A 54,307-nucleotide genomic window follows, 5' to 3' on the forward strand; every position below is an offset into this window, starting at 1 on the left:
ATGCCAAGGCCTGATTAAGAAAATGGCATGCTTAAGCTTTGTCGAATCAACAAAATGTGGACACCGTCTTTCAACCCCCCATAATGCTTTGACCCATCGCCAGGCTAACGCTTGATGATAACTTGTCGGATGTGTAGTTCAAAATCCAAGCTAATCTTTGACAGTGCACTTCTAAAGATGTCCACATGACAGTGGAGGAAACAACTCTTGTCCACCAGATAAACACTAGTAGTATACTTTGGGGTGCAAACACTACAGAAACATGAAAAAGCGTATAGCTTACAGAATCATGCATTCAGCCACAGACAAAATCTCAGATCTAACCATCTTGTATGCACATTATAAACAAATACTCCAGTATTTTACGTTTCCACATTTCCAAGAGATACTAACCAACTGTATTTTATTTGATTCTAATTATTTCGAAGCATTGATAGCTCCTCGGCACCAGTCATAGTTCTCAATATGGTCATATAGCAAGAAGGAAAAACACATGGAAAATATAGCCATGCCACTCACATTTGAAGCTTCCCAACTTCAGAACCTGCTGCTGATTGATCTTCTAGTTTTCCACTTTTCACCTCTTGTTTGGATGATTCTCCAACTTGGCTAGAATTTGTCATATTTCTCACTGGAGGAGCAGAACAGACTGGTGTAACTGACCTGATTTGAACAGAAGGCGCCATGAAGTGAGAAGGCACTCTTCCAAATTCCACATTAATAGAATTTGGAGCAGCTCCAGTTCTCATATGCAATGGAGCAGGCATCCGATTCCCCGTACGCTGAAATCTGGGTCCCACTGAAGAAGCCTGGCCCACAGTTTTTGACATCACTGGCGCCGCCAACACTGCAGCTGGTCTAGAGATCCTGTGAGAACTTGCTTGTGTTACGTGTTGTAGTCTAAGATTGGATTTGTGAGAGTCCAAACTTTGCTGAGTTTGTTCATGAAACTGAACAGGCCGAAATTGAGAATTCATGTTCCGAGCCTGAGGCACACCACTCTTCTGTTTCTCTAAGTCATGAACTGGTTCGTGGGCTGTCATATCAGTCTTACTGTGGTCATGAAGAGGAAGGGGATTAAGAACTTCGGCTTTGCATAAATTGGAAGATTCTTCAGTTTTGTCCTCCTTTATCTCTCGAATAGTCACCGTGGACTTCTCCCTAACTGGACTAGTGGTCAACTTGTTTGGCATGTAAAACGAAGTGGGTACTGCCAGAATAGGTTCTTGCCCCCTCAATGATGGGCCCACAGGAAGGGGATCTTGCGTCCTTGTTGAGAAATATGGATGGTGATCAGACTGCATCGGTTGAAGAACCTGACTGGGTGGAGCTGGTGAAACTGACTGTACCAACAGTCGATTTTGCAGCTGTAATAACTGTACTTGCTGCCACATTTGATACATAGCCATTTCAGTGGGGAAACTAGAGTAAGCCCAACTTTGATACTGCATAGGGTATAAGCTTGGTGGGGGTTGATTTGGATCCCTGTAGGCGGCAGTGGATCTCTGGTTTTCATCTTGCCGGGATTTTTGTGATTCTGCTGGCTGTAAAGTAGAAAGAACACGAGCAATTACCACTTGTTCCTGCTCTTCACTGTCCTCAGTCTCTAATGAGAGAGAGGAGGAAGGAGTAGAAGAAGATAACCTCCGTTGAGCCACTACATGAGCAAACACAAGGGAAATTTAAAATTTACAGAAACAATTTATATCATCCTTTTGAGAAAGAGTCAAATAACCCACAATCCAAAAAAAAATATTAGCCACGGAAGAACTCTGAAAAGTTGTGGGGGAATTTATTCACCCCAAAACATGTAGCAAATAATCCCTGATATGAACTGGTAGTGAAAAAATATGTTGGCATATTGCAACTTTTCAAAATGGCTCAGAGGATTAAGATAAGTACGAGAGTGATTATTTGTATGAGGGACTACTCACTACAATGGGTGCAGAAATCGAGATAATCCAAGGGAAGAGAGAGAGGTAGTGATTAATAACAGATACGTCAATCATGAAGATGCATATACACAAACAAAAATCCACCCCGAGAAGTCTATCTACTAGACACGTGTGCAAGTCATGTCCCTTGTGTGTCCAACCAATAACATTATAATGAAAGACGAAGTAAGCAACATAGCGTGCTTGACATGTAGTCCATGTGTTTGAGGCCTGTCTGTAATCTGCTACCTGGAACGCAGATCATTCCGATACAAGGAATGGGAATGGGGACAAGAATGTGTATGCTGCATGCCTGAATTGTGGAAAGATGGGTCTCTAGGCCTACCCTCTCTGATGCCATTCGGCTTTGATTTGGAGGCATGGTTCTGCAGCAAAACAAGTATAGGAGGGCCACTATTTTGAGAGCAGCCACTTTGTGCCTATTGCCAAAGGTTAGGTCTGTCTCCAATCCTCCCCCGCCCATACCCCCAATGATTGGGGATTACATGAGTTCTGTTGTTGTTGTTGTTAAGTTGTAATTTTGAATTTTTGATCATAGATTGCAACATTGCTATATCTGGGACATAAGCTATGTACAAATTTTTTATAATGCTTAACGTATCCCTGAGTCCTGAAAAGTTAATATATTAACCTCTCGAAAATAGCCGTGCCCTATTTCTTAGGTTTTCGCTAGTTTTGGTAAGTTGCGGATATAATATTCATACACTTGACCAATAAAAAATTCTTGTCGTATAACCATCATGTATGTCCTGCTCTCTCAAAATCTAGTGATACCGTGTCCATATCTATGCTGCTTAGGTTTAAACATCAAATTAATAATTATGAATAAAACAGACAATTGGAGGCTACAATGCTTCTGGTTCACAGATTTCAATTACGAAGTTTGAAAGATATTCTAGAGAGGGATAACGAACTATTTCGCCATGAAGTAGTCTCCTTGTAAACAACTTTCCGGTGAAGTAAACAAAACTAACGAGGGAAGATTTTAAAGGAGCCCCAAAGGAAAGGCATGATGCAGGGAAGGTGTGCAAAGTCCATGAAAGTACAGTAATAGCGTGTAGGATACTCTGCCAGTTGTACCACCTAAGCCAGCGCACTGATAACCATCCAGTGCTACATATTTTTCAGTTTGCTGCTCCAGCAGAGGATGGCAGCAAAACTCAAAGTGTGATTTTAGTTTGTTGTTAACATAGACACCACATCACAAATCGGTTCCCACAATCATTGCCCACTAGTAGTTCAAACACGTGCCATACTGAGTCACTAGCTGGTAACTAAGTTGTCACTAGTCACAACAAATATCATGTTACCTATAAAGTGAACACTCCCATGCAAAAAGTATAATGAAAAAACTAAGGGAAAAAGGATAAGAGCGCCTTGTTTCAGAGCAGGCCAAGAAAGGATATTGACTAGTAACTCTACGGATACTATTAACACATTGGAGAAATTTATGCTAAAAGGTGATTGATGCGTACACTGTTTCAGGGCACTCCAAGCAGCTATAGCAGCGTTCTTCTGAGCCTGTTTCTTGGTCTTAGCAGGTTCCCCTGAGAAGGTCATTCCTGCAAGCACAACGGTGCATGAAAAAACAGGTACATGGCCAGGTCCAGATCTAACTGTTGTATAAACTGGGAGGTTTATCCCAGCTCTGTGAGCCGTCTCTTGAAGCAAATTCTTGTAAACTCCAGTTTCATCCTGTACAAAAAAAAAAAAAAAAGGTTTCAAGAGGCACATTATCTGTAAATTTTAATAAAGAAAGAGAATTTATGCTGGCAATGACAGCTTATGAGATGGATCAAGTTATTTCTTTTCGACTTAGCATCTGGTGGCAGCATCAACACCACAAATCTTGAGAAGAGAGAAGCAATAGATACATTCATTGGCAAAGTAATGCTGAAGAGCGACGACACATCAAATGGTTGCCAGGCAGGACAAAGAAGAGAAAGACTTGATTCCTAATAAATTGTATTCACTTGCATGTTTTTTCCCGCAATCCAAAGGGAAAAGACTCCACATTGTACACCATCATCATATTATACCAGAAGAGTCGTAAGGAGATCACCAAGGTACAAAAACATCTAGATGATTATGGAAAGACGCAACTCTAAAGCTCCTCACAGTAATTTAGTACCCTGATAAATCAACCAAGGAGAAAGTAAGACTCAAAACGTAATTTGGTTCCTCAAGAGTGTCCGTCTTTGTTGAAGCACTACACTATTTCATACGATTAAGTACACCTAAACTATGCACAGTTGTATACTCTGTATGGCAGCTTACATGGTGTTAACTAAAGGACCATCCCAGTAGCATTAAATCTCACTATATCATACTAAATCACGTCCATTAAATAACTTTTTGAGAACCAATCAAACTGATGCATGCTCCACCGCTTGTGCGGGGCCCCATCAATTACTTTGAGTTTCATTCTTGTGAACGTACTCCACGGGCGGGATACTTAACGCGTTAGCTACAGTATTGCATGGGTGGATACGCACAGGCATTGGTGAAGACGTTTGCAGGTAAGGTTACAAAGAGTTCTAGGTCTTCCCACAATATACCAGACCTTGAATCTCTATTACCAATGTTTCCCTCACTTCCGTGCTAGTATGTTTACCAATTACCATCTATATTGCTAGTTCAAGCAGATAACTAATGGAACTCCCCTGAAGAAATGCTAGAAGACAATAAGCACTCAATTTTATCACCAAATGACCAACCAAACTTAGTGGTGAAGGGAAACCACCTCGGTTAATCGCTTACCAAAACTTTTGAAGCCAGCACCTTAGAAGGGCCTCTGTTTGCAAGTGTGTTCAGAGCTATCTCTGCGGCAGCATGTTCTGCCAGCCTCAACGTAGAGCAGAATGTAGGGCTCTCAAAAGTCTCTCCATTGAAGTTGACAGTAGCTTTAAATCGGGGGGCATGATCCGGACCTTCTCGGACACATGAATAAGATGGCAGGTTGAAGCAGCTTCTCTGAGCCAATTCTTGCAGTTGGTTTTTATACATGCCTGTATCTGATGTGCTACTAAAAATTAATCTGTCAACTAGCTTTCTTCTCTTTCTCCTGATAAGCAAAAAAAAAATAAACACCATGGGTGAAACAAACTCTTTTACTCTAAAAAGGGAGACAAAGCAATAAAGGGGAATCTCCTCCTTCATTACGTAACAACAATCATGGCCCCAACTAGACCATCCGAGCAGATTCATTTACACCTTAGCTGGAACTTTAACAAAAGTACCAAAATTCATGAAGTTCAACAGGAAGTTTTTCAGACAAAGATGGTGAACTTTGAACAGAATAACAATGTCATTATCCGTAACAGAAATAACGTATTACTACATATTATCAAATTTATCATTCGAGTGGTTTCTATAAAAGAAAAACACAAAATGCTATAGGATATGACATGATAATGATTACCCTAAAGAATCTTTCAGAATCTCAGCTGCGTTAACAAGCATACTGCTACGGTTGACTCTCAGTTACATTAACAAGCACAAAAAACTTATTCATTGAATAGGGAATGCAGTTCTACAATTTGTTTGGGAGAATTCAAGGTGCCAAAGAAATATATACTCAATCTTTGTTGGCTAGCATATCGTCCAACCGGACCAACCAACTCATGGTTGGTCTCAAATTTAAACAAAGGTTACTACTTCTTTCCAATTTTTTACTGATTCATGCATATGGTCCTAACTACATACTTGAGTCTTGTCCAGCCTTCGCTGATCTATATCAAAATCACTAACTTAGCTGGTATATGAATGCAATGAAAGTCCCCCTGCAGCTCCCACATATACGTTATGCAGAAAAACCATCTTAACTGAACTCACACACAAAACAAAGAAGAAAGACAACACCAAGTACATAGTATAAAGCAAGAATTTTCTGATCAGGTGTCAATAGTGCTAAATGTCGCTCCATTTGGCTTCTGAGCAACAGGAGGAAGACAGATAAAAGAACTCGTTGCTATCAAAAGACCTCATATTCCTCCCGTTGAACAAGCACCGCTCAAAGAGGAACCACCCATGAAGCCTTCATAAACCTTCTCTAGGGCAACTGGTAGCCTGGCATGCCAACGGACCAGGAATCACCCAAGCTACTCAAAAAAGAGAACGACCCTCACCAGAATACATGCAGTAAAAATCCCAATAACAATTAACCCATCCTCCTCAAATAGGTCTATGGTTAGTATAGTGTCCATGGTTGCCGGCCAAGCAAAAAAGGTTGCCTTACAAATGGCCTTAGGTCGCCAACTTGCCATATCACCATTCAAAGAAAATCAACATCCCCACTACGAAATAATCCTACTCCACATTTTAGCATTTCACCGCCCTAATTTCCATTCTTCCTGATATCCACACATAATTGACACGACAGCAAAACTTCATGCAAAAACTAGACTACAAACTTAAATGCCTCACTTATCATCTTACAAGATTATTCACACTATTATGCACGTACCAAATGTACCCCTATTTCGGTCTCTGTAAGTCCTTGGGAAACAACTGAATTTCCCCCTTTGCATGTCCCCCGATTCCCTAAGGAGTTCGACGTCCCTCCGCTGGGCTGGTAAAATGGAGGAAGAGGAAACGTAAAGAAACACCTAAGATTGTTCAGCGTGTCGGTTCTCATGAAATTGGAAAACCCAGTTCAACTAAGTAATGAGGGTTTCTCCAGCCAAATTTCCTTCTCCCAAAATTTCATGTGTCTTCAAATGGTCAATAGAATCAATCAACCTTACGACATCTACCAAAACCCCAAGGGGTTGGCTTAGTGGTGAAGGCCTGGGACCTAGGGGTTTGCTCCCTCCTAAGGTCTTAGGTTCGAAACCACTTAGGTGCTATCAACTCCTTTGGGCCAGACTGGCCAGTCCATACAGAGCTTTGCTCTGACTGGCCAGTCCATACAGAGCTTTGCTCTGACTTTAATTAGGACCCTGCAAGGGACAGTGGGATTGGTCCCAAGGTTAGTCGATGTGAGTGTAAGCTAGTCCGATCACCAGAATTTTAAAAAAAAGAATCTCCCCCAAAAACAAATAGTATTATTCAATACTTCCAATTCCTCAAAAAATCCCCTACTAGGGCACTACCTCCCGTCATTCCCGTTTGTTTGCCGAGAAAACACAAGAAAATAAATGAAACAGTAACTTCCAACCCTACTAAAAGTCTAAAAAAAACTCACCTCGAATAAGGAAAATGGTTCTCTTATCTTCTTATCATCTTTCACTGCTATCAACAGCCTCTTGTTTTCTCAAGCCCCAAACTGGAAAACCCCGGGACCTACATTCAACTGAAACCAAACAGGAGATAGTATTTACTATTTAATCAACAATCTATTTTACGTTAAGAACTTCAAAAGAATAACATCCCCTAAAAAACCCACCTCGATCTGAGTAACCAATGATCGATTCACGCTCCGATTGCGCAAAAGGATATTGAAAAGCCCGAGGAAAACACTTCAACTGACCGGAAAAAATGCCCTAAAAAACACAAAGTAACAGTTCACTAACAAACACTGACTATGGTACACATGACTGAGGAGGGATTTTACTCTTTTCACGCCATTCTATGATTACTTCTCTCCACTTTCTCTTTCTCTTTACGCATCTCTCTCTCTCTCTCTCTCTCTCTCTCTGCTTTTAATAAGCTGGTCGTGAGTGGGTTTGACGACTGCTTACTGTTGTAAACGATAGAAGGAAAGCCCTGTGCTACAAAATTGACGTACTCAACCCGCGATGCTGCAAGTTCATAAGAAGAAAAACAAAGCCCACAGGGCAACCTATGGGTACGGTGCACACGGTGGACCCATCTTGGAGTCTCACGCAAAAAAGTGGAATCGCTCTATTTATTTGAAATGTATTTTTAAGGATTTCGGTAAAAAATCAATTCAGTTAGATATCGGTAAGGTCTTAACTAGTTCTTTGTTTCAATTTTCTAACAGAAAATTGAATACAAAATCGATCAAGTATTTATCAATATTCGACTAAGTTGATTTTTACAAGAATTTCTAAAAAAATATTTTAAATGCATTGAGCGGCTCTGATCATTTATGTGGGATCCCGAGATGGATATCACACAACGAAGTGTGCAAAATGGTGTACCCATAGATGCTCGAAGCTCCCCCTAGACAAAGCTCATGTCTAGTTTTTTGGGTACGTCTAGTATGGTTTGAGAATTTTAAGTGCCTTGTCCGTACTCACAATAATAATTAGAATAGTTTATTTTGTAGGATTCATTAAGTGTGTCAGTCACGTGAAAAATTACTACTACTTTGATTGAACATCCATAAGTATATGAACCAAAACAACTTTATACAAAAAAGAAGAAGAATGAAATGTCGTAAAATTAGGCCACAAACTATGGGAAATTGAAATGTAAATTTCAATTATTGAGTAAAAACCAAGTAAAGAAATGAAGGCCTAAATTTTCCAAACAATCAAAATATATATTGCAAACCTTAAAAGGAAAGAATAAAAAGTCCTTATTTATGTAGCTCCAAATAAAAAGTCCTTTCACTAAAATGTTACTACTTTTGCCGATCAATTTTTTTTTTCAGCCCCAAATTTAATTGATGATTGGTGAGGGATACGGGATACGGTGAGGTAACCGGCGATGACCACTAAGACAAGCCTCCGGCAACAACAAAGTAGACTGAGCGTCGAGTGAGTTCTCATGGTCGAGTTTTCTATGTGGGTTTTTTGTTCTCCCCCTCATTTTGCCTAAGAAATACTCATTTTTGACTAAAAAAACAAATTGTAAATTTAGGCTCCGTTTGTTTGGGCGTGAAATGTTTTACCTATTTTTCGGTGTTTGGTTGTGTTAAAAGTTAGGAAAACATTTTACATGTAAAACATTTTCCATCAATTGGATGAAAATGACTTACCCTTAAATCTTCCGTAAGTTATTTTCCGAAACGAACTTAATGCCTTCTACTGCAATTCGTATTGCTCAGTTTTCTCGATCGTCGGTCATTACCCACGTTCAATTCCAATATTCTTAGATCTCTCAACCGTTTAAGCCCCCCTCTCTCTCTACACTTTTGTGTTGATTTCTGAAAATATTTTCAAGTGCCAACCAAACGCCAAAAAATAAAAGTTTAAAATTTATTTTTTGAAAAAAAATTTACATGAAAAATAAATATTTTACGATGAAACAAACGGAATCTTCAAAAAAAGAAAAGAAATGGGGTGGGGTGGGAGCACGTGACCCCACGTGCCCCAAGGGGAAACTTCCATAGGCAGTGGCGAAGTCATGAATTAATGTCAACGGGGACAATTATTAGGCCCCACTTTTAACCAAAGAAATTTTTTAAAGACTGAGGATAGAGAATAAAAATTTTATACTCCACTGAACAACAAAGGCAACATTAGCAAGTTCAGCAGGTTTTGCTTATTTGATGATTTTTTTTTTTTTGGAATTCTGTAAACTTTTAACACATCTTGGTAAATTTTTTTTTTAAAAACTTTTTTTATCATCTTGATGGAAGAATCGGAAAGTAAAAAGTTAACTCATTCGAAGTAGAGATCAATAAACAAATAGTAGTAATAACGTAGGGCTATAAACGAACCGAGTATCTTGCGAGCTCGGCTCGGCTCGATTCGTTTAGTAAACGAGCTCGAGCTAGAGTTTTTGGCTTGTTTACCAAACGAGCTGAGTAGAGCTTAACTCGTTAAGGGAGGCTCGGCTCAATTAAAGAGGCTCGTTAAGGCTCGAGCCGAGCTCGAGTTTTAGGCTCATTTAGTAAACGAGCCGAGCTCGAGCTCACCGAAGCTCGGCTCGGCTCGGCTCGTTTACACCCCTAGACTAATAAGCAAATGAACCCTTGTCCAAAATATATAGCACTCGAATTTGTTGCCCGTGTTATCAACATGCTATATTACATTTTCTTTCATTTTCGGCTCGATCTTACAACACTACTACATATGACATATCCCAAATGAGACACCAACTTACAACCTGTTGATGAATTGTGAAACTACCCGGACGTGCAAAATAGGTACAACTAATTCATAAATGTATGCTACCAACTTGAAAAACTTATCGCATTTATCAAGGCAAAAAATGTAGTAATTTGTTTACACGCGTCGTTCTTTCAGGGTTCAAACGTCGGAACGTTATGCATGGCCGCGGAAGTTGCTTGATACACAGTTCTGTCAACAATGCTCCGGTAAGGGTCCTCTTCTCGCTTCTTGATCAAGAAGGCGATATTCTGCTCAACCTCGGATTTTATCTGCAAGTACAATTCTCTCGCATTTTCTTTGTCTTTGAGCATCAGTTCCCTCCCCTTTGTCTGTATTGGTTTCCCAAACAGATAGTAAAAACGACCGGGAATCTTGGGCAGAAGACCCGGAGGGTAGAACTCTTGCTTAGCAATCTCCCCATCCATTTCGGTCCTGTAACCGGAGCATGCTCATATAAGTACAAGTACCTCATTTCGTAACACACTCAGGCTACAACACATTATGTCCATAAACGTGAGTCGTAAAAGCCAAATGGTAATTACCTCAACCTAGCTCCGTCTTGATTAGATTTCCTAACATAGTCATTCACCCCAGGGATTCTCATCAAATCATTGTAATCAACAACTAACTGCAGCATGAAAAAATTTACAGCATCAGAAAGAAGGATTAAGACAATCAAGCATAAGTAACATGATACTTGCAGAATCATAGAGAGAGAGAGAGAGAGAGAGAGGGACCGAAGCGAAATGTACAGAAAAGATGCCTGATGATCTGATAATTTGCAATGTATGTACCATATTACTCCCATGTTAAGGCAACATAAATAATCCATATTGCAGGGTTCACTGTCTGGAATATCTTTGGTAGAAACAACCAGGGCCGGCTCCAACTTACAGGGGGGCCGAAGCGAAATGTAAATTTGAGTCCCTTTATATATTTTGTTCGAACACAATATTAAATCAACATAGAAAAGGGCACAAATACAAAACTTCAAAATGTACGTATTCCTTATAACAAGTGAAATAGATTTTGATTCCTTTCTCTCTTGGTTGATAACCTGTTTTTTTTTCTTCCCCTCACGAGCCTCAACCCTTAGTAGATTGTATAGTTTTTTAATCTATTCCTTCTTGTATTATTTGTGGAAATTTAGGGTATTTAAGTGAAAATTTTCAAAGACAAAACCCTCTATATCACCTTTAATTATATTCTATTTGATGAAAGCAATCCCACGTAGCAAAGCAATTAAAGAGGCTTATATTGCTTTAAAAAAAATCTTCAACAAAGAACCAGATGTGCGCCTATCCACACAGAATTTACAGGAAAAAATCATTTTATTCCGCCTCTGTGTTTTTGTTTCTAACCGAATATGAGCTAACAAAAGTTAAGGTCATTTGCTAGTTTCGATCAAATAAAATAATTGCATACTAGTATATGGAATACCAAAACTGGGGGGCCTTTTATGGGCTTGGAATTGGGGGCCCGAAGCGGCCACACCCTTGCCGTCCCCCAAGAGGTGGCTCTCGAAACACGTCATACATTTTTGTAGCACCGCAGTATAAGGTCACGGAAGAGCAAGTTCATGTTGATTTTTATAAAACCTACTTATGACTGTAAAGTTTGTAATAGTTGGTCCTGATTAGTATTTAACATCTTGAATGGTAATTAAATTGTAATATACAGAAAAGATTTAGAGCTATGGTGTCTACATTCAGAGGCTATTCTACATGATCCAAAGGGTGGTCACATGAATACCCTAGATTGGTAGAAATGTTAGCAGTGGTAGACTGGGTATGATTTTCTTTTCACTATTTGCAAATAGGGTACCATAGCAAGTTCAGTCACTAATAACGGCAACTTGTTCCTCAGATAAAGTAAAAACAATGCACATAACCTAGTTGGTTAAAGTCATGTTGCCGTATCCTAACTAGTCCCAAGTGCAGCCACCTTGGGAAAGGAGGGTGTGTTGCATGATTTCTAGCACTACGATCACCATAACGACAAATCCTCAAGACTTGTTGCACTAAAATCAAGCCTTCACCACATCATACAAATTGAAAGATCACACGATGCTGCAACCTACCTCTCATCTGCTCCCCACCATCTTCAGTACTGTCTCTACACAAGGCTGCATGCATCTACGTTCTTTTGTTCTACTTATCATTTTCTCATTCATACATTTCAAATTGTTTTCCAGCAATTTTTTATCAGCATATCAACTATATATGAATAAAGGCTAATCCTGGTTTTGGTGGATGCATAAACCAAACCAAACAAGTATTAGTCAAAACATTGGTAAAAAAAATTAAAGTAAAAAAAGAAGTCTGGTGAGAAGAGAAGCACATGCTTACTTCTGCTAAGTCGTCTTCACCAATAGCACCAAATGGTACAATTGTAGCTCCAAACCTTGCTGCCATCCTCACAAATTCGGGTTGATCAGGCCAAAACAACTTATACGCTTCCCCCTGAGATCCATAAAATCTCCACTATCGTTAAGTACCAGAGTTTATACAAAATTAGCAACATAAGCCAAGCATTTTTCAATAGAACACATTTCCATTTCCAAGATGAAAAGGTCTCGTTCATAAAGGATTGCAACAACAGTGTAACAGTAACTGTGACAGTTTCAGACCATGGACAAATCCATGTTTGTGTTGGCATGATCATTTGACATATTTAAGATAACCATGTAAACTTGGTCCCATAAGGTAGAAGCCTATGTTCATTTAACCTGCAATTTATAATCTTTCATGTACCATCAACAGTTCCATAGGTGATTATCCAATATCCGCAAGAACTCTAGAAATAATTATCCACAAGTAGAACAACACAATATCATTTGGAAAATTATATTGATCAACCATCGTTGACCTGTCAATAAACGGCAATAAAAAGACAACTTAGCGGTTATCTGATCTAAAATGTTTTGTTTCATTTTAGATTCCCCGAAGCGTACAAGTACTTAGAAAACCTTCTCAATCCTAAGTGTCACTGAGTCACTCAGATCCCTACTCCGGCTTGTTATGGGAGAATAGCACAAGAGACGAATCTTTTCGTATGACTCCAAGAGTGTGATCCACCAATTCACTAAGTGGAACAGCAGCACCATCTCGATCTAGCACCTGATCCATGTGAGACGGTCTAGCTTCTAAGTTTGTTTTTGAAACATCGGCTACTATTAAGGGGGCATCTTACAAAGTTTCCCGAGTTGGAACTCTAGTATACTTTCTACAACGCCTTACGTACTCCTAACAACCAAGCTTCCCCCGATAAAAAACAACAATCAAGCTTCCCCAAGCATCAGCCTAAGACCAAATTAGTCAACAACATTAACCCTTGCTACACATAAATGATTACGGGCTGTTTCTGATCGCATCTTCTAAGAGGTTTGGCAACAAACAAGTATATCAGACGAAAAGCAGATGCAAAATCCTACAATGATACAACTTCCCATCTCTCTCTCTCTCTCTCTCTCTCTCTCTCTCTCTCTCTCTCTCTCTCTCTCTCCATATATATACACACACACATGCACGCATATATATATATATATATATACACACACACACACACACACACACACACATATGTACCTATATGTATGTGGGTGGGTGTTGGGTTTTTTTTTTTTGTGTGTGATCTTGATGAAACTATGTGCAACCCATGTTTTGTAAAATGACAGGGAAAAAAAACCACTGCTAGCACTGTATTTGCGAAAAGCAAAGGGGTATTAGTGCTTCTCAAGAATAAAAAATGAATTATGCAGACTGTGAAAGGTGAGGAAAGAAATGTTAACTAATATGATTATTCAGTTATTGAGGAAGAGAACAAGTTAAGTGGAATGGAAGGGGTTTAACGCACCTTATGGTGGAGAGCTTCACGGGCACCGCCAGGATAAAGCAGTATATGTGATTTTACAGAGAGTAATTTGAAAAGGTTGCTTGCTCCAACAGGTATTGCACCATACACTTTTAACATATCAAAGAAGGAAAATTCCTTCGACTGACTTTCAGACTTTGGTGTAAACAAAAGAGGGTGTGCCATTCCACGAACCAAAACATTCTTCTCCCTCAGGAACTCTTCAACAAGTGGAACAAGCTCGAGTCCTAGCAACATGTGATAACCAACTAATAAGACAGGACCTTCACCTGGAACCCCCGCAAGACCTCTCACTATTTTTCCGTCTTCCAAAGTGGAGAACATAACTGGACTGGTAACAAAGCGATACAATCTGCATTTCATCATTTAATAAGATCAGTTTCAGCCAACTAATACCCTCAAATACGCAGGTGTTGGCTGTTACATAGCTTGATATGCGTTTTTGGGCCATTTCCCAATAGCTTAAGTTTTTGGGACATTATGTAACTTGACAGTGGCAATTCAAGCAGACTCAACCAGGATGTAACAAACTCTCTCTGAACGCAGGGAACATAGCCTTAAGATCTCTTCTTTTTTTTTCTAAACTATGTCTGTGTAAAGATAATTATTTAAAGCAGTGATGGATAACTGCAATTATAAGCACGCGTTATTGGTTGGATAACAGTTTGAAGTTCCAGAAAACAAGACAAAGAAATTTTACATCTTTTACTTTTCACCTTCTGGATATAAAACATGACACATCCATCATTTGAATTTCTGCAGCACGGTTAACCTTCCAATGCTCTCCCTCTGGGTTCTGTTTGTGTAATTGGCTATAAAACTTTGACAGACAAAAGTACATCTTAACAATTTCTATTTTGAGAATGATCAAAAAAAATTCTATTATGAGAGAAAATTACTCGAACTAAATTTTCTCATACCGTAGGAAGTATTTGAAAAATGCCCAAGGAAAATTTTATACACCATTTATTGTTGGATAATTTGAAGTAATAGCACTTGAATGCATTAAAATAATTGTCTATAATTGTCGTGATATATGGGTATTTATTAGAGCTAATCTGAAGAGAAATACCACACAATATACAGCTAGCGATGCAAAAAAATTATGAATCATGAAGGAATACTTCTATTAAGTCAAGTGAAAACGTATGCAATTACACTGACTGACATTCAACATTTAAAGAGTGCGAGAGAAAGAGAACAGCCCAAAGTGCAAGTAAAAAAATCACTGTTGATGGACTATGTAAAGATCTTGCGCACAAACCAATATACCAAAATATCAAAAAGCAAGAGAGGTGGTAGTAATTTTGCAAAATGTTCTGAAGAAAGAGGAAGAAGAGCACCAGAAATGGTGGTGTGTATATTTTTGTTTGATGTTTAAGAATGGTGGATACTGGAGAGTGTTAAGATATGGAGGAGTGAACTACAGAAACAAATGGTACAAATACAGACCATCATGTTCATATATATATACATACAAACACAAACACATTCATATATATATGTGTCCCTCCCACTGCCATTGGTGAGGTGGCCCCAAGAGTTCCTGGCAAGGAGAATCAAACCTAAGACCTTAGGAGGGCGCAAACCCCTAAGTCCCAGGCCAAGACCACTTGGCCAACCCCTTGGGGTTTTCTTCATATTTATATTGTTCTAATGTTATTTCTTCTGTACTCATCTTTTGCTGCGCGTACAACTTCCAACAAACTTTACGAGATCAGCACAATTTCATTTGTCTATCCAGCTATTATAATGAAAAATCTAATAGGACGGGAAAAAACTCCTCTAGCTTGACCAGTTTAGAGCAAGTAAGCTTGATTTTTGCATATTTCAGGTTACACAAGGACGTTAGAGAAGCCTCATGGAAAGAGCAAAAAAAAAAAGGTTTTAAAAGCTCAATCACAGATATGATATACTTGATCAAGTTGTATCATAGAGCGTGCCTTTCAAAAACAACACAAAATTGTCTATGAGCATGCTGAATTACCTATTATCTGCAAGTGTCTGTTTGAATTCTGACCTACTTGGAGGCAAAAAATCCTTGACGAAATCATGCCTACGTGAATGCCGGTATTTGCAAGTACCTTTAATGACAGTCAATAGATTAACACCATCTTCCTGCACTGACACACATTGAATCAGTTGAACTGCTTTGCTTCCACACTGAAGTCATCCATACAAATATGAACAAAACAGCATTTAAACATGCTCTCGCAAGTGTTTTTCCTTTTTCTTTTTGAAACTGATGCAGAAAGTTGTTTGCAGGATAAAGAAAAAGATCGTTTGGGTTTCCTTGCCACGGTCCCGTCAAGGTAATTCTTTTCTTCTTCCCTAGTGAATTGTAAAAGTTTGATAGCAGTATGTCATACGATTTCGGTTTTGATGTTCCCTTACTATTTTTGGTGGAAACCTTCTCTCCCATTCTATCCCTTCTAACAATTTTTTTTGTTGCCAATCAAAAAACAGAAAACAAGAAACGAGAAGTTCAAGGAGTCCTTTATATTCGGTTGTATTATTACGAAGAAGCATACAGAAAACATTCTAGGAAATGTACAATTGGTAATAGTGAAAATGCAGGTATTAATAAAGAATCTAAAATTTTGATTCAATTTGTCTCGAATTTAAATCTCCAGAATCACTTAAATTGTTGGTACCACTCAATCATCTTGGGCTAAAACAATTAAGACGAGCTCAATATATGTGGTGCAGTTCAGAATGGATCAAGTATACAATCTATGAAGTGCTATTAGTTTTGATCCAACAGATTTAGTGGATCATTATATACACAAGTTTAAAGGACTTCAGTTTTTTTTGCTCAGTTAATGGATTTTCTGTTTAAATGGGAGGACAACCTCTCAATAACAACGATAACAGTACCCTTGAATGACCAATCGATGTGGGTATGGGTGGGGAGGATTAGAGACACACCTAACTTTTGGCAATATATGTATTAAGGTTGCTGCTCTCATAAAGTTTTAGCACTGAAATAGCAGCCCCCCTATACCTCCAAAAATCGAGGAACTCAAGGACATTATGCAATGGAACCATGCCCCAAATCAAAGCAGGAAGGCGGCAGAGAGGGCATGCCTAGAGACCTCATTCAATTTCTGTGCTTACGTTCTAGAATTTTTTTCCTAACCACAAGCAATCAATATTTTTTTTCTTTTCTCTGATGTATTGCTTTCCTTGCTCTCAGTATGTAGTTTAATAACAGAATCCTGATGAGATGGTTATGAAGCTTTCTTAATTTGAACCACTGTGGAAATCATAAAAGTTTGTTACAAATTAAACACCGGCTATGTTGTTTGGTGTATATACTATATATATTTCAAAACAGACAAACAAGAGTCAGAGTCACAGCACTGAAAAGAAAATTTTGCCACGTACCAACAGAATAGTATGCCCATTGTCTTTAAAAATATGAATCTTGCAATTTCGCAATGACCTCAACAGTCTTTTTGCTTCATCTCCGCTAGGAAGCATGTTATCCTTGCCACTGAAATGTCCATCAATAAAAAGATTATGTTAAACATAGCAGTGTAATTTAAACATGTTTCCCACAACTCTCATGCTAGCACAAGCAAACAGAAAGACATATTTGAAAACCGATATCTATGAGAAAATCTACTTTAGACAAAACCCATTACGATCCCGTAGACTCAGCAGGCCAAAACCCGTAAGCTAGACATACATAAGCATGTAAATGTCACTGATAAAAAATACACAAAAGACAAAAATAATGGGAGGAAAGGACAAAATACACCAAGGAGTAAAGATCCCTTCAAACTACACCAAGCTAATTCAGTACCAAAGACCTAGTTGTAGTCTCCAGGAAAGTACCAAAGGAAACGAAACTGTACATGTTATGTGAGAACATCCTACAGAAATTGTTGCTACAAGTCCACCAGAATCATGTTATACAAGAGGACAACGACTATCATGTATGCCAAGAAGGCAAACAAAGGTTAGCAACACAATCTACTCCCGTCCACTATAATCCTTAAGTTGGTCATTCATGGATTGTTAATTAGTCCTTTTCCAACTTTGGATGTCCCACAATGTTCTCCACCATGACAAGCAATAGCAGAAAATTAGTAATTTTCCAAAAAAATCTCCTAAAATGGTCACAAGTCCTTGTAACTCTCACAAACTTTTCAAGGTAATGATGAAGCAAAAAAAAGATACCAGATGAGCAAGGGGGAACAACAATGAATAAATGGAAGATAGTGAAAGGTGTAACCTAGCAAGCACAAGTACTTCAGCTGTAACGGCATGAAGACGAGAATTAGCATAAGAAGCAGCTGATTTAAGCAACTTCAGCTTCCAAAGAAGAGAGTCCTTTGGGAGAATATCAGCCATGCTCTGACAAGATGAATGGAAAAAAATTAGAATGGAGAACAATCCCCAATTATGGTCCTTGGCTTTGAAACATTTCCTCTAAAAAGTTTGAGAACACAAGGAACTGCATATTACCTGTTTGGCTGACGCTTAAAGCAGGCTAATCTTAGAATGTTATCTGAACGTTTGGTTTTAGTGGACCTTTTTCAGCTCTTGGTCAATTCCATTTTTTTCTATTTATTTCTGTTTCTCTGAACAAATGTATCAGAAAAGTAAACAAAGATACTGAAGTTACATCAGAAGGTCAACTAAAGACAAAACGGAGTTTTGTTCCTTTTTTTAATGATGTCTTTGGTGAACTTTCAGGGAATATGTTCACGTTTTTACTTGTTCAATTGCCTCAAGTCAAGACGAACCAAAAATGTGGGGGGGGGGGGGGGGGGGGGGGGAGGAGGAATTGGCCAAATGATGAATATAAAGCTAAAGGAAAAAAGATTCTAAAAAAAAAACCCAGCTTTAAGCCTTCAGCCCAATAGGCCGCGCAGAAAAATAAAATAAAATAAAATATAAAGTCTAAAATAACCAAACAGAAAAGGGGTGGCAGAATACTCTATCTGTAAGCAGTGGCACAGGATACCTCCCACACTGTAGATTTTGTGAAGCACTAAGACAATTCTAACTTGAGACGGCACTCCAGTTACTCAAATTCCCTGATGCAACAACTTGCTTGTCGGTTTAGAGATGATGAAGTATATGGCAACAAATTTGTCTATAACAAGGTTCAGGCTCTCACACCACCCAATTCATTTCAAGCCATTACTAGCGATGGCTATGGAGATTATCTGTTTATTTCGACTCTTTTCCACATTGATTTGCATCAGTCACATTGAATGATTTCTATTCATGGCTTGACATGACTTGTGCCCCATCTCTTAGAAGAAAGATATATGTGTTAAATTACAAATTTATTTATTATTATCATTATTTTATTTTTATTATTTTTAAGTTTGGGAGGGGTACTAATTTTAGAGGATCTAGAGTCAAGTTCTAAAGTAGTAGTAATGAACATTATTGTTTCCCAAGGAGAATGCGCAATGCAAGGCCTTGAGGCGTTGTGGCATAAGCATTTAGATATTCAATAGTAACGTTAATAAACACAAGCAATAAGATCTATATAAAACAAGATAGTAATAGCATTGTTAAATAAAACTTATAAAAGCTCTCCTAAGCCTAGAATTCTATATGTTAACATAAACTCGCAATTAAAGATCATTCAGTCTAACAAGCTAAAGCTATGTCTATATGTCACCTCTTAAAGAAAGAAACCATACTTTATCTCAGTGCTCTTTCTAGCCATCATACATGGATGACTTCGGTCACTTCTCTCTATCTTCCTCTCTTGTGTGATTAATTTTCATAAGCTGTCAAATAACTGAATAAGTACTGCATCACTTCTAGTAATATCAACATTTAATCGATAGGCTGGGAGAAGGAGAGAGTGGTAATTTATGTCATTTTGTTTCAAAGTAGCGTAAGCCTCACATGAAATGTGTAAAATGCAAATTCGAAACTTAATGCGTTTTATAGAAGCTAGCTGTGATGCGAGCCTCAATTTAGCCGTTGAAAACATTGAGGAACGTACCCTCATTTTGCCTATGAATCATACTGTGAAATCTGAAACTACCAATTACAAGCCCCGAGAATCAAATCTCTCTCCCTCTGTTGGTATAGCTCTACGTCAATGTCATATGGTCATCCAGTAGCTAGCAGCAAGTGGCTCATTAGGCTAAAGTCTAACCGCAAACGCCAATGGTGCTCGCTCAAGGTTAACTAGAACTGTAGCTATCAAGGTGTGCAGTGAGCTGATCAACAAAAATCAAGGTGTATAGTGATGGTCCCTAAGTTACAAATTATTGCAACAAACCAACTCTTTGGAACCATGTATAGAGAGAGCACATCGATTGAGAAGCAATGTGACGCCTGCAAACGGATGACCTGAGAGCACTTATGTACTCTGATTGCACTGAAAATATCGCATTTTTCCATTGATCCCGGGCCCAAATTCTCTTTCCCGCAGAATGAGAGGGAAAAAAAGGGAGCAAAGTCCTCTCCTCTTCTTTTGGCACGGCCTAAAGGTCTATGTCACACTGAATTCTAAGCAAGAAGGTATTCTCTCGCCTGCTCAGTGAATAGGCCTATTGGGACATGCTCACTTTGTGTCAGATAGGCGTAGTTGGACTTGAAGGCGATGAAAGACATCTGGGAGGGAGGGGCAAAAAGGTTTATGGCGGTTCTTGCTTCAAATTGTTGCATTTCAATTGCCTAAACCTGAAGATTTCACAGTTGATGGCAGAAGTGATGCTCGACAAGTCAACCGTAAACCTCAGAGTCCCTTTTTTGTAGAAGTATCCAAGGATTTAACCAGAAGACATACTAGCACCAGAATTACAAGTTCTTTGTTGCCATACTCAAGTTGAACATATTCAAGTATTTCAACAATGCAAATTACAGTCAGCACATATCAAACTGATGAGATAAAAGTAAAAAGAAAACGAAACAAGTTATGTTTGATGAAAACCTTCATGCAGTTAGTACCAGTATTCAAGAAAAAATCTAATCCTGCAGAAATAAGTCTTACAGAAAGACGAGGAAGCAAAGCAGTGAGATTGCCAGACAATTGTTCAAGGGCTACAGCAGGAGGAAGAGTACTGTCAATGTTGACTGTTGCCATCTTCACAGGATCACCTGGTGCAATAAGTTATTCCTCAGTTAAAGCAGTAAGAACAACTAGAAATAGCAAAAGGTAGAACCAAATTTCAATAGAGACTCTAAATATTGCAGCCAATAAACTACTCGTGAGCATAAGGAAACAGAAATCCCAAAAGGTTGCATTTGCAAATAAAGCATATGATTAATCATCAAACAATGAAAAACTAATGGCAGCTGTTTCCAAAAATGTTTACACTGTTCATGAAAAAGCATAGCATGAGATGCATATACAGAAAATGGAACAGGATCCATTTAGGCAACAATGAATGTGGTTTGACCCAGGGCTTCCTTTTTGTGCTTGATTCCCAAATGGTTCTGCTTCTAAGGAGTGAAATAGAAATCTGAATGGCAAAAAAAGTACCACCAAGTTTGTTAACTAGAAAGTCCACACTGATTATGTCTGTTCTTGCGGAAGCAGTGGAACTATCTCCCTTGGGGTCTCATTTTTTATTTTTTTTGATTGGCCCCTCGGGGTCTCATATTAATACTATCCCAAAAACCTGTGTTACTAACACAGTATGTTCTGAATGCAATCGGGGGTAAAAATAGTTAGAGGCTACTATATTCATTAATGAAATCAGCTTCTTTAAATCAACTTGGCATTAAGAATATCAGCAGGGAGTTATAAAGTTGCTAATGCGTGGAGAAGCTGGAATGTCTCTAGGAATCAGTACTCAATCTATTTAAATCTCAATGTCTTCAATAGTTTTATCTCAAAGTCATCAATTTTTGCCTTGGAAGTCGTACATTTATATTGTGTAAAACATAAGTGACTGCACCGTTCTCTATCAAATACATCTTGCAGAAGCAACTACATTGTCCGCTACAAAGTCAGCTTGTAAAATGGTAGTAAGTGTTAAGAATAACCGTTCTCTCTTAGCTTAAGCTTTTGGAGCATTTGGTAGTGAAGAAATGAGTACCCAGCATGCCCAACTCATACCAGCAGGCAGCAGGTAGGTTTCGCCTAGGCCATGGCTTAGGACAACACATCCTAGGTTCAAAACTCCTTGGCGTTACCCAATGCACGTGGATTCTGGATCATTGTATGCATCCACAGGAATAAGTTTAATTAGTATTGGACCATGTACACCGTACTATGACAAGAAAAAATGAAAAAGGGGGCATTTCTAAAACCCATAAGGTGTTCAGTAATCAAATCTCGTCTCAAAAATAGGCAGGGGACATAACTTTTGGAGTAAAATATAGCATGTACTAAAAGAATCATTATTTACCATCTCAAAAATCACATATTAGACAACCAATGCGAATATCTGACTATAATACTCAAATGTTTAAAACAAGAAAGTCCAATCGTTATTAAAATATTTCGTCTTGCACTGTTCAAAAAAAAAAAAAAATCGTCTTGCAATCAACCAAACTAAACTTCTTGAGAAAACACCTGATACAAAATCTTAGATGAATTTGGTACACAACATTACCGCATTCTTCTACATCAACCGGTCGATCTTTATCACAAAATGTTAGGCAATCACTAGGTCCGTCCCCGTGAAACAAATAGCTTACAAGGAACCAAAAGCCCATGGTCCCGGAGTCTTAAAATGGATATCGTGCCCTATTAACTGGCCCTAAACTACAACTTGGGTAACGAGCCTGTGGAGAAAAGTGTGGACAAAGAATGTTTGGTTCTCATTCCTTTTTTCCAACATGCAGCCTATTCAATTGCATGTGGTTGTCGTCTGATTCATACAGTGTACTCTTGGGAGTCTCTGTGGTTTGTAGGTCAATTCATAGTTGCACATTGTGCTACGAAGCTTCTGTGCGTCCAAACAATTCATTGTAGGCAAAGTTCCCTTTTCTCTTCAAAAAAAGAGAGAGGCATAGTTGCCTTTCAAATAAATTTATTGTAGATAGAAGCACTGTTTAGGACACTACCTACACATTTCCTTCTTTCTTTCTTTTTGTCGTTAGGTGGGCACAACAATAGTGTTTACTTTTTAAAAAACAAAATTGTTAGGAACAACAGTCACAAAATTTCAGTATCTCCTAATGCTACTGATTTATAAATCCCCCATTGTTCGAGCTGGTGAATAGTCAAGTAAAATAAAGAAATATCAGTGTTATTATGAAGGTAATATGTAATTTACAAAGTAGCAATAGAAAAGTAGGCTAACTAACAAGATAACTGTAATTTTAAATCGAATGGAATTGGAAAGTCAGATGCAACAATATAGGTTTGTTAGTGTTCGATGCAACCCATGTTTCCAACAGCATGGGTTTGGTTTGGGCATCATTGAACCATGCTCAACCCTCTAAACCTCACTTTTCATACCAATTTCATCTTCTGAAGGCCAACTGCTACTTCTTGCATAACCAGGAAAGTTTTGCAGATTTTCATATTAATAAATGGAAAGTGAACAAAACATATAACTGAATTCATTTGCTAAAAGCCGAGTCAAGATTAAGATTTACAATCTAATGAATTAACCATAAAAGAAGCACGACAAGAAAAAACTCAAGACTATAACCAATTTCTGAAGTTCACATATTTGCACAAAGGCTTGCTACGTAGAAGATTTTTATCATATCCACACAAACTAATCAACTCATGTGCCACGACTTGCAAGCCAGACAAATAAAAAAATTGGTGCATTTTTATAGGCAGTAGCTACAGCGTTAGTTTTCCGAAGATTTCAAAGCAACAGATCATATACCCATAACAAAGCTAAGGAGGTAAGGAACTGTCATATGAAGTCCATCGGGCAAAGCCTCCAACAGGGGAAACAAAGGTTGCAGCTGTGACCTGCCAAAAGAAGTTGCTGAAAATGATGGTTGAAAATATCAGTAAACAGCACAAAAAATGGGCTACCAGCAATTCAACCATATGCTATTGGCAAACGATTAGTTGTCTAAAATCTCTAACCAATAGCTAACCTGGATTGGCTAATACTACTACCAGATCGATGGTAGGATTATGAGCAGCGACAGCAAGTGCTAGGCATCCCCCAAAGGAATCGCCCACCAGATATATTGGCTTATTTGGAGAGGAAACATGCTCAAGCCTCACTGTTTCTCCAACAAATTTCACCAAATCTACATACAAAACCAGGATCAAACAACAACATCCAGATATGGCCCAACGTTGATCGACGACGTTGTGTCTATTCCTTTGAAAGATTGAATGGAATGTTCACAAAAGCAAATAAAATGCACTCCACGTGAGTAAGTAATATTGAATAGGGACAAAGGACGTTCAAAAACCAAGCCTGAAAATATCAAACATGACAATACAAGCCACATTGTTCAATTATCACCGCCAAAACAAATCTATTAGCCTGGGCGGCCTCTCCACACAATTGGTATGGAATTAGATGCTTAAACATGACAGTTATGCTTTCACTTGTGGAAATGACTCTTGATTGTTTGTCCCTTCAATTAGTTTGTTTTTGTTGAATAGCTTGATATACATCGTTGAGCCCATTTCCTAATAGCTTATGCTTTTGGGACTACTAGTAGCTTAACATGGTATCAGAACTCAAGTTGTTAGAGGTCTTGGGTTCACGTCTCTATGTGTGCATTTGTTCCCCATTTGCATTATGCATCTCCCCTTCGTATTCTGTTTCGCTCTATCTATGAAAATTTGCATCTCCGCAAGCAAGATAGGGTTGCACATGAGGGAAGATGTTGAATAGCTTGATATACTTTGTTGAGCCCACTTCCTAACCGCTTAAGCTCTAGGACTATTGGTAGCTTAACAGCTGCGTGATGATCCCTATATGTCATGGATCCTTTGTTTACCCCTCCACATCTTGTTTACCCCTCCACATACGAGTTTGGGGTTGCATGCGCAGGGGATTATTAGAGTTTGTCTCACATTGGTTAATGATCACTTGCAAAACTAGTATCAAACTTCAGATGGCAAAATGGCAAAAGAATAACAAAACAAGGTTCAAAACCTATGAGGAAAATACCAGAACCATCTTTATTTGACACTAGCAAGCTCATAGGAGAAGGAAGATTTTGTTCCAATCATGGATTAATAACCAATCATCTCATATTCTCTCATAGTTTCTCATATTCCATTCCATAGCCCTCAAACCTTTCTATTTCCATGACTCAATATCAGATAATTTTTTGCTTGGAAGTACACAAAAGGCCCTTACATGTATCACTCGTGTTAATTTCTCTAATTTAATCTCTCTCTCAGAATTTTGCGGGAAATCATCAACTAGCTCAAGTAAGATTGCAACTCCATAGAACAAACAATACTGAACAGATCTTGGCGCCTAGCAGTTCTGGGCCTTCTGGCACAATTTGTTCACGCCAGATTTCACAATCGATGGAGAAAACTACTTGTTATTTCTCTTGCTAGAATAGGTTCTTGATATTGCATTACCTCTCACACATATTCTATGGGCTTTAAGAACTCAAATTTAGGACGAATAATTTGTGGAAGTTTACCACGAGGCGTATGGGCTATGATTCCGCTTTTTTTGATGTGGACTATTTGGCGTGAGAGGAATTCGAGATGTTTCGAAGGGGTCAAAAAGCCTTTGTCTAAAAAAAAAGTTTTGTGGTTAGTAGTTTGTATAGCTGGGACAAGGGAGAATGTAATCCCTCCCTTGATCATTTTCTAGAGTGGTTTGAGTTGTTCATTTCACTAGGTGGTGTATAGGGCCTTTTTGTCTTGGTGGCCTTTTTTGTATACGGGTGGCATTCCCTTAATGCCTTCTTTAATATAATTATTTACTTATCAAAAAAAAATCTGTTTTCTATTCCCCAATACAATTGAACCCCATAGGTTAGTTGCTAGTTTCATACTATCAAGTTAATGGGATGAAATTCTATAACTTAACATCTGCACAACTGAAGTAAGTTTCTAAGTGCTTCTATGTGCTTATTCAACAAAAAGTTTATAGGGGCTTCTACATGCTAAATCAACAAACCATCTCTTCTATAACCTATCAAGACCAGCTAGAGGGTTCTCAATTACACAATTTAGCTCTCCCTATTAGCACAATTGATAAAACTGACATAGATGACATAGCAGGAAGTTTCGACAAAGATTTCCAAGAGAAGAGAAAACCAGATTTAAGGACCAATAGACCTTTGCGATCTATATCTTCTGTTCACCAACAAACACATCCTAGATCCTATTAATTTGAACAAGCATTGTGTGCTGCCAGTGGTATGGTGCGGGTTTGAGTCATGGGAGTCAGCAGGTCGCCTACCAACTACCCCTTTCATACACTGACACCCTTCTATAAGCAGGAGACTTGTGCACTTGTACGAACGCCAACACACTAACACAATAAAGCATGACTGGCCTTACATTGTCCAATAAAACTTGCGCTTCAAATAGACACACATTAAACAACCATGTGACGCTCAAAAGAGGACTCCATTTGTTCAACCCAGATGAATTCCCTGCCTATCTGTTTTGTCTACTTTTACCCACAATCAAAGCTGGATGCAGAATATTATCACTTCAGCGAAAATCTTGTTCTCGAATGACTACTATCTCGTCCATTGTTCTTGCCGGAATTCATTAATGTTTCTACTAAGCAACTAAAACTGTAGAAGGAGCTTTATGCAGCTAGAGCAAGTATCCTCGCTTTTATTCAGTGAGTACGTTATTTATAACCCACTGCGTCACATTGGCCAAACCCGTTTAGTATTTTACATGTACAAAACCAGATTTTTAACAGATAAGTTCAGTGAAAGAAAACCCAAAAAACGAGATGAAGTGATGAACGGACTTCATGGAAGGAGAAAATCAATAGAGAGACAAATATATGCTTTTATATGCAGCCATATTTTACAAGCTGAGGGGTGATAATTTCAGAAATCATTTCTCCATTTAGAAAAAGAAACTAATCAAGCCACATATATAGGAAATCAATTTTCTAACAAAATAAATAATTTAACATATGGAAATATGTTGATATACTAGCAACAGAGAAACTTCTATAAAAAGCACAAGTTAATACTGAGCAATAAACTAGAAACTATGGAAGCCTAAGACCTTCAAATGGTGTTCGGTCATAAACAGGAATATGCAGGCATCGAGCTTCAAAAGCTCTGCATTCAAAGCAATCACAAGTTAGGAATTCTAACTACAAATAAGTAAATAACAGAATAATACGTGGCTTATATTGAAACTCTAAGCAGGACAACGAAATCCACAAGACGGGAACTTAGTTTGACCAGCACATGTGCAGGTTCTCACACAATGAACCAAATGGATACAAAAGAAAAATAACAAGAACAGACCTTGCTATATGAGCTTTCATCAAAGCCAATCCTTCCTTACATTCGAGATGCAGGTATGTATATATGCATATATACAAACTTGCATAGCAGCTCCCTAATATGCACACACATGTATACAAATACACAACACTCGCGCAGATTTAGGTTGCATTTATGCAATAAAATATCACAATATTAAATCAATGAAGAGACCTCATTAATAATTTGAAATTGATCTTGCGGGAGAATGAAATGAAAGAAGCTCCATAGCCTAACATTATGTTAAATCTGAACTAAAAATATCAACTCTTATGAATTAGAAGTACTAACGGAATTAATAACTGGGTTACTAGTACTGTGATATTTGGACAATTCACTTTCATGGTACAACTTTAACTGACAATCCATTTAGGCTCCATCTGTTTCATGTGACAGGTTTATATCTAGAGTCATTCTCATTCTAGACAGTGTATCGTTTACAACCATAGTGACGTAGTAGCTACAAGAATGGCAGAAGTAACTGATAAACCCAGCATTTCAGCAAACTAGCACCAGCCACCAACATTTGCACATTAAAGGGACGATGAAAACTTAAATACATGTTTCTTTAACATGAATAACAGAAAATCTTGCAAAGGTGGACAAGCTGGGATACGCATGCAGGATCCACACATAGAGAAGCGAAGGTATATGCCAAAACACGCTCACCTATCAAATCAACAAACTCCCCAACAGCCTGATAGGGTTAATCCAGGAAATGATCTACAAAACCATCTAACAAGTCTGGGAGGGATTCAAATGAGCATTTTGGTATCATCATAAAGAAATTACATTCAAGTTCACTGTGTTTAATATACTTATTCAAATTATCATACCAACAGACCAACAGAATGCAGACAGTGTTCTAAATGGCGGCCGCCGAGGCCGCCGAGGCGCTTGGAGGTGCCCTGCCGCCATGCCAATACCCCTTGGCGTTTGATTTGGCGCCCAGGGAGGTTTGGAGGTGCTAGGCGGCCGCCTCGGTGGTTCTGCCCGCTTGGCGGCGTCATCGGCGTCTTTGGAGGCCTTTGGCGGCCTTAAATGTATAGTATTAAACTAATGGAGATCAAGTTTTGGAAGGGTATGGAGGAGAAGTGTTAAAGGAAGGAGATGAACTTTGAACTTGGCATTAGGGATCTCCGATCTAGTTTATTTCTACTTATTGTCTTATTCAACTTATTTACTAGTTGCTACTACTTAATTTCATTTGGGTTTGTACATTAAACTTTGCATTATGGTTATGTAGAACTTTGAACTTGCATTATGGATACATAGAATATAGTTTGATTGGATAATGGTTTGTTAAGAAAAAAAAAAAAACCGGCCGAATTGCTTGGCGCCGCCAAGGCGGCTTGGCACTTGGAGGTGGGTCTCCGCCCTACTAGCGCCAAGCACCATTTAGAACATTGAATGCAGAATGTCTCTCATAAAAAATTGAAGGACTTCCAGTCCAAATACAGTAGTAAGTTAACAAGTCTTACATACAATGATGCAAAAACACTGACACAAACAAGCACACACAAAACTAAACCACACCCATATAAGAAAGAATTTCTTGCATTGCATTAAGACGACAGTGATACTTACTTCCCCAGAGCTTTGTGGTGCAAAATAAGACCCAATCCAAGACCATCCATTCCTGCATACACCACATAACTCATCGCCAGTTCATTATCAAAATCCCACAAAGCCAAACATCTCCAATTTGCACTGTTTCTCAACAAACAAACAGAAAAGAAAACCAAGAACAGCATGACAACTGTTCTTAAAACCCAAGAAGCTTATATACAAACATATTATTAGCATATGTTAATGAAAAGGAGCCAATTTTACAGCCAGTGTCCAAAGAGGGATTACCAGGCAAAAACAAAAGGACAGGCGAATCTTTTAAGGGACGTCCGCACTCAACCGGGCAGAACCACCGAGGCGGCCCGCCATCTGGCTTAATCATGTCTTTGGCATTATCAAGATAATCCTTCACTGTCTTACTCCCATACCCATCATCCCACAACACTTCCAGTTTTTCCAAAACAACATCCTCCCCCTTCTCATTCACACCAGCAGTTGAACTCAACTTGCCATTCCCCAAATCAACCAAAGACCCAATTCTCTCTTTCCCCCCAACAGAAGAAACTCCATTGACTCTGACAGAATCCGTGGACAACACCACTGAATCCCCACTGCCTAAACTCTCAGCTCGAACTCGAAACCGTGACTTATACTCTGAGTTCAAAACTATGTAAGGTGATACACAGAAAGCTTTTATAACTGATACCATGGCTTCTATAAACCAATTTCCTGAGACTTAGACCCCCTTGCAAGTCTCAGAAGACTCAGTTGTGAATGAACTCTCTGCTACTAAACTATCATACATTAAGAACATGGAGAAGTAGCCATAATGCAGAACACTTCACCTCCAACCAATCAAAATCTTATATGTAGGATGAATTAAATATCTGAAAAAGACAATACTTGGTCTCCAAATGAAAGCTGAAGGGAACTTGTTCAAAAGTATTGGGTGTGAAAATGAAAGCTGGAACGCCAATAGGCCTTCGGCCCAACCTCATCAGGGCTACACTTAGCTGCTAGGAATAAGCAAGAGTCCAACCCTTTCACAGTGCCAATCTAACTATTTTAAAAAAATTAATTTTCACTGAGAAAGGGAAAAAAAGAAGAAGGATAGCTGGAACAAACCCACATGCCAAAAAAGGAGGAGGATAAGGGTCCAATGGAACATGACTAAGCTCAGTTTCGTGTACGATTGGAGGTGAGAAAACCATGGGTTATCTAAGGGCCCCTCACCCATAATAGCACCAACCTAATTTCGGTACTTCAGAATTTTTATTAGTAATCATGCATTTGTCCATGCATTTAAAAGGTAGTTACACTTGAAAGTTGACAAGTTTACGAAGACAGATTTAATTGAAAAGGATAATTTTTAGTCTTATGTGTTATCTTTTCTCAACCGTTTTCAAGTTTGATTCTTTTTTTTTTTACTTTATAGGAGTAATATTTTAGTGGGAAAACTATCGCCAGATAGCCAAAGAAGAATATGCTCCTGAAGATAAATTAGTATAGCATTTGGGTATCTGCATTTTTTCAAAATAACTCAAGATATCTGAGCGAGCTTACCCTTTGGACGGGGCCAAAAAAATTGATAGCGCTTGCAAAATTTCAAACATGAGACATAAAGAGGGAGCAAACCCGTAAATCCAAGCCATAACCTAATTGCTGGATTACTCAGGTATCTGTCCTTGAAACATTAGGAACATTAAGAAGGAACAAACATGTAATTCCAGCCATGACCTAATTGCTAGATTACTCAGGTATCTGTACTAAAAGGTTAAGTCTTAAATTACAGAATTTAGTTAGTCCAAACAATCCAAAATGAGTTCATGGATGTGAACATTCAGGGGAAAAGGACAAATTGGAAATAAAAGAATGGGTACTGTGGAGAAAGGTATTTTGTTTGATAGCCACGATGAGTATTATATTACCTGTGAACACTGGTGGCTATTAGAAGAGGGTTTTGCTTTTAAGTTTGACATTTGTCCACACAGAGAGAGACAGAGAGAGAGAGAGGAGTCCATACTCTTCCCCCATCCCATTTGCGTTTCGGTGGTCTCTGCTGAGCCACACATCCCTCCGAATCTTTCCCCTTTTCTGGATGGCCAGCAGATTTTGTTTTTGTTTTGGTACTGAATAATGTCTCTTGAGCTAATTTGCGGACACTTTAAATTAATCTCTAAAATTCTTTCCACAACTATTTTACATGCTGGATGAGGCGGCTCAAAAGTTGCTAACTAGCAAAATCGAATATGAGACTTTGGAACAAACTTCCGGAAAGACCACCAAACCAACCCCACGGGATTGTGTGTGTGTGTGTGTTGGGCTTTCCACAAAGTCTTGTCATTTTCTTCCAAGAACTCCTCTCCAACGTTCTACCCTTGCGTATAAGAGCATCAGAAAAACAAAAACATCCCAATCGAATTGCTAGTTAAAACCGAACCGACCTAATGCGTGTACATGACTCGTAACATGCCCGCAAGAGGTAGTAGGGATGGCAATGGGGCGGTCGAGGAGTCGGATTTAGCATCTCTCCAAACCCGCCCCATTTTATATTGGATCGGAGTCAGAGTGGGAGGAAATCAGGGAGGTGCCGGAGTCGGAAAATTATTGGGCTCTCATTCACCGTAATAATTTGACTAATTTTGTACTTTTTAGAGTATTTTGACAAGAAAACAAGATATTGATGAGAGTTTAAAAAAATGGAATTAATTTTGTCACTCCTCTTTTTATTAATGTCACTCCCCTTCTCTCACAAAACAAATCATCTAATCAAGACACAAAGAGAAGTAGCATTACCAAAAAGGGGAGCGGCAAAATCACTCCCCTAAAAAAAAATCAAAAAACCAAAGACATAAACTAGTGTTTTATTAATTGGTATATTGCCTTATTAATTATATCAAAGAAATGAAATTTATTTAGACATACATTCAAAAATATAAATACATATAATCGGAGTTAGATCAGGTTATAACAGGGTGAGGGAAGCAAATATCATCCCTGCCCATTTGCTTATCGGATCGGGCGGGGATGGGGCGCAAGTAATTGCCATTCCTAAGGGGTAGGTAGGAGCGAGAATGTAAAAGTGTCTTTCAACACATCTCAAATGTTAAAACTCATGAAAATGAGGAGTAAGAACGGAAACATAGATCAAGTATTAAGAACGAAAGCAAAAAGTAAACATCGTAAATATATGTGATTTAAGTTAAAACTAGTGTTGCACGAGAAAAGGGGTTAAGAACAACCCTAAAGCGGTCAAGGCCTGCGACCTCGAGTTTGCTTCTTCCTAGGGTCTCAAGTTCGTGAAGTAATTCTATTGGATGTGGTTTGATGATTTTCTCACTTTCTTGTTTGATAAAATGGTCCATTGCTAATTGTTTCAGTGTTGGAAATATGAGACTTCTAATTTCAGCCCTTATAGAACATATCACTTTTCCAGTATTTGAAGCCACTTATAACAAGAACCCAGAAATGCAAAAGGACAACAATAGGGTGTAGCCTTCTTAAACAACTGGCTTAATAAATAAAAAAATGACACTGTCACTCAACAATTGTTGTTAATTAATGTTACACAAATATCTTCTGGGGTACAAAAACGTCAATGATACACACAAATGCGCAAAATTCTTGCACGCACGCCCACAATAAGCAAGATGCCCGCTTTCTTACCTATTGTGAGCGCGTGCAAGTGTTTGCGCAGCGTTGTGTGTCCTTGCCGCCGTTGTTCTTTCTGGGGTGTTGGTTGAGATTGTTTGGGGTTATCTTACGAGTCTACGACTAGGTGTTTAGTGGGCTTAACTGGATTTTCCTTTTTGAACGGCGGAAAAATATTGGGCCTGACCGGATGACATGTGGACCACACAAGCTGGGTTGGATCCATCACTCTGGCTTGGAATCGATGGGAGAGGCCCGAGTAACAAAAGCCCAGTCTGCAAAGTTGCAGGTGGATAGTCGATGGGCCGGGCCGGATTGTGTATGACCGGATGGAATATTTTTGACAGGTCAACGTCATGCATGACGTGATTTGAAAACAATTACGAGTGACGTTGTAGGGGCACGAGCTTGATGGTCGGAATCATGCATATTTTAGAGCTTGTCGATAACCCCATTGACCTCAAATAGTAGGAGTTTATCCTGGTTTCGAAATATTTAGCTTAAAATAATAAGATTGCAACACTATTGAAACTCCTTTTTCTCAAGATAAATGTGTTTGAAATCATATCAGAAGATATTTTGTTGATATGATTTTTAATCAGGTTGAAGTTCTCGACGAATCACAAAATAAGCTCCGGCAGGCCCACAAGAAGCCGGAATTGGACCGTCCAATCAATCAAGTGGATTGGAGAGGATCCAGCTTCATTTTCAAAATCTCCCAACAAAACTTTCTTGACATCACTTTGATCAAACTAAAGCCCTATACAATGCTAATACGGCTGGATACAAACCAGGCCACTCGTACTCAACTCGCTAAAAGCTCGTTCAACATCAACTAGATCCACAAACAAATAAAAGTACTCATGTTCAACTCGTTAAACCCCATTATAAATGCATGAACAAATAAAAATTTACCAAAATTTACACCCAGTTCAAAGTGGACAATCCACACCATGTTTTTTGGACTCAGCTCATAGCAGGGTTAGTAGTGTTAGGGGGCTCAAACCTTACCAGGCCGCCCTCATACATGACTATAGGGGAAGCGTCAACTGCACTCCACTCCACTTGCGATGATCCACACTTTGAGACCGCCAAAAACGTCCTTGCTGCTTGTCCATTTCAGTGTCAGTTTCAGGAAGCTGCTTTTGAAAACTGATGCTCATTTCTTATAAACTGTTCCTACTAACAGAAATAAGTTTCGAAATCTGTAACTATGGGAGTTTTGTTTGTTAAATGAAAAAGATAACTAATTCTGGAACATCAAACAAACACTCAGGCTCAATAGAGCTCAATCTGAGATTGTCTTTGCTGGATAGTCAACCCAAACTTGAACACAATCTCTATGCCACTTAATTTTCCGTTCAAGCAGGCTTAAACCGCCTCGGATTCTGTTTGGGGCCTTCTTTCTAGTTTACAAGCCTATTTCGTATCATAAAACTACCACTGTTTCAACACCTACCCAACACAAAACCAGAGGCCATAAAGGCATAAACATCGCACACTACAAAAACAACATAGTCAATGTCTTGCATCAATTACGTTCAAAATTGGTTCAAGATCTCAGAAGATAACATGTATATAAGAGAGCATGAGAAAGCAATGAAATGGTAAATATATTATTTCCAAAGAGAAAGTGAAAACGTCCATAGCACTAGTTTTTGCTAGGTTCTGTATGGCCATAATACAATACTTTGTTTTCAATGTTTGGCAAAGCTTTCGACATCATACCTATACTACAGCTCCCACTTGGAAACACCATACTTCCCGTTATTTCTCCTTCACCTTCAGAACAAAAAACCCTTATATATGCAACGGGCAAACCCGAGCCTGTAACAACTTAGCAACGTGTCTTAAAGCTTGCTTGTTGGCTAAACATCACAAAAATTCCTATACCAATTGTTCAACTAGGAAAATACTACCCGGTCTCGGCAAGTTTGGAAATGCTGCCAACTGATTTGCTCCCCAGGTTTACATGGAAGCGGTGAACAATTCTGATCAACACGAGCACTCTCCCAAGTTCTCTACACAAGCACCAAAACTCTGTTATCATTGTTTAGGTTTCAACCATAGAAACCTTGAGGGGGAAAAAAAAAGATGGACAGAGAAAAATACTACTGAAAATCCTATCACGAGTTTACCGCTTCAAGTAACCGCCAGTGCCAACTGCCAAGATTGGAATTTTTTGTTTCAGGAAACTTTTACGCATATTCAGCAATATAAACTTCACAATATACTTCGAGTATATCCCATTTATCAAACAGTTAAGAGTAACAAAAAATGAGAGCACCAGAGCTGGTAACATAGAAACTGTAAGCCAAGAGTACAGTAGAGACTCATATCTGCTTCACTGAAAAAGTATGATATAGTTAAGTAGAAATGCTAATGGTTGTCAATCGTCTCGAGGTACAAGTCAAAATCTATTTAAAAAATGCGTAAGAAAAGTAGAAGCGCGTGTATAAGTGTTTGATAGTATGTAGAAGTATTGGAAGACATGTGACATACACATTGGTTCAGCACTATCCACCTTAATAACAGTCCTATGGGCTGTTGTTGGCACGACGCAAATAAAACAAGGTACCAGCTTGACAGAATATTTTTTTCTCTTGTTGTGTGATTAGTATTGTCTCACTTCCAGGATAGATGCTTGGGATTGGTCCATTCCATAAAACAGAGGAAATGAATAACAATTACATCCTGCCACGTAAGTAGTGATCCTATAAAAACAATGAGGAGAAATTCAAGACTTGCTCAAAGCTTCGAAATGTAACATGTGTGGTCTACTGAAACAAACTTCATGCCACAAAATTGTTTATGAGACAAAAGAGCGGCCAAGAATAATACTATGTACGTGAAGTAAGCCAGTACTCACCACCCGGATCCATGGTGTCACCTGCTGCCCTGCACCACTCGGTAGTTGAGGACGAGGTCCTCTTGTTTCTTCCATATATAAGTGCGGACTGTAGCTAGGCTCATGTCAGGGGATAAGACCTGAAAAAGAACCGAAGTTGCTAAATTCATGGAATTAACGAATTTTAAACTCGTGAAGAAACCAAGAAACGGACACAAATTTCATGAAATCCACCAACTGAAAGAAGTAAAGCAAATAACGGGAAAAAAGGAGGTTCAACCATGGGACTGATGGCTGTTAAACCATGTCAACTAAGAGTAGCGAAAAATGTAAGAGAACTTTACCAAAGCAGTGTACGAAAACGTATAAATACATTTGATCGTAATTGTTCAACTAAGAGAACAGAAATTTTTCAGGTGGAAAAACGATGATATTATGAACACGGGAACTCAAGTTGATGAAGGAAAAAATGCAGATGTACCAAATTAAAATAGAATAGATAACAAAAGTAAAAGATAAAAACTTTTTCAGTGCAACTTATGTCAATAATTCCACATGTGCAGACTGCGCAGGAGGATTTCGGAATAGTAAAAGAATCCAGCACATATACATTGTGAGCAAATGTACTAGGCCTTATACCATAATCTGAATCACCAGACTACTCTAATTTGTGACTAAACATCACCCGACATGTGGGACACATGTCACTCGTACTCCTCACCCATATAAGATATAATAACTTGCCTGATTATTGCACAAGATCTCTATTGACGGCTTAAGCTTCTGCCAAGACTTCAACCCAGATCTGAAAGAACCATCGCCTCCAACAGCTGGATGCTGCAATGGTCCTCCAGTAAGTCCAGGAGCAAAAGTTCCATCAGGGTCCAAACTATCCAACGGTTTGTCGAGAACCATCTTTTCTACAACATAGTTAACAACCTGAAAATAAAAATCAGAAGAGCTCAATACACATTAATGCTCTCTCTACATATCTAGTAAAAAAAAGGGAAAATTCACAGTTAAAATTACAGGACAAATGGAACCCAAAGGAACATGGAGATTTGACGCCGTATAGGTAGTGGGTGGGTCTACCAGCACATAACTCAATTATCCCTAAATTGAGGAAAAATCAAAGTGATCTGCAACTAGGACCTCCTATATAGAGTAATAATGCAACATAGGATGGTGTCGATGTTAACCAAAAAATAAATAACTGAGGTATCTCTTTTTAACTTACTTTATGAATCCTCAATATACGAGGTGCACTCAATTTCCCTTGCGTGAGAATCTGGACAGATGAACCCTCACATGGGTGCAAGTAAAAGCTGCATCTGCAAAATTAGGATAAACTCGGTTAAACATACTTAAAACCATTTTAAAACAGATACGCCCTAAAACAGGCCAGAGCAAAAAAGTAGACAGTAGCTAAATGACTTTAGCAGTGTGCTGCAACTACTTTATTGAGAAGTTAAGCCTCACTTCATTCAAGGAAAGCTAAATTTGTCAACTGAACCATGAAAAAGACCCACATGAGGAAAAACAGGGAAATAAGGATCAACAGGCCAACAGCAAAAAAGACGGAAAGAAACAATAAGAATAAGTTTCTTTCAACATCTCTATTATTTACAGACTCAACTTTCAGGTGAAATAGTTCAACTCCAATAGTTCCTTGGAGTTGAACTATATATTTTCTTTTTCAGTCCCTCGGAGTTGAAAGATATGAGACTGCCGTTCCTAAAGGTCAAACCGTTGCTGTTCAAAAAAAAAGGTCTCACCGTTACGCAGTAATGAATCGGATATGGGTGTATATATAAGGGGTTGGGCACCTCAAGGCTCAAAATAGATCAAAATCGGACATGGATATGGGGATACGCCACCTAATTTTCAAAATAATTTCTCATGTATTTATATATGTAAAAGAAACACTTGATTTACATTTGCCAAATAAAAGAACAGAGTATAACAAACTGTCCAGATTTGAATACTTCAAGGTGTTTAAGTTGTCAGCCAGGTTCTTGTCCACGCTCCTCTCCATTCAAAGCACTACAACAAGAATGGCTTCCAAGTTGATTTGAAGCTTCAACTAGAAGTAAGTTCCATCAACAGATTTAAAAAATTTCCCTAAAAACTTTAACTCTTTAAGACAGATCAACCCGGCCTAAGAAAAGAAAAAACTCAGCCGTGTCATGTCATGTCGACACAGGTACTCTGCCCAAAATCACGGATCCATATATCATAGGGTCTAACAAAAAAAAACAATTCTTGAAAAATGAGAGGCTTTCACAAAGACATATGGGAAGCAGCATTGAGAGAGGCTTTCACAAAGACATATGGGAAGCAGCATTGAGAGAGGCGATTTTCAGGAGAATCTTGACATGAAGCAAAAATCGCAAAAGACACTGCGAGTTACTCAATTGCAATATATTTTTACACTTTTTGCAGGTTTATAGGCAAGTTATGTAAATAAAAAGCAACACCGCCAAATAATTACTTGGTATTTTCCCGGGGAGGCAAGCGATTATTCAACACACAATCCAGGCACCACCAAGGAAAATATTTCTCATCTTCTGTTCCATCTAAGTCAGTAATCTTCTTTCTCCATGGACCACCTTGAGAGCCCTCAGTAATAATTGAAGGAGGAGAAGCTGCTGAAAATTCAAATGGAGGATAAACGACGGTATCATTTTCAACATTACCATCAACCTCTCCTCTTGAAAGGGTAATACTCCTAGCAGAAATATCCTTGCCAGATGGAACTTCTCCATTAGCAGAAGCTTGGGATCCAGATCTCTGCCTTCTTTTGGTTAACCAATAAGCAAACAGCCCCTTAAGAGTTTCACGAGCCAAATTAACCTGCAGAATAACATAAGAGGATGAAAATAGGAAATAAATAAATAAAACTGACACAGTCGGAAACTGGGTACACTTAAAGCCATTTGCAATAAACAATAAAATGACAGAAACATAGTGCAAGCAATCTTAGCTAAAGATCACGATAAAAAATATGGTATCCATATTTTTCAAGCTCACCAATTTGTATTAAGTGTTATAATCTATTTCTATCCATTGAGAAATTTTCTACGTCTGCAATGGATAAGCAGTTGGCACACGTGCTCAAGTGTGTTATTTCAATTTTATTCTTAACAGGCTGGGTACATGTGATATCGTTAGATTTGATAAGTGTTAAAACCTATCGTAATCAACCAGTTGGTGCAACCTATATCTTAGTAGAAAGAATTTACATCAATGACAAATCAAATGGCCATCCATGTCCACTGTAATCTAAACACTTATCTGTTAACCATAGGTTATCAGTTCACCCCCATTTACATCTTCTATTTCAGTATCCATATTTGATTTACTGTACAGGGAACAAGCGAACAAAGGAAAGAATAAGTCCGTACCTTGTCATCCTCAGGTTTCCCAACGATGTTAAGATCTGCCGAGTACATTTCTGCAGAAAAGCATTGTGGCGTATCCAGGTGGACAGACAAGCTTCCAAGCCTCGTATCCACAGTGAACCATGCAGGAATGCTGACCTGAGGAAGCGAAGCAAAAGTCAAAAGAAAAATCAACCACATTCTTGGGTATTAAGGTGCATTGCAATCCATACCATCTCAAACAGCTCTTCCTTTTTCTCCTTAAATGAGACCTAAAAGAAGACAGCAAACTAACCAGTTACTCAATGAGTTACAATAGAGTAAGAGAAAAAGGAAACATAACCAGGTAAAAGTAACACAGGGCGAAGTCAGATATGGAACACGTTAGAAAATTAAAAACACTCAAACCTCTCCAAAGTCTTTGACCACAACGCCCCTCGTAATCTCCCACAGCTTTACTGATCCAGCAGTATCCTATTAAATTCAAGTTTCACGAGGTGTTTACAGATCTTGTCCACAGAGACAAAAAGTTTGGTGTTTAAAAAAGCAATTGGTAACGAAGAGCGAGTGTTGAACAATAAATATGGAAAAGCACCCGAATTACCTTAGTTAGAACATGCCTTCTATTGTTCAAAATTTCATGCTGAACTATAGCTGGAGTGCCAGGAATGGAAAAGGATGGTTCTTTATAAACAGGAACCTACAACATTGGAAAACTATAATTACTATACTAAGTTAACAAAAGGGAAATGTAGATACGGAATAAAAGAAAGAAGTTACAAAGATTTTTACGTAACACTATTGAGAGTTCGTTCAAAAGCTAATACTTTTCTCAGATATTGGAACCAGCACAACGATAAAAAAGTTTAGATGGTTCAAGCTGATTCTATTTTGCCACACTGAATTCCCACAAGTAATACATCATAAACTTTGAGATATGAAGTAGAAACTAGGAACGCAATTTTTTATCAGCAGCAACAGAATTATCCTAAAAGGAAGAACAATAAGAGAGATCAAGTAGAGTGTTCAAACATGTCAATGAAAGGCACACACCCATGCCTGCAATGTACACTTTCTCATACAGAAATGTCAGTCAGATTCCTTAATTTATGTCAGCTTTTTGACGAATCCACATTGTACCTGATGAATCCACATTGTAACTGACGAATCCACGTTGTACCATCTTGCAGTATCTAATAAACTACCTAATCTATAACCTCAGCCTATTAATGGCAAACATCAGAAAGTCTCAATGTTCTTTTTAGATGGCTAAAAGCTATCAATTTTAAAATGATAATGTGGACACATTAAAAATGGCCAGCAATGTACCATCTTGCAGTATCTAATAAACCTCCAAATCTATAACCTCAGCCTCTTAATGGCAAAAGTCAGAATGTCTCAATGTTCCTTTTAGATGGCGAAAAACTCTCAATTTTAAAAATTTAAAATGATAATGTGGACACATTAAAATTGGACAGCAATGTATTGAATTCCTCCTGGAAAAAGTACATCATTGGTGATAGACTTATAATCAACCTTCATAAATTCATCAAATCAATCTCCAAATGTGCAAATGGTGACAATAGGAGAAGAACAAAAAGAATGCCTAAAGAGGGATTCAAATACTGTAACAGGAGAAAAGGGCATGCACAATAAAACAAGAGGATAAAAGAAAAAAACAGAAATAGAACATAAACTGATCTACCAATCTACCCTTCGAAAACAATTTTCCTACCATTCCTACCAGTTTGCTGCTAAAGGAAATAGGGAGAGTAAAGAGAGAGCAGGACAGTTAAATCTTCTATTACAAACACCAACAGAAAAGATATTTGTAAACCCAAATGGAAACAATTGTGCACACAAGTATTTTAGGATCCCAAAAACACTTGATAGGATTCCATACACCAAGCCATACTAAGACATATTTCCAATTCAACTGGGGTCGTTACACGAATCATCTTTTGCTGTCAAGGGATATTTTCCAGTAGAGATATCAAGGTACAAAAGTGGCCGATCCAAAAAAACAAGGTATAAAAGTGAAAGTAAAAAGTAAAAACTAAGTACAGACAAGAAAAGACACCAACTTACCGGGGTGGATCCCTCTAAGGAAGCTCTTGCCCTTGTAAATGATAAGTTACCAGCCACGAATGAACCGCCTCTTTGAAAGACTTTCTGAGGATTATGACCTTCAACCGGCCATTTATGCATGGAAGAGTCTGTTGTTGCGACCCATATACCATCATCATGCGATGCCAACCGCAAAATAGGATGTTCCTTTGTGCAAAGCAATATACTCTCTCTCGTAGCCAAGTCTGTTAAGTATAACTGGGAGTATAAACAACATAAGGCATCAAAAGATCAGCATGAAAGTAAGCAGCAAGGGGTGTTCAAATGCCACAAACTAGGGGATGAATTGAAGTGGTTGGTAGTAGAACTGGACTCACAGATAGGTCCCTCCCACCGCTATAGACATGACTAAATGATGGGTTGCTGGCGAGTGCCCAAACAGAATCTGTATGCACCGCATAAGAATGCACGCAACGCTGTTGACCGAGGTCCCAAAGTCTATATATAAGGAGAAAAAAAGAAAAGAAAAAGGTTCACTTAGATGGTTACTAAAAACGAAAAAAGTCTGAAGTATTCATTAGATTTGCATGTCCTCATTCTTCATCCGTCTCTTCCATAAGACATTAAACTCAATAAAGTTTTCCAATTTATCTAACAAGAAAACCTTGACAACAGAGGTCAAGGTACGTTTCATAGTAAAAAGGGGGACGGAGAGAGAGGGAGAGTGAGAAAAGCCCATGCACAGTTAATGCTTGGAACATGATCCCAAAGGATCCAATTCCAAGAATGCCTTGATTCTTCTCTAAAATCGAAAATTGAACCCATTACTAAATCCTAGCAACACTAAGGGCACACTATGAGCTAGAAACTTTATACAGCACAAATTTGGATGTAGCCATATCACAATGTATTTTATGGTGACCTCTGAAATCACCTGATCATAGAATCTGATGATCCAGATAAGCATAGCCTGCAATTACAGAAGATGAAACCATTACTAACTTGTGGAACGGTAGATTTCATATATTTTGGTAAAAATACACATCAGATGGCTTATCAAAGAATATTACACATCAGATTAGCCATAAAAGTCAAAAGAGACAGCAGAATCAGTATTGGAGATGGAACCTACCAAATTTGGAAATAATCCAATAATCCAGCAGGAGCACACAATATTTCAAGCAAACTAATTCAGCAAATACAAACCGATTGTTGACAAACCTTGTAATATGTCAACTTAAATAATTTTGGTATCAAATACCTGTGCTTTTGGAAAGGAAACTAAATCTCCAGATAATTCATTGTTCATCAGAGTTGTGATTCATGTCAGATTATGTAAAAATTGTCTCTGACCCAATGACCAACAAGACAGAGATCTTTGAATCTCTCTACAGCCTTCTAGGAGTCTCATAACAGAGATCTTTGAATTTCACTATGGCCTTCTAGGGTCTCAACTGGAGTTCATCATTTACATCTTACATCTAAAAGATCACAAAAATCTGCTTGAAATTCTAGCCCATCAAACCTATGGAATTGTCTCTTCAAGCTCGCTTAAATAGAAGAATAGCCCTACACCAAATCGAAACACCAGTATATTGAAAAACCAAAACAAGAAAATGGTATGACAACACCCCCCCTCTCCCCCCCCCCCCCCCCCCACATGAATGCGTACAAACATAAACAGCCAAATGATAACTATTATTAGATTGTTAACCACCAACTCATCTAAATGCTTAAGTTGTTAGAGAGGGGCAACTTTATTATTTATATACCTTCAACACGCCCCCTCATGACCAGCCAGGCTCTCCTCCATAACTCATAAGCGGGCTGAACATGTGTAAATATTTTAACATTAGCTAAGCAATGAGGTTCGAACACAGGACATATTGCCTGCTCTAATACCATATTAGATTGTTAACCACCAACTCATCTAAAACTAAAAGCTTAAGTTGTTAGAGAGAGGGGCAACTTTATTATTTATACCTTCAACAACTATCAACTTGTAAGGTTACTGTATGCCTGAATCATACATCACTTTATTGCTTCTACGAATCAAATCCTACAAAACTGTTTGCAACCACATCACACCAAATGCAGATTCTGTCAAAGCCAACCCAATATTTTATTTCATTATTGGGAAAATTCTCTTTACCACATTGAACTTTGAACTGGATACACATACACACCTTGAACTTTAAAAACCTACATCTACACTCCCCGTAGTCCAGACTAAAGTGAAAATATTTGTTGTCGCCAACGAAGTATGAAGCAAGGGTATCCAGAAACAAAGGCATACCCAGTACGGGTACGGCAAAATATGTACCGGGTAACCTGAAAACAAACCAGGTACATTTGTATGTTTTAGGTACAGTAGGGGTATTGCTTGGGTACGCGAATGGTGCTTTATTGGGTACATTTGCTTTTGGCACAGAGAGAGAGAGAGAGCTAACCCTTAACGAGGGGTATGAGTCAGAGACTGAGAGGAGAGAACCAAATTTGCCTTGTCGAAGGGAGATCAGTCGGCATTTTCAGTCAATGGAGGAGAGGCTGGTTGTAGTGCTTCATCGTCATCGTTGGGCAGAGAATAGCTCGATCAGACCTAGATCTGCTGCTGCTTTCTTATTCTTATAGTCAGCTAAATTACAATTTGCAGACCCCATCTTTTAACCGATTACTCTGGAGCCCCCTACCTTGCTTCTATTGGTAAAACATGTTATACCTGCGTATCCGTACCTATACCCGTGCTAGATCTCCGTACCTTGCTCAGGTATAACATATTTTACCAATACCCGTGCTAGATCTCTGTAACCGTACCCATGCTTCATACGTTGTCCCATACAAACTAACACCGAATCTGACTGTCAAAAGTACCCTGTTTTCCAACAACTAGAATGACTTTAATACACTCAGATGGAAATAGATACATGCCCGCACTACGCAACACATACAATAGAATTGGGTCAAGACATCAATCAGCATGCAATCTATAAATGAAGGCCTGCACTATTGTTTTAAAACTCCTTTGGATTTTAACCTGATAAAGTGCAAGTATATAGTGGTGGAGCCTGAGTAGCCAATGCTTGTGGTGGAGCCTGAGTTATGGGAGATTTGGCAGAAAAAGTTGTGGGGTATCATAGGAAGATCAGCAGAAGCAGTAATGGTGAGAGAAGCTGCTTCAACATACTTACAAGCTTAATTTTAGCAAACAGAGTTGGCTAAACTGCTGCTTCAAAGAGAAAATGTAAAAGAGACCTAAGGGTGTGCTGCAAAGGATAAAGTATTTATGAGTAGGGTAAGAGGTTTTATGTAACTGTAGGTTTTTGAAGTTGAGGGGAGCTATGTGTTTTCAGGGCGAAGTACAAGGGGGTAAAGCAATTTTTGCTCTCATTTTACTTTTTCTCCTTTCCAACTATGGGTGGTTGTCAGGTTGAGACAACTCAATCCAACAAGTCGAGTATGTTAGCGTCATCAGTTCACTCTCATAGTCTCATGAGTCATGCCATCTAGAATATTCAATATTTGGGCAAGCAAGCATCAGTTGACAGACAAAATATGGACAGAAGATGGGGGAGGGGGACAGAGAAGGATTGGAATATAAACTGGAATAACTGATCAAGCTAAAGAAACTGTAGAGGAAAAGACAAAGGAGGAGCGTTGAACATAAACATGACTCCAGGACAACATCTTTCGAGCACAAGCAAAGATACAACATGACGTAGATTTGGTTACTTATGGTCTCTTTCATATAACTTGGCATAGTACAATGCTAAAGATGATGACCATGCCTTTAGCTCGTCAAATCAACTGAAGGAAACCTAGTTACTGACGTGATATTGAACCATCAACCTTAATCTGGAACCCCAGTCTAGAAAAAACTATCAGCTTAATCCAAAAAGAACCTCTGCTACAGGTCAGGTTGTGTTCGCAAGAATGATAAAGATCAAAGTCACCTTACAGTTGAGTGAACAAGATTATGACATTAGTCCAAACAAATGCTGCTAAGTCCAACCCACCTGCCAGTAGAGTCCAAAAGCAGAGCCCTTACATTATCCGTATGCCCTCTAAGCTTCATGGTCTTAGAACCAGTTCTTGGGTCCCAGACACGCACAACCTGCATGAGAGCAAACATGCAAGGGGAATTGTGTTCTATTATATAAACAAACCACAAGACTTCCCAGAATCTATAATAAGAGAAGATTGCAGAAGAGACATTTTATAATCCTATTTCATTGCTGTTAAAGGATATAAAGTAACCTACTATTACAATATACCTTCTCGGTTCCACCAGAAACAAGAAGGGTCCCACTATCATTCATTCCCAACGCATAGACTGACTCCTTATGGCCTTTAGCAGCAACCGGAACATACCCATGAGACTGAGTCGCATGCAAAGATATGTTGTTGCTTGAGCCAATGGTACGAACACTAGTAATGGGCAGCGAATTCCCTAGACCACTGATACCATTTGAACATTCATCTTCTGTTGCATCACTTGTTTTAGACGTTGGGGCAAGTGCAGCTTCTAGATCCCATATGAAGACCTCGCCACCAAGCCCACCAGAGGCAACAACATTGCTCTATAAGTAATGAAGCCATAGAAGGATCAGAAATTGATGGCATTATGCCTCTCAAATTAACCATGAAAACTGAAATACAGGATTGTGCTGAAAGGAAAGTTTTCATCCGTGCGGTAAACAAGGCCCGAGGAGATATTGATAGAGAAATTACATTTTTCGGGGCAGCAGCAAGAGAAGTAACATAATCTGAGTGTTGGCGGAGAGTCCTGGTACAAGTTCCATCAGAAAAGCAATTCCATGCCTGTGGGATCCCAACCAAAAAATTAATCAGATTAATGAAGGGGCATGTTGAATAACCAATAAACCGAATAAGAATTACTTATGTTGACAAACCTTGAGTGTGGTATCTGAGGAACAGGAAACCAGAGTATTACCACCTGCAATGACAACATCATTGACCTGCACAATTTAACGCATTACATTTCCAAGAACATATCATGTAATACAGTCTTGTATCAAACTCAAATTTCAGACTAAAGTGTATCAGAGGGGAGTCAGCAGTTCAGCCATCCACTAGAAGTTCAAACAGAGTTAGCTATCCCATATGACATCTCAGCTTTCGATATGGTAACAATCCCTGGGATTTGAAATATAATAGTTTGATGGTTCATGAGGTTTATGCCACAATCGTATATTAAACCAAGTGCCAGAAGGGGAAGTACCCAATCGACATGCGACTCAAATGTGCTAGAGCAAGTAGCTCCATCTTCAGCCAACGACCATCTCTTTAATGTGCTATCACGGCTCCCGGTGAAAAGATAGTCACACCCATCTGCTACTGATGACTTCAACACAGCCAAACAATTTATGCCTGCACAATGCTGCAAAGAAAAACATTTAAAAATGAGCAACATGCAAATACCGTAACAGTAATAGACCCTGAACTCCTGACCTCCTTTCTCCTCGGACCTAAGTGCACCCCTGATGCCATTAGGCCAAAGGCCTCTTGGCTTGTGTGACTTCAGTTATTGAGAGTAATTTGAGTGCGGCATCAAAATGCTTCACACAAAAAATATGGCAATTGATTGTTCAAAAACAAAAATGATATCTAACGTATATTACCCATAAGACAACAAAGTATATATTTGAATTGACATGGACAGTAACCCAAAACATTGCACATTAGGTTAAGCTTCAACAGGACTGGAAAACCAATATGACCATACACAGGTATTGGCGTACATAATGTATCACCACTCACCGGCGATGAACAAGCAAATTGTTCACTTTAGGAAGGAAATCACAAAAAAGGGGACATACACACTCTGAGAGAAAGAGGATGACAAAGCATAGTTAACAAACTCAATTACATATAGTTTACTTGTCAAGCAAAAATGACGACCAGTGGCAGTCATCTTGGGATACATAACAGGCAAGTTCCACAAATAACCAACTTAAAGCAGTATAAATATCTTTAATGGCAGGAACAAAATATGCTCCAATTATCATCGTCCTTTTGTTACACAAAAAATAAACAAAATGTACCAAAATTTCAACTAACATATACCAAGAAGCCTCACCTTTGCATCATCAGCGTCATTCAACACATATGTCAACCTCTTCTCCTTACGAGGCCGAACTGAATTGGATGTGTTCCCTGCACTGCCCACGCGGTGCATTGCAGAAAGCCCTAGAACATGAATAAATATACGACAGATGAATGAGTTCAATGAATGGAGTCGACTAATCGTTACTTAAGAAGTAATTTCATTTTTGTTGTCCTTATGTCTAGAAGCACCTAACACCACCTCCTGTTGTCAAAACTAATTATAGTGTTTTTGGAATTTCGCTAAAATGGCATGAACAATAAAAGAAGAATACAGGCTCACATAGCACAGCCACAAAACAAAATCATATCCATATTTTATCCCATAACTTGTAAATATTCTGGATTTCCTCCAAAAAAAACATTTCTCTAATTTATTTTTAACCCTGTGGGGTACTAGATATGTCCCACCTGTATCATAGATGTATTTTAGGAATTTCTAGCCCAAAAAGAAGTCCAAGACTAAAATAAAATGGACTCTCTACTAGTCTACTTGGCAAGTTGGATACCTATTTCGAATGAAATGGAGTACTTTTGAGTTGGTGAAAATTACTCATCTTGTTTATTAGTCAATGCAGTTTCGCACGAAGATGACAAAGAACACGAGACGGTTGATGCAGCAGGGAGTCAACTGTGCTCTGAACTTCTGATATTCTCGAGAAATCACAAAGCATTTACATGGAAAGTGTCCAATTGTGGGAAGGATCTAAGGTAGAGGTACAGTTCGGTGGAAAACAAAGAAGAAAGGGGCAGAATTCGTGAGATGGTAAATGTTATAATGGGAGGGAAAACTGAAACTGACGTGGGTTGGGTAGTTTTTTGGGTGTTAGTTTGTCTATTGTGCCCCAACAGTTAAGTTCTTTGAATGGAAATAAAATATATGACAGGGCTTCAAAATATATGACACTTTTGTCTGTTCTTTGTCTTTATTTTCTTTGAACATTTTAGTTTGTTTATTCTTTATTTTGTATTAAGGGAATACCACAATCAATGTTGCTTAGAAAATATGGTAAATTTGATCTGCTTTGGGGGAGGCCAACATAAATGCGCTCACGAATTTGAGAGTGTCCCTTGGCGAGTTTGTGTCCATGGTACGTTCGACATAAGTGCATTGACCATTTTAGTGTGTATTGGTGTTCCACAGCCTATGTGTGCCAAAATCACTATGTATTTAGTCAAGCAAGTCAAAATAACTGTAGGCCTTATAAAGCAACAGCAACAGAAACAGGGCATTGAATAGCGAATGCTCAAAAAATAGTGTTCCACAGCCTGTGTGCTAAAATTACTATGTATTTAGTTAGGCGCGTCAAAATAACAGTAGGCCTTATAAAGTTACAGCAACAGAAACAGGGCATTGAATAGCTAATGCTCCCTATTTTAAATTGCGTCAACTACTAACTTTACATACAATGTAAGAATACTTACCAATCAAAACATTATACCTAAAACATAGTAGGTTTTGACTATCCCTTTCTTGATTTGGAAATTATTGAATCAAAATATCCCACAATCTGTACATGAATTTAGTTGAAAATTAGTGTCCCGCCTGAAATTAAAACACCCTTCACCCCATGCCGGGTTTTATTCCTCTGAGAGAAGTGATGACCGGATGCCTGGCTTTTACTGGGCGTATTGTATGTGCCAATTGCCATTTAGCTAATAAGCCCGTGGATATTGAGGTGGGGTCCCCAATAACTCAGGCGGGTGAACCCTTGTGATTTTGCAAGCAAATCCATACTTCCGTGAATGCGTATACACTACATATTGAGGTCAAAACAATTAGTACAAGCATTGTGATGTTGTGTGGAGTTTCCAGTCAACTAATTAGCTCTTCTACAGTTCTACTAACATAGCCCACCATTGACAGAAACCTAGAAAGCCCCCTGCCGCCTCAAATTGCTAAAAAGAAGGGCCCTAATTTTTTTCATTCTGTCTCTATATCAAACCTCAGATATATGTAGAAGCATCAAAAATTACCCACGGAAAACAACAAACAAAAAGACGACCAGAGAGAGAGAGAGGTACCTGTTGTTATCGTTGACGGAGCCGACGATCGTTGCCGGACCTGCTGAGCTCTGATCGATACAAGATGGAGATTATGGAGTGGTAACGATTCTGATCGGTGAATAATTTAGGGCAGAGAGAGAGAGAGAGAGAGTAGTCGTTATCGTGCCGAAGCTGGACTTTGTTGGATTTTGAGATTAACGAACGAAGATTATGGAATGGTTCCTGAGATTCTGATCGAGTAATAGGGCTCACAGGTTTATGGGTCTTGTATTCTTCGCTATTACGAAATTTACCCCACGACTTCATATTTAGCGTAGATTTACCCCCTAGAAAGCATACGGATTTTATTTTTAACCCCTGCAGTGCCGGGATTGTACAATGCAATTACTTCTTTTCAGTAGTAGGTGAAAAGAAACAAGAGTGGTAGACCATACTCAAGGTTCCCTTTGTGGATGATTTCAAAATTTTATCCACTTTTTGGAAGGAGTCGTATTCGCGTCGGGTCTCTTGAACCAACTGTTCTATCTATGCACGATTTTCAGTTAGTTTTCACTTCAATTATCAGTTATCACTCTCATTTCTTTATCTCTCTATACTTATTATTACCTAAAAACAGACTAGATTTCCTTTGGCTAGCTATTTGGAAGCCTTTTTGTTAAAGACCGATTTCTCGACATTTATCAGCTGACTTATCTAGCTTATTTGCTTATAAAAGCTAAGGAAGAGGGGCAATTATAGATTATTCCTCATTTTGCTTCTTCACCTTATTTTTAAGCTATATATAAATGTAGCTGTTTTACTCATTTGAAGTTGTCACAGTTATGGATGGAAAAGAAAAAGAAAAAGAAAACTCTTTGAGGACAATTTAGAGATTCATTCAATAATAAGTTACTATGCAACTAAACAGTTACAACTTATATTTAAGCTTATAAAAAAGTTACACCAAACATGTTCACCACTTATTTTAATCTTTTAAGCAAATAATCAACTAATCTATTATCGTGCCACCGTCTTTTCGTTGGTTTCTCTTAATTTTTACCGAGTACAATTTTTATGTTGCACATTCGGTTCAACGAGAGAAATAAAAAAATATAGAAATGAAATGCCCAAATCTGGCCTAATCGCGCTGACGAATTTGGGTGTCTCTTGGCATGTATGTTTCCAACTTTCCATGGTACCAAGAGCCCGTTTCAGAAATCAAAAAAGTCATTATTTTTAAAAAGGTAATTTCAAGCTAAAAAATTATGAGTTTATTGAAATCTAAAAATATACAATATAGATCTTATTTGAAAGATCATGATAAAATCTTTTATATGGTGCAAAAAAAATTGAAAAATTAATTTTCATTTACATTATTTTTGAATTTGAAAATGTGAAATAAGCTGCTTATTTTTTAAGAATGTTTTTGGAACGGGCCCTAACACTAAATTCCCTTATAGATTGCATGCTGATTGAGGAAAATAATATATATACATCTAACTATTTCAAATACAATATTGGCAAAATTGTATAAAGTTGCACTATAAGATTGAGGTTGAAACAAAATCAAAATCGAAACGCTCTTCAGATCACCCCAATAAAAGCGTGAATAAAATCCTTAGTAAAAAAAAAAAAAATCGACATGGAAAATGGGTAGAACTATACGAAAGGAGCACAAATCCTCTCTCTCTGAACCTGTAACCAAAAAAATAAACACAACCGAACAAATTACTGTGCATTATGTTTTTTGCCCCCGGCAGTTATAAACCGTAGAACGTAATTGTAAGTAAATAAAAAATGTTTGCAAGGGCTTTTTTGGACTCGAGGAAGATGTTACATAAGGGCCGGGCCTACTTAAAATTACTATGCATTGCATTGAGCATATCAAAATGATTGTAGGTCATAAATAGCTACAGCAATTAATAGCAGTGGTAAATCCAACAGACTACACGCAATGAAATTAATGCCATATGAGGTGCTCCCTATTTGGCTATTTGGGGTTCGATCTCGTCCCGAAAACTCTTGTGGTTCTGTGTCGAGAGGATTTTTGGTAATTAGATTGTGTGATTTTTCTTATGTTTTAAATTCAACTGCCGGAAAACCCTGAGACACATAGGCACAAGAGTTTTCGGCACTGAAAATTCTGTCTCTGGCTATTTCAAGTTGTGGCAGCTACTGATTTTCACATACCGTGTAAGAAAAAATATCACGCTAACTAGTAGTAGTAGCTTTTGAGTACCTTTTCTTGTGTTTGAAAATTATTGTATCATAAAAATATCACAATTAGCACATGAGGATCTAAAATTATGATATGCATTTTTGTATAAGTTCAAAATAATTTTATAACGTACTCAAAATAACTTGTCCACAGTGAACATGACATTAGATTTGCAGAGTTTACTTCATTACGTTCTTTTGGGAAGGATATATGGTTTGTTCTAGACAGAAAGTATAAATCAATTGATCGTTCCGAAATCAATTTCCAACGATGTAAATATCTAGTAGAATGATTTAAGGTGCGGATGTCAAACTGACGGTAGAACAAAGTTCGATAAATAGTACTACTAAAAAATATTTCCAAATTAATTGAAGAAAAAACAATTTGGTGTTTTGGGCCATAGATTTATTTACAATCGTGGGGGCGGGGGATATGCAGATGCCAATTTCTTCCATAAGACAGGATCCTAATACAAATTTTACCCCACAACTTGCAAAAGACATAGATTTATCCCAAAAAAAATAAATTTCAAATTTTATTTTTAACCCTGTAGTTGGGGCAAATAAATGAACCAGAGTTTGAGCTCGTGTTCGTTTGTTAAAAGCTCATTCAACATCAGTTTGTTATATGAACAAACCAAGCTTGGACATTTTTTGAACCTCATTAAGCTTTCAAAACCAAGCTCAAACAAGTTGCTACTTAGTACTTATTACTCGGCTCATTCGGCTTATGATATATACAAAATTCAAGCTACTTGAGATCGGCCCGTGTTCTGATCAGTTAAAACTCGTTCAAAATTGACTTGTTGCATAAAAAAGCTTTCAAATTAAACTTGAACAATTAACTACTCGGCTCATGCGGCTCATTTATCACCCATACTGTAGTATTCGATATCAATGTGTGTCCCACCCGGCCACTCATTTCAATAAACGTGTTTTAGGAATTTCTCTCCCCAAATGAAGACTAATATGACCAATATAAAATTGACTCCCTACGTGACATGCTGGATACTTTTTTCCTGATACGACTGATAAAAGATTACAAATATATATATGAATTATATAAAATGGGATTAAGCCCACATCATACTAAGCCAATTGAAAATTCATCTCTACATAACTAAACAAATAACTTCTATCTAGAAGAAAAAATAATCGATCTTTGTTTTTTTGCAATGATTGACCCTTGACCTCCCCTATGGATACCTATTCGAAATGCAATTACTCGCAAGAGCATCTCCAAGGGAGGTATAATTTTACACCAAATTGAGATTTGATGATATATGTGGCAAGTTGAAGAGCTATTTGTAATAAATACACTTCAAATGTACTCTTCAAACATTACATTTTTTTGACACTTCTTTGACTTTAAATAACTCATTTTGTCAAAATAATAATAATAATAATTCACCAATCATAAGTATTAATAAACTCTGATCAAAAAAAAAAAAAGTATTAATAAACTTGATGAGATGACAATTTGAATGAATATTTTCACTTTTCAAACTTGAAGAGAGAGAGAGCGCACTACACCAAAATCATGTAGCAAGTTAACTACATTTCTTGGAGTGCTTTTTACTCACATGACTCTTCAAATGTTTCGTTACCTCATTTGGAGATGCTCTTAAGGGAGATAGTATAATTAAATATCAAATATAATTTTGGTGCCGCATGTTTTATTAAGTTGAAAAGCACTTGTAACAAATGCACTCCAAGGAATCTTCACGCTTTAAAATTTTATTATTTTTTTGTACTTGAAGGGACCCACTTTGCAAAAAAACTTAATTAGTTCACCAATAAACATATAATAAGTTTGAAGAGCGATTTATCACTCTTTAAAATTGGAGAGAGAGGGAGAGATGCACCAAAATGATATGACAAGTTTGCAACTTCTCTTTAGAATAATTTACTGACATGACTATTCAAATATAGATTAATTTTGATTTTGCTACCTCACTTAGCGATGCTGTAAATGGGCGGAAATTTACTCACATATTTTGTTAGTCCATTCAATTGGTTTACAATGCTTTTAAATTAGAAAGGAATTAGAGGATTATACAATAATCAGTGTTCCCTTAGATGCTATGGTAAATTCTATTCACTTCTAGGGAGGTGAACATTAGGAAGGAGATTCACAACTGTTGGTCAAGATCTTCAGTTTTGTTCGACGGACTGCACATACAATGGCGAACAAATTTGCTGGATATGGGATAGGACCGTAGGAGGGACTGGAATTAAAACTTGGAAGGTTAGGCCTCCGGAGTTGTTAGTGTCTTTCTTGGATAGGGATAATGCTACCCATTGAGGTAGTGTTTGGTCGTTGATGTGATAATATTCTACTGGTAGTAGGCCAAAATATCAGAAGGTTCAAAGAATTCGGAGGGGTTACAATGTGGTCCCATCGTTCAGTTGTCTTAGTTTATCTGTAAGTCAGGTCGCATCCTAACACGTCATATCACACTTTTCCCAAACGATGGATGGGCCTTGGGCGCCTTGCCGAGCCTCAGTTGTTCATCTAAGTAACTGGGCGTTTACGTCGCTCGGTACTCTCACTCAGTGAACCTTTTATTACTCGACCGGCTCAGTTTACGCACGGTGGGACAAAAGTCATTCGGAGATCATTCTACTCAGAAAGGCACTCGGAGGAACGTTCTAGAAGCTTCCGTTGGTTGATAGGCACATTGTCCTCTCTCTCTGATAACTGACTTGACATCTCTGCCCGATGTGACATCTCTGACATTGACTAATGCGGCTCTGCAATTCTCGAAGGGCGGCATTCATTAAATGACTTTGATACGCGACGTCAGCCGAGCGTAGCAACGCGCGTGCGAGGCAATGCTAGCTTGTTCAACACTCCAAATCCTTGCCTATAAATAGAGAAGTACCCCTTCTAAGGAAAGGGTCTCAGAAACTCATATTCTACACTCTTCTTTTTCCTAGCATATTTTCCTACTAAAACTTCTTCTGGGTACACATACTGACTTGTTTGTTGGAGCCTCTTCCTGGAGGAACACCCCCTCCGGTTTGTGGGTACGAAGTTCAACACATCATCCCCCTACGGATTCAACAGCAAGAAGTAAGGTTCAAGAAGGTCTTGGTTGATTCAGCCCCCCACACTACCATTGGGGGAAAAAAATAACATTGTCACTATCATGAATTTGAATGTGTCCCTTGGCGTGTAGGTGTCCATGGAAATGTTTGACTTAGGTGCAATGACCATTTTATTGTGTATTGGACCATTAATTGGTGTACCAAAGTTTATGTGTGCTACTAATAAACAAGGTCTTTTGGGATCAGTCCATATACAGTTTTGCTATA

At 38.3% G+C, this 54,307-nt stretch overlaps 3 protein-coding genes across 15 annotated transcripts; all 3 read right to left on the bottom strand.

The window, feature by feature from the left end:
• Positions 1 to 257: 257 nt before the first annotated feature.
• LOC131327421 (double-stranded RNA-binding protein 2-like) lies at positions 258 to 7,674 on the bottom strand. Of its 4 annotated transcripts, none has more exons than XM_058360576.1 (6): positions 7,510 to 7,670; positions 7,342 to 7,438; positions 7,141 to 7,221; positions 4,716 to 5,019; positions 3,431 to 3,650; positions 258 to 1,657 (listed from the first exon to the last, which is right to left on the bottom strand). In XM_058360576.1, the coding sequence occupies exons 4-6, from the start codon at positions 4,959 to 4,961 to the stop codon at positions 516 to 518; spliced, it is 1,608 nt and encodes a 535-aa protein (XP_058216559.1). In that variant the 5' UTR covers positions 4,962 to 5,019; positions 7,141 to 7,221; positions 7,342 to 7,438; positions 7,510 to 7,670; the 3' UTR covers positions 258 to 515. The 4 variants fall into 4 exon arrangements, with proteins under 4 accessions (XP_058216559.1, XP_058216558.1, XP_058216556.1 ...); XM_058360575.1 differs by having other exon boundaries at positions 7,141 to 7,238; XM_058360573.1 differs by having other exon boundaries at positions 7,141 to 7,248.
• Positions 7,675 to 9,986: 2,312 nt separating this feature from the next.
• Positions 9,987 to 29,805, bottom strand: LOC131327418 (phytyl ester synthase 1, chloroplastic). Its single transcript, XM_058360564.1, has 13 exons — positions 29,006 to 29,805; positions 28,736 to 28,787; positions 26,883 to 26,938; positions 23,792 to 23,950; positions 23,572 to 23,676; positions 20,769 to 20,875; positions 18,033 to 18,154; positions 17,180 to 17,288; positions 15,780 to 15,910; positions 13,775 to 14,144; positions 12,268 to 12,381; positions 10,462 to 10,547; positions 9,987 to 10,351 (listed from the first exon to the last, which is right to left on the bottom strand). Exons 1-13 carry the CDS (start codon positions 29,424 to 29,426, stop codon positions 10,051 to 10,053), a joined length of 2,133 nt encoding a protein of 710 aa, XP_058216547.1. The 5' UTR covers positions 29,427 to 29,805; the 3' UTR covers positions 9,987 to 10,050.
• Positions 29,806 to 33,959: 4,154 nt separating this feature from the next.
• Positions 33,960 to 49,080, bottom strand: LOC131325903 (uncharacterized). Of its 10 annotated transcripts, none has more exons than XR_009199870.1 (20): positions 48,812 to 49,080; positions 46,761 to 46,870; positions 45,903 to 46,061; positions 45,574 to 45,639; positions 45,392 to 45,481; positions 44,935 to 45,240; positions 44,677 to 44,774; positions 41,598 to 41,633; positions 41,041 to 41,161; positions 40,685 to 40,921; positions 39,201 to 39,296; positions 39,005 to 39,070; positions 38,830 to 38,868; positions 38,621 to 38,755; positions 37,708 to 38,069; positions 36,454 to 36,547; positions 35,961 to 36,155; positions 35,238 to 35,356; positions 34,484 to 34,531; positions 33,960 to 34,389 (listed from the first exon to the last, which is right to left on the bottom strand). XR_009199870.1 is itself a non-coding variant. In XM_058358388.1 (20 exons), exons 2-18 carry the CDS (start codon positions 46,857 to 46,859, stop codon positions 35,255 to 35,257), a joined length of 2,301 nt encoding a protein of 766 aa, XP_058214371.1. In that variant the 5' UTR covers positions 46,860 to 46,870; positions 48,812 to 49,080; the 3' UTR covers positions 33,960 to 34,389; positions 34,507 to 34,531; positions 35,238 to 35,254. The 10 variants fall into 10 exon arrangements, 4 of the variants coding, with proteins under 4 accessions (XP_058214371.1, XP_058214370.1, XP_058214372.1 ...); XR_009199869.1 differs by having other exon boundaries at positions 34,481 to 34,531; XR_009199868.1 differs by having other exon boundaries at positions 33,960 to 34,408; positions 34,481 to 34,531.
• Positions 49,081 to 54,307: the final 5,227 nt, after the last annotated feature.

Source organism: Rhododendron vialii, chromosome 5a (assembly GCF_030253575.1).
Source record: "Rhododendron vialii isolate Sample 1 chromosome 5a, ASM3025357v1".
NCBI classification, from domain to species: Eukaryota; Viridiplantae; Streptophyta; class Magnoliopsida; order Ericales; family Ericaceae; genus Rhododendron; species Rhododendron vialii.

Bases quoted from the DNA above. Each gene is read 5' to 3' on its own strand.
- LOC131327418 (XM_058360564.1), bottom strand. From the start codon at position 29,426: ATGGTATCAGTTATAAAAGCTTTCTGTGTATCACCTTACATAGTTTTG. The intron at 14,145-15,779 runs GTAATTCAGCAT...GATGAAATGCAG, and splicing joins CAGACACTTGCAGATAATAG to ATTGTATCGCTTTGTTACCA. The intron at 10,548-12,267 runs GTAAGCATGTGC...TTCATGCTGCAG, and splicing joins GTGAAGACGACTTAGCAGAA to TTAGTTGTTGATTACAATGA.
- LOC131327421 (XM_058360574.1), bottom strand. From the start codon at position 4,961: ATGTATAAAAACCAACTGCAAGAATTGGCTCAGAGAAGCTGCTTCAAC. The intron at 3,651-4,715 runs GTAAGCGATTAA...TTTTTTGTACAG, and splicing joins TGCTGGCTTCAAAAGTTTTG to GATGAAACTGGAGTTTACAA. The intron at 1,658-3,430 runs GTACGCATCAAT...TTGCTCATGTAG, and splicing joins TTGGAGTGCCCTGAAACAGT to TGGCTCAACGGAGGTTATCT.
- LOC131325903 (XM_058358387.1), bottom strand. From the start codon at position 46,859: ATGCACCGCGTGGGCAGTGCAGGGAACACATCCAATTCAGTTCGGCCT. The intron at 41,162-41,597 runs GTGATTTCAGAG...CCTTATATATAG, and splicing joins TCATCAGATTCTATGATCAG to ACTTTGGGACCTCGGTCAAC. The intron at 38,869-39,004 runs GTTTGAGTGTTT...GTCTTCTTTTAG, and splicing joins TGGTCAAAGACTTTGGAGAG to GTCTCATTTAAGGAGAAAAA.